Below are 72,089 nucleotides of genomic sequence, written 5' to 3'. Positions count from 1 at the left end.
TGTGGGTTAAAAGTCGGATATTATATGGTGGATTTGTTATGACAACTCTGTACTTCATAATGCATCAAGCCTTACTTCTTACTTCTATTTATTTTATAGGTCTGTCACTGAAAGTGTCTTAACGTTTTGTATATCAGTCTGTGAGAGCATCATCTCTGCAAATGACAAGCAAGACCATCTATAGAGGGGTGTATAATGTTATCAATTCCATCGACTTCACTGAATACTTTTTCGAGGGATCAAAGATTAGTGATGATTCTTCATTCCCATTGCCCAAGTACTTTTATTAAATGAGAGAGGAGCTGCTAAAGAAAGAAAGAGAGGGGGAGAGAGAGAGAGAGAGAGAGAGAGAGAGAGAGAGAGAGAGAGAGAGAGAGAGAGAGAGAGAGAGAGAGAGAGCGAAAGAGAGGTCAAAATCAAAAAACTACTCACCCCAGCCCATTTGGATAGGATCCATCCCAGGAAAGATTTCTCGTTGCCCTTTACAGCAATATATCGAGATGGAGCAGCTAGTTGTAACTTTTCATTGCAGTTGGGACATCTGGCTGTGCCACCTCCCAAGCTGCCTCCGGCTTCAGAAGACGCTGAAGATCCTAAGGTGCTCGACTTTGACTTAAAACCCCCTAGAGTTCCCTTTGAACGTTCAGATGGTGTTGTTGCTCTGTCTCTAAGTGATGATGGTCCAAGAAAACGTAATTTGTCCCACAATGAACTTTTACGAAATTGCTGTAATGGTTTGGCGTCGCTGTAGGAATCTAAAAAGTCAGGCTCGTCGTCTACTTCGTTAATGGGGGGAGTATTTTGATTGCCTTTCAGGATTTCGGTGTCAGCTGATACAACGTGTATTAGAGTTGGTGAAGAGGATTCTGTACTTATTGAAGAGGAGGATCGTAACTTGGCAGTCGTGTTTTCATTGTAAGAAGAGGGCCCATCACTTGAACTGACAGTGATGTGTATCGTATTATTTCTGCTACCTAGATTGGATTTTGGCGAACTGTATTGTCTGTCCTCAGAAATAATTTTGTTTGGAATACTATTTTGTTTAAGGTTGTGAAAGCTAGAGCCAAAGCCAGGCGGTGTCATTAAATTCTCAGTACCAGAGGATGAAAATACAGAGTCGTTGTCATTATAGATATTATCATCGTTTTCGTTTGTTTCTTCCACGGCACGTGATTCTGTGTCATGGTCGTCGTTGCTTTGAAATAGTATACTTTTACTTTCTTCATAGATTATCGTGGGTTCGGTTGAAGATACCCAAGCTCTGACTGATGACATTGTAGATAGGGGCGAAGACCTTTCCTTTGGTTTGCTGGGTGATGATGGAAGGGACTTTATGGAACGATGCAGTTTGTCATGACTGTTCTCAGAGGATGCACGTGTTTTTGTTCGTCCTGGAGGATTTAGCACCACGCTTTCATCGTTGGGGTCTTGAACTTCTACTCCACTGTCAACACTCGTCAGATTATAAGGCGTGCTTCGAGGACGTTTTATTTTTGGTTTGTTTTCAGGTAATGGTGGTGTATTCTCTGTCGGTATGGTGACATTGACCTCACGATAAAATGGTGAACTTTGTCTTTGAGGTACAGAACTCACACTTTTTGTTGAATTTCGACTCGAATTCATTGTACTCAAGGAGTTACTGCTCCTTTTATTTTGGTCCTCATAACATGACGCATTTTCAAAAGTTTTCCTCTCTCTTAATCTGTTGATTAAGTTTGCTCCTGAGTTTTCTTTAGAATAGAGTCTCGGACTGTTATATTCACTGTTTATTCCAGACATTGGAGATTTTGTTCGAGGACTCCCTGCGTCCGTAGTATTTTTAGTAAAAGCATCGCTCTCTTGGAATAAAGGGGAGATTTTTCTGGCATTTAACGGAGAAATACTATGATGAACATCTCTGAGAACTGTACTTTGAAAACTTTTGACTCCAAGTCTGTCCATAAGTCTGTTGCAAGAAAATAAGCTTTGTGATTGAACGGGAGACTCGGATATGGATATTTTAGTTATATTTGTGATCGTTTTACCATCACTATAATTTGATTTGCTTCCAGCAATACGCGCGGTTTGAGGTCTGGTTGATGCCATTTCTTTTCTGATCCTTTCTCTAGGATCAATTGAAGCTAGTTTTACATCGGGTTGAGGTTGTTTATAGAACGAAGCGCCCAAGAATACTCCCTGCATGTGGTCTGCAGGTATAACACGGTCTTGTGTCATTTTTCCAGTTTCAAAACTGTGAGAAGTGTTATTGGCAAGGTGTAATGTTGTCTGAAAGTAGAAGACATGGTAAACAAATGTAATATTATTATTATTATTATTATTATTATTATTATTATTATTATTATTATTATTATTATATTATTATTATTATTATTATTTATTATTATATTATTATTATTATTATCATTATTATTATTATTATTTAAATTATTTATTATTATTATTATCATTAACTATTATTATCATTATATCATCATCATCATGCATTTCTATTATCATTTATATCACTTTCAATCATCATAACATTATCTCATCATATCATCATCATCATCATCATCCATCTCATCATTTATCATCTTATATCACTTCACATCATCACAATCATCATCATCATCATCATCATCACATCATACAATCACATCATCATCATCATCACCACACCACCACTCATCATCATCACATCATCATCATCATCATCACCATCATCATCATCATCATCATCATCATCATCATCGTCATCATCATCATCATTATCGCTTAATGCATGGTAAAAAAAACCCTGATTTCTTTATAATTTATCTCTTGTTTTTTCATGTAAGTCGTGCACTTTACTTCTTTGTATTTTTTCGTCACATTCAATTCTATATCCTATTAAAAGGTGGTGACCTTGTGTTGATTAATTAGTGGTGGTGGGGGGAGGGGGAGGGGGGCAGATTTAAGTAAAGTCAGAATTCACGATGAAACAAAACAGCAATCTACCAAATGGAGGTTGGCTGCTTTACAATGAAACATTAAAAGCTATCCAATCGGTCTTCTGGAAACTATTTTAGTTGATACACAATGTGTCAATCTATCACCTTGTCAGCAAGCTAATGGAATTCCTAAAATATCCCGTTTTTAAGTTGAGATATAATCGATTTACATGAGTTTTGTCTTTTAGTTGGTTTGTTTGTTTAATCTAATTTTTTTAATGCATTCGTTCATTTCTTTCTTTCTTTCTTTCTTTCATTCTTTCTTTATTTATTTACTTATTCATTCGTTTATTTAATTATTTTATTTAATAATTATTTTACTTTATTTATTCATATATTCCTTTCTTGTTTGTTGTTATCTTTTTTGAATTTTTATTTTATTTTTGGTTGTTGCTGATTTTTAAAAATCCTCAGCCTGGAAATAGAGTTACGATTATCAAATTCCTCATCATTTTTCAAAGATCTTCAACTCCTTTGAAAACATAAACGATGGCTTTTAAAGAAAAATTTCTCAGTTTACGCCCTCACCAATTGGAGAAGAGGGGTCAGCTTTAAGACTGAGATACATTTAGGGGTAAATACAATCTACTATTGTTCTGTTCAGCACGACAATGACTAAATCGGATACGAAAGAAGAGAACGATATAAACATGCCCCGGAAACCCGATAGTATCTATATAGAGCATTTCCACTGATTTGCCATACTCATTGCACTCTACTTTTTGCACCCAACATACCGTACAAGTCACTTTAATGGCGTCTTCATAGTACTAGAACTATTATAACATAATATTATGTCACTGCTTAAAGCCAAGTATACTCATTTACAATCAAATCCAGTAATGTTATGTGTAGAATACTTTACTCAAGTATACAAAGACGGAGTCAGAGTTTTTGTAATCATTGTCACCCGTCCAGTTACTGACCACCCTGATAATCTCTAAACTGTCTTACCAGACGAGCCGCCATGGCGAATAATAGTAAATTTTCTGGGGATAAACGAAATTAGAAAGGTATGGTTTTCCATTTTCGGTTTTGTTGTCAATTTTCCCACACATTTGTAAAAGGGATCCAAAACCTTATCTTACCAAGATTAATAGATCGTTTTTGTTTTATTATTGTTTTTCATTTGATTTTGTATTTCATTTTTATCATCAAAATCAAATGTTACAAGGCAGAATGAAATGTTGACCCCCAAGATTTGTAATTTATGTCCTGATAACAACAATACGGTTCTATACGTACCGAATCAGTCAAATATTTGTTTTGCTCTTATGTTTGATTGTCGTAAAATGTATGGGAATAACAAAGGGCAGGTTTACTAAATACGGAAAACGGGAATAAAGTATCTATTCGTAAGCTTGAAATGAAATATTTTTGACTGGCATTCATTGGCATCATGCAGCTAATTAGGAATAATAGTGGCAAATTAAAAAATTTAATTCTTAATGTTATACAAGCTCTTAAAATATGAGAGTGAGAGCAACCATGAAGCAGACCATTTTTTAAATAATAACGATAATCATGTTATCTAAACTGTTTCTTCTTCTTCTTCTTCTTCTTCTTCTTCTTCTTCTTCTTCTTCTTCTTCTTCTTCTTCTTCTTCTTCTATTATCATTATTATTATTTATTTATTATCCGTATTTTTCTCCTTTTTTACACACAGCTGTAAAGATTTCGCAAACCTACAGTCCCTCGCAAAGGACAGAGACCAATGGAGTGAATTTGTCAATTGAAATAAAGAATTGCCGAGGCGTGTCAGTCGGTTGATTAGGAAGCGGACGGCAATAAGTCAGTCATTAGATAATCTAAAGCTGACCCTAGCTGAAAAATGTAGTGGTTGACCTGACATGAACCTGCTATTAATTCGAGGTGAAATATCTACTTATTTTGAAACAGTGTGTATGAAAATGTGCCAGACAAAGTAAGAAAGAAAAATACAAGAAAAAAAAAATCTACCAAAAAAAAAAAAAAAACAAAAACAAAAAAAACAAAAAAAAATTTAAAAAAAACAAACAAATCAGGCGAACTCGACTGAGGATCGAACCTCGGACCTTCTGATTACCTGATTTTAAAAAAAATATTTTTTTTCTTTTTTTTTTGGGGGGGGGGGGGTCGTTTTTTTTTTCTTGTCTCTTTCTTTCTTTGACTGACACTGTTTAAAGCACCCTTTTTCATATTTTTATCTTAAAACCAGTGCCAGCTTTCTATATTGTCACTTTAAAATCTCTTAACTATTATGATTCATCAACAAATATTACAACAGACAAGACGATGCTGTCGTTCGTGTTTTCATTCAATTTGACTAGACAATCTTATACACAATTAAATATATCATTTTCGTGGATTCCCCTTGCTCTTTGCGTTTCGCGTTTGTTCTCCCATCAGAAACCACATGTAACGCTCATAATATATAATATAAGATGCCTTTTTATATTATTAGCACTCTATAATATCATTCACTAGGTACTGTTAAAACATGTATTCATTCACACTTCATTCAAGAGCGGTATCGTGAGTTAAGTTCCACACTTGAACACTTTTTGAAGGCTATTTGTTGTGGTTGTTGTTGTTGTTGTTATTATTATTATTATTAAGCCGTTATATTTATTTTTGTTATAAACAGCTTCAAGCACTTCTGCATTTTGATTTAATCCTGAGACTAATACACGTTTGCGTTACGTAAAATGAGTGAAATGGTAACGCTGATAATTAACTCATCATTAATCAATATAATATTCCCACTAATCCTTACCATATGTCTGTGGAAAATATGCTATATGTCTCTACCGGATAAGAATGAATAAATGAATGAATGAATAAATGAATGAATGAATGAATGCATGAATGATGAATGAATTAATGAATGAACGAATGAATGATGAATGAATGAATGAACGAATGAATGATGAATGAATGAATGAACGAATGAATGAATGAATAAATGAATGAATGAATGAACGAACGAATGAATGAATGAATGAATGAATGAATGAATAAATGAAGGAATTGCAATTAACTAAGGAAATCGAATTGATGTGGTACGATATTTAACCCATCATCTCAAAGCGGTAGATGTCGAGATAAACTAGGTGTGTGGGAAATTGACTGTATAGCCACAACTACGAAAATCGGGGTTAATTTCTATTCTTTACAGTGGAAAGCAAAAACAATTCTCACATAATCCTTAAGTTCTTATTTCTTATCAATAAGTTTCAGGGTCTAATTCAACCCGACATAACACCGTTTTGAGACGGTGGGTCACATGTTGTATTATTAGTCTCATCCATCATCAAGGCGGTACAGAAATAATAAATATACTCTATATGTATGCTCACCTCATGGTAAGACAAACTACATTTAAGTCTAAAATCTCAATCACAATGCCAGTAAAAACAAGAATAAAGAACACCAAGCAGTGTGTGAAATCAGTGGAATAATTCCATGAAGATCCTTGTCACTCACACTGAAACAATAATATCCCTAAATGTCGCTAAATCCACACCTCTCCACAAAGGAAATAAATCCTCTTCTCTGGAACCACCGCGTCTCCTCCCACAGCGGGCGGCACCATCTACTGGCACCAACACACATGACGGGTATTCGACGATTGACATTTTTGACCTCCGGATCAGGACAACTTTGTAATGTACGGGTTTCTGCCGTAGCTACTCGGAAGAAAATACCTTTGTAAAAATGTTGGCCAGAAAACTCGTCCCTCAAATATCGCTCGATTAAAATGACCCTTATCCTGCCAAAAACATAATAATAATAATAATAATAATAATAATAATAATAATATAATAATAATAATAATAATAATAATAATAATAATAATAATAATAATAATAATAATAATAATAATAATAATAATAATAATAATAATAATAATCTTTATTGTACAAATTGGCAATTATTGTTAGGTTACAGCTCTTGTAATAGGGGAGAAAAAAAGTAATTAAAATAGTAGTCATAATGATGATAATTATACCGATAGTAATGATGATAATATCATCATCATCAAAATAATAGTAGTAGTAGTAATAATAATAATAATAATATTAATAATAATAATAATAATAATAATAATAATAATGATAATGATAATGATAATATAATAATAATAATAATAATAATAATAATAATAATAATAATAATAATAATAATAATAATAATAATAATAATAATAATAACTCTCAAATCTGCTTCTTCCTTTGAAGACATTTTAATCGGTCGATAGTCGAAGGACGAGATTTCTAGCCATTTGTTTTTTCGCGTATTTTTTTTTTTTTTTTTTGCAAGTATGACAGGTTTGTTTTGGTATCGCAACACTATCTTATCCTACCAAAATACTTTTTTTAAATTTTTGGCCAGAAAAGTTTTTTACTTCATGTTTTATCGGCAGATTATGACCCAAAGTATTCGAGAATGTCTCAAACTTGAAGCAGAGTGTCATATTAGTGAGCAGGCTTTGCATGGTGTAAGCTCGAGATCTGAAAAAGTATGCTTGAAACAGTGTCCGAGAAACAGAGAGAAAAATACTAGAAAGAAAAAACAAAAAAAACATTCCAGTCAAGGCAGGCTGATTTTTTAATTTTTTTTTTGATGTTTTTTTCTCTCTCTTATATTTTTCTTTCTGCTTTGTCTGACAGTTTCATTCACATTTTTTTATGTAAATGTTGCTGCTCGAAGCACGAAGAAATAAATAGCAATGTTAAATTGAATGTAAGCTTCAATTTAATATACAAAAACGGATAAAAAGGACGTTTCGGGTTTCCCCTTTATCAACAAAACAGGATGAATGAAACACTGCAGACGAATAAGATAATGTGGTAGTGGGGTTATCAACGTCCATTTTATCCGTTTTCGTATATTAAAAATTGAAGCTTACATTCAATTATCAAGCTTGAGGCATTTAATTAAAGTCTTAAAACCTTGAGACTTTCTGGCAAATTGGAGGTCATATTGAACCTATCGACTGATGAAGTAATTGCTTTTCTACTATCTAGTCCAAAAATTATTTTAAAATGTTTTGTTTGTGTAAAAAGGTACCGTCGGTTTACGTGGGGAGCGGCGATTGGGCACTTGTTTTTTTACGTGAAGGGATGAAATTTGAACACGTATCATGGATATTTTTCTCTCCTCCGATCTATTTACTTGCCATACAAGAGTGGATACGTTTCTTTAGATCTGAAAAAATGGGAGGCAATGCGGAAATGAACGGATCACTATGACAACATAGATACCGCATATCATCAATACAAGTAAATTACTAAAATTGATATCTTTGTCGTGATTAATCGTTCGAACCTTCAAACGTGTAGATTTAGATTATAACAAAGGATTAGTTTTATCAATGGTCTTGATTATGCTGTCTTTCAATTCCCATGTTTAGGGGCCTATATTTCTATGAACCAATATTATGTTTGTGATTAAATTTGAATACACAGGATATTCAAACGAGTATCATCAGTTTTGTATTTCTAAAATTTCATTTGCTGAAATGTTGCTTAGAAGTGAAGGAATCGTTGCGTTTTTACTATTTTTATTCCACGTTTTCAATTGACCATTTACATCTTTAGGACACTGAGAGACAATAGGGTGATTCAATGTTATATGAAACACTTCACGGGTACATATAAATGTTTTATTTTAAAAATGATGTCTGTATGTACTTGGTGCTCATATGATTCTCACGGCTTATTGAATTATCCTGGTATACGCAAGAGAGAAGAAATTGCCTGCCGGAAAAACTGAAAAATAAACCAAGTATGTTTGAATTTATCAAATTTTTGAAATGCAGAGACAGTAGACAGCAAGGTGATTTAGGTAGACTTTGTTTTAAGGTACAGATCGAACACAAGAAATATTTACAAGTATAATTGTGGTTTCCACGGCAAGGAAAACTTATTAAAATTGATGATAGAGAGAATAATGCGATTGTTTGTTTGTTTTCATTTGTTTTTGTCTGTTTAGTAACTGCAGTTCTGATACTAAGATGTGGTATATTATACAAAATATGACATGTTATATATATATATATATATATAATATATATATATATATATATATATATATAAGTATGTGTGTGTGTGTGTGAGTGTGTATTTGTGTGAGAAAGTGGGGTGGGGGGGGGGGGGGGAATTGGGCATTGATATTAAAATATTGTATAATAGTTTACCATGATAAAGATTAGTTGCGATTGCACAATTGGCTTATTGTTGTTGTTATTATTGTTATTATTATTGTCATTATTGTTGTTATTATTATTATTATTGTTATTATTATTATTGTTGTTATTATTATTGTTATTATAAATGTTATTATTACTATTGTTGCTGTTGTTGTTGTTGTTATTATCAGCATTGATATCATAACCAGTGTATAACCATATATATATATATATATATATATATATATATATATATATATATATATATATATCTATATATATATTTTTTTTCTTTCTTGGTTCTTCTGTTTTGATGTGATTTGTAAAAGAAGTGTTGTAGTTCACTTGTTAATACTCTTTGCTTGTATCTTTGACTTCTAAGCGATTTCAATCTAAGTACACCGAGGGGTGCTCTTGGTGCCCTATCCGCACCATTTACCTTTGCCTATTTATCCTCGGGTGTCTTTGAGAAAAGTATACTTTTAGACTACCTTATACATTTTCTGTTCTTTCAATGCGTCACAAACGCCGTAAAATTCTTAAAAACACAGAAACCAACCCTTGACATGGAATAATTGAAGTACGCAAGCTTGTTTCGCTCTAGACTATATCAGTACGGAAAATTACTTAAATGTTTGTGATATTCTAAAAGATTCAAGTATTTGTCTTTGGGAATTAATTCTGTAATTCTACCAAAAAATACGTTAAACTAATATGTCTGTAACTTCTAGGCAATGTTCGCAAGATCCCATTCTTCTAGAACTTTAATCAACGATAGAAATGTGTTATATAAGTGGTGGGCTATTGATTATGTTGGAATTTCCCCGAAGATAAAGATCACCCAGACCAAAGCATTTTGGAGCACCTATTATTACTAAAAGTCAATAAATTTATTATCCAAAACAGAATTACCATGATATAATCCCTATCTTCTTAATTGTCAACGAAAGGGATATAAGCGTGGTCCTCATTTACAAATACAATACTAGATATTATTGCTGTGGCGCTTATGTTATTTTTACAATTCTTATTATTATTATTATTATTATTATTATTATATATTATTATTATTATTATTATTATTATTATTATTATTATATTATTATATTATTATTATTACTATTATTTTAAGTATTGGTGGTATTACAATGTTGTATTTTTATGATTATTTATGGTATCATTTTATGGTTTGGTTTCATTTACCTTTTTTCCTCACTCTCATGTCTGTTGTCATCAAATTGTATGGATTATTGATTAAAATAAAAGTTATTTCTGTTTGTCTTATTTTGACTATGGAACTGATACTTATCATGGCAGACATGCCTACTTGAAATAGGAAAATGTAATAAGTAGTTTTCAGGGTAAATAACATCGTAGACATTTTAACTACTCTTAAAAACCACCAGTTTGTCCTTATAATGCGTGGGGAAAAATATTAACTCTATGTGATAGCTCTGGCACCAGAACTTCGTTTTCAAGAAATGACATTTAATTAAAAACCTTTATTATATCCAGCCCGGGATTTAGCCGTAGTACTACGGGAATTTTCGTGGTAGTGAGGAGGTCTGTTGTGATGGGTATCAATATTTTATTATTATTATTATTATTATTATTATTATTATTATTATTATTATTATTATTATTATTATTATTATTATTATTATTATTATTTATTTATTTATTTTTTTTTATTTTTTATTTTTTTAAATGAGAAAAACTGATTGGAAATGTAAAAGTGATGGTGATAGTGGTAGTGATAATGGTAGTGGTGGTGGTGGTAACGGTGATGATTGGGGTGTGGGGATTATGGTAATATTATTATTGTTATTATTATTGATATTCTTGTTGTTGTTGTTGTTGTTCTTCTTCTTCTTCTTCTTCTCTTCTTCTTCTTCTTCTTCTTCTTCTTCTTCTTCTTCTTCTTCTTCTTCTTCTTCTTCTTCTTCTTCTTCTTTTATTGTTGTTGTTATTATTACTATTATTTATTATTATTATTATTATTATTATTATTATTATTATTATTATTATATTATTATTATTATTATTTATTATTATTATTATTATATTATTATTATTATTATTATTATTATTATTATTATTATTATTATTATTATTATTATCATTATTATTATTATCATCATCATTATTATTATTATTATTATTGAACGTATTGATGTTATTACCATTCGTGTATTTTTGTGTGGTGTATCAGTTTATTTTTTGGTTCCATTTACCTTTTTTTTTCCACTTTCATGTATGTTGGCATCAAATTGTTGATTTATTGGCGAAAGCCTAATATTGAATAAACTTGAAAACTTGAAACCTGTACTTTATGTATGGTTAAAGAAAACTGAAAAATTCGAAGGCACGGATGATCTGAGTAGCCCATGTCTACTGGCTGGCGAATGTTATGAGTTTTTCGGCTAAACGCATAGCATCAACATAACGTGACAAAGCGTAGATCGACTGAAATTGTAATATTAGCAACGTTGTTAACTTATTAAATGTCAAGTTGATAAGTAAGAGCAAGATTGAACATGATGAACATTGGATAATATTTCTATAAATAATGGTGTAAATCAAAATACGGTAATTGCAGGTTTCGTGCAGAACAGCGAGCGACTTAGCAATAATATATGGGGGACTAGAACTGCAGTTGGTTTCAAGTTACCAGTAATGATCAGACAGGTGTTATGTAGGCCAGGATTAATCTTTTTGGCATGACAGGATCTTGTCCAGACTGATGAGACGTATTCAGCTGATGAATAGCAGAGGGCTAGTGCTGACTGACTTTTGTTTGTTCTGACTGTTTTTGGATCTGTTCCACATGTAGTGTTTGCCAGTTTTCTCAGGGGGCTGTTTCTTGTGGCCACCTTTGCTTTTGTTTCCTTTGTACTGAGAGAAGCAGTGTGCGGTCTAAGGTGACACCGAGGTACCTGTGAAATGTGTTGTTCTCCAATATGTTCCCATTCAAGATGTTCAATTTCCTGTTGGCTTGGCGGTTTTTTTCATGGAAGATACACACTTGGGTTTTTCCTGAGTTGGCACTTAGTGAGTTATTCAAATAGTACTCAGAGTGTGTCTTCAGGGCATCTCCTCAATGGTCTTGAAATCAGAAGCCAAAACGCAAGACAAAGATCGTCAGCATATAGAAACCTCCGGATGTTCTCAAACTCAGTTTGGTCGTTGGTATAAATTTTGAAAAGGATAGGTGCAAGTACCAAGAGTAAAACTTGCACTTCAAATATCCATCCATTAAAGCAACCCTCATCTTGTCAAACCGTTCAAACCTTTCGAGTTTCTTGGCCAATTATTTTTTAATGTGATTTTTTCATAATATTGCTTCCATCGTGCAAGTTGTCAAGCAAATACATCACAACTGCACTAATGCCTGATATCACGAATTATTTCACCATACACTAAAACTAGTTCTTCCGAGCCAAAGGTCAAAGAAGCCGGAGTTACCCCACTTTTTGCAACTTTAAACGTACTGTATTGGTGATATGCATTTTGGTAAAATACTCACAACATCTACCAGCCACATAAAACGATCCAAAACACAAAAGTATGTGTAACCTTTATCTTTATAATCTGAGTGGTAGAATTTAGTGAGAACTAATCAGCTATCAGGCTGTATTAAAAACTATAATATAAAACTGTGAAATCAACTTCGTTCCTTCTATAGTTTCAATTGTTTTCTACCCTTTGGATAAGACGCTAGTCTAAATTGCAAAATACTCTCCGCCAGATCTAACAGACACAGCCCTCGGGCAATGCGGGGGGGGGGGGGTAAGAAAAGAAATAAATATTAACAGGGACCAAGAACTAAACAAAAGAATTTAATTTACTTACATGACAATAGCAATATTGAATTAGCTCTGTATCTACAATGTACTTCATTTTTGTCATTCTTTGTTGACAGTGACTCCTTAATTTATCTTCTCGGGCGGGTATCAATTTTGTTCTCGGTGGTCTTATCATGATTCTTTCCGTCTCTATTTAATTTATGGACCTAGTTTTACATCCGTAATTTTTAGAATTCTTGCTAAAATGAGGACAGTTTGATATAGCTATGCATGGCTGCATGTTCCTCCGACCTTTAAAAGAAAAAGTTATTCCTTTTGATTGTTTTTCATTTAAAAAGGACCCTCAAAAAATCCGATTTCTAAACCTGCCAAATATTTTTTTTAGGAAATACATTAAATACCTAATAGAATGCAAGCCAAACATAGATTAAGAATGGACATTGGATATTCCACTCGTTTGATCTTTGCCAAGTTAAAAGACACCAGATTGTCTTATTCATCCCTTTTTTTTGTTTCCATTTACAAAACTTCTTTCCCGGATGTAGGTGAGTTCTTCGGCAAAATGACAGAATATTTATTTTTCAGACTGACTTCTTGGCAAAATGAGGCATATTGCCGTCTATATTATTTTGACGGGCAACCATTGTTTTGTAAAATTTGGCACACTAAAACACCAAAGCACGTCCGTCTGGTATCTCAGTTACTTCCTATAATATTGAACATTATAGACCAACTGGACTCAAAAGAGTTCTCAACACCGGCGACACACCGGGAGGACGTTCAAAATTTAAAATGCAAGCGTACAAGAATCCTTTTACGAGTTATCACTACATGAACCTCAACCGTGTTATCTCTACTAAATTGGTTTTGTTATTCTTCTAACAAAATAGTTATTATTATTATTATTATTATTATTATTATTATTATTATTATTATTATTATTATTATTATTATATATTATTATATTATTATTATTATTATTATTATTATTATTATTATCATTATTATTATTATATATTATTATTATTATTATTATTATTATTATATTATTATTATTATTAATTATATATAATAATAATAATAATAATAATAATAATAATAATAATAATAATAATAATAATAAATAATAATAATAGATCTTTATTGTCCATAAATATGGCAATTTGTCATTTAGTTACACTTGTTATCACGTTATATGATAACTATAACATTGAACAGATATTTCACTCCTACTTATTCTCTCTCTCTCTCTCTCTCTCTCACACACACACACACACACACACACACACACACACACACTCTCTCTCTCTCTTCCTCTCTTTCTTGCACGCGTGCGATATACACAACTTAAACATATTCATTCCGTTTTCAATCTGTTACAATTGTGGCAATTCGACACCAAAAATTATCATTATCAATTGGTCAGTTAATCTAACATTAATCAGTTAATCAGTCAATGAATCAATCCTTGGTTTTGCTGTACCATATGAAATATTCAGCATTTTTATTGCTGATGGAACGAACGTTGATTTATACTTGTTAGTTCTACATTTAATCTGACAAAACCTTCTCCCAGATGGTAAAAGACTAAATTCATGGTATAAAATATGTTTTTTATTGTTGGTAATTGAGAATGCTTTCCTTTCTATTGCTTTTCCATGAATTCTTTCTACTCCATCAAGAGGATGGTTTATTATTTTTGTTGTCTCTTTGATAGATTTTGAAGCATCCGCCAAACCATATGGTGCAGCCAAATGCAATTACACTTTTAATCAATGAGTCATAAACTCTTAACATAATTTCTTCCCTACTTGAAATGTTCTCAATTTCCTTAGGAAGTATTATCTTTGGGCAACTTTATTAGATATTATCTTAATATGTTGAGAGAAATTGAGGGAACCATCAATGGTTATTCCTAAATAGTTAAAATAGTCAACTATCTCAATATCATCTTTCCGATCGTCACACACTTTAAGTATTATTATTATTATTATTATTATTATTATTATTATTATTATTATTATTATTATTATTATTATTATTATTATTATTATTATTATTATTATTATTATTATTCAATTGTAACACGCCTAACCGGCAGGACACGTTTTTCTTTACATGTGTCTTTCTATTCGATTTTACTTTAAATTCTTACGCTCCAATGTGGATTTTTATATGGTTAATCTTGTTATTGTGTTGTGTTTAATTATCTGAAATCAATTTTAATATCAAACGAACTATTTCTGTGATATTCTCATTTTAAAAAAATGGATTTTAAGGTAAAGCCTGATTTTTACTAATCTTTTTCTTCTACACATTACGAGAGATTTGTATTCACCACTTTATTTTTAATATCGGCGTTTTATTATCAATGCCGTCAACAATCAACGTCTCTTGTTGACGGCATTGAGTCAAATTCACACCAACGGGGTGGACCAAGAAAACAAAGGGCGATACCAGTGTTCCCTGGCCACAGACCACATCGTCCCCACCATTACAAACCATCACGACCCCCACCCACATACACAACAATTGATTTAAAACCACAACCATTGCCATTGTCGTTATCGTCGTCGTTATCGTCAGCACCACCACCATCGTCATCGCTGTCATCTTCCATATCGTTGCCACCACGACCACCATCACCATTGTCGTTATCATCAGCATCACCACCCCCATCCAATCTTATTACTTTGTGGCAACAACAGCGACGACAACAACAACAACAACAACAACAACAACAACAACAACAACAACAACAACAACAAAGGAGTACAGATGACGAAAACAATTTGAAATGTGCTCTCCTGAACTCCCGCTCTGTGCGGAATAAAGCTGTGTTAATAAATGATTTTATCGTCGAAAACAAATTGGATTTATTCTTTATTCCAGAGACTTGGCTAACATCTTCTGACACTATAACCATAAACGAGGTAATCCCCAGCGGCTATTCATATCGTCAAGAAAATAGAGACCAAAGACGTGGAGGTGGTTTGATGTGTGTTTTTAGAGACCAATTGAATATTATCAAACGAGAAAAACAAAACTACGACTCATTCGAATGCATCGAAATTAACTTTAGTCATAATAACAGACATTTTAACGTCGTAACCATTTACAGACCACCACCATCAACTAAAAACAAGAGCACTCATACAACTTTTCTAAAAGAATTTGAATACTTTCTCCACGCAAAAAAAACACCGAGAATGGAGAAATGATTATTCTAGGTGATTTTAATTTTCATGCCGAGATTTCGGACAACTTCACCAAACTTCTACAAATATCCAATTTCAAACAAAATGTCAAAGGACCAACTCACGAGGGTGGACACACCCTCGATCTCGTTATCACACGGTCTGTCGATACTTCCACTCGTGAGATCAGGATCGGAAGCCAGACATTTCAGACCACCACCCAGTATTTTTTAAGATCAATGTCCCTGTCCCAATTCCAAATCGGCGTACAGTCCGCTATAGAAAAACGAAAGACATAAATCACACCAAATTACTAGACCAAATTCGGAGTTGGACATAAATAATAACGTTATACATACACACGGCGTCACAGAGAAATTAGATTTCCTCTACACATCACTCAATAATTGTCTGGAAAATCATGCGCCCCTCAAGTCCAGAACGATCGTCCTAAGACCAAATTCCAAATGGTTTAATGCTGAAATCCGAAAGGCCAAACATGACAGACGTCATAAGGAAGGTATTTGGCGTAAGTCTGGACTTGAAATTCACAAGCAAATATATAAAAAAGCCAAAAATTATACCAATAAAACTAATTGTCAGTACCAAGCGGCAATATGTGAAGGACACTCTGATAAAAAGCAAACTTGACTCGAAAAAGCTTTACAATACTGTCAAAGAAATGATCACACCATTGAATACAAATAATCTACCTACAAATACATCTCCAAAAGAACTCTGTGACAAATTCAACACCTTTTTCATTGAGAAAATTTCCAACATCCGACAGGAACTAGACAACGACAGCCCCACAAATCTACATCCCAGCACGACATCACGAGTTGAAACAACAAGCATGACTTCACCAATGAACACAACAACAAGGCACGTGACATCGCCTGGATCAACATCAACGGAAGAGACACTACCGGAGGACACAACATTTACCTGCACGACACGACCAACTAAATCTATGAACACCCGCCGTTATAAAATGTTAACGTCGTTTGAACCCGTAACAATAGAGGAAGTTAAAAATATTTTGTCAGATATGCCTAATAAATCATGCCCGCTAGATAAAAAACCAACTTGGCTCATAAAATCATGTTCAAAGTATCTTGCTCCAGCAATTGCATCTATCGTAAATGAAAGTCTAACGTTGCCCGATTTTCCAAATATGCTGAAACATGCCTTGGTTAGACCCCTGAAGAAAAAAGCAAATCTTGACTGCAATGAGTTAAATAATTTTCGACCTGTGTCAAATTTAAATTTCATTTCTAAATTAATCGAAAAAGTCGTTGCTTCTCATATTATTAACCATCTAGAGACAAATGCCTTAAATGTTAAATTTCAATCTGCCTACAAAGCCTCCCATAGCACGGAAACGGCATTACTTAAAGTTTTTAATGATATTGTAAATGATATAGATAATAAAAGTTCTGCGATGCTTGTTGTACTAGATTTAAGTGCGGCATTCGACACTATCGATCAAAATTTACTTTTGACTAGATTACGTAATCAATTTTATATCAGTGGCACAGCTTTGAACTGGTTAAAGGAATATTTGTTTGAAAGAACTCAGTCAGTAATTATAGAAAACCATGTATCAACTCCATCCATATTAACGTGTGGAGTGCCTCGGGGATCTATTCTCGGCCCCCTCCTTTTTACAATGTATACTCCCCCCCCCCCTTTCTCATATGTTGTCCACTTTTCCCATTGATTTTCATTTTTATGCTGATGACGCTCAGCTGTATACAAAACTCAATAATGATTCAGAGCTGTCATCAGTATCTTTATGGAAAATTGCATTGCTAACATAAAGGATTGGATGAAACTAAACAAACTTAAATTTAATGATGACAAGACGGAAATGATAATTTTTGGAAATAGGTATCAACTCTCAAAAATGTCTACAAATGAGATACTAGTGGGTGAAAATGCTATCAAACCTAGTTCTTGTGTGAGAAATCTTGGGTGTATTTAGATCAAGGGTTATCCATGGAAGATCATGTTAAAAAATATGCCAATGTTGTAACTATCACATTAGAAACATTGGAAGGATCAGACATTATATTGATGAAGATATTACAAAGATGCTTGTTAATTCGTTTATTACTAGCAGATTAGATTATTGCAATTCCCTTCTCATTGGCTGTCAAAGTAGATTAATTCATCAACTACAAAAAATTCAAAATAAAGCGGCTAGACTTATAAAATTAACGAAAAAAAGAGATCATATAACACCAGTTCTCCAGGAATTGCACTGGCTTCCTGTGAAGTATAGGATAGAATTTAAAATATTGTGCTATGTTTTAGATGTCTGGATGGATTGGCACCTGAATATTTGCAGGAACTGATTAAAAAATATGAACCCACTCGAAATTTAAGATCATCTCAGTCCCAACTTCTAAAAGTTACCACCTCAAAATCCACTTTCGGTGAAAAAGCCTTTTCATTCATAGCTCCACGCCTATGGAACGAACTTAGTCCTCGGACCTTTGTTTTACTAGATTTAAGTGCGGCATTCGACACTATCGATCAAAATTTACTTTTGACTAGATAACGTGATCAATTTTATATCAGTGGCACAGCTTTGGACTGGTTAAAGGAATATTTGTTTGAAAGAACTCAGTGAAAATTTATCATCTTTCAGGAAATGTCTGAAGACTGAGTTGTTCCGCGAGGCTTATTTTTCATAAAATAGATGTTGCTTTAATTTTTGTTTTTTGTATGCATGCTTATTTCTATCATGTAGTGTCGTGATTTTTAATTTTGTTGTTTTTTAAACATTTTTATCTTTATTTTTATTATGTAAAGCGCCGCAGAGCACGATTGACGTGGATGTTTAGGCGATATATAAATTCATTATTTACTATTTACTATTATTATTATTATTATTATTATTATTATTATTATTATTATTATTATTATAGTAGTAGTAGTAGTAGTAGTAGTAGTAGTAGTAGTAGTAGTAGTAGTAGTAGTAGTAGTAGTAGAAGCAGCAGCAGCAGCAGCAGCAGTAGTAGTAGTAGTAGTAGTAGTAGTAGTAGTAGTAGTAGTAGCAGTTCTTCAGAACCATAAGACTCATGATGTCGGAGTTTACCTCAGTTTCTATAGCGTTAAACTGACATTAGTAAATACTTGCAACCCCTTGGACAGGACGCTGGACTATCACAAAGTGCTTTCAGTCAGATATAACAGACCCAAATAACCATCACTTCTGGGTGGACAGGAAAAATGTATCAACTTCACCCGGGATCGATCTCCTTTTGTGTTTGACTTGAGTACTCTGCCAACTGAGCTATCGAGACCCTCTTTTATTATTATTATTATTATTATTATTATTATTATTATTATTATTATTATTATTATATTATTAATTATTATTATTGTTGTTGTTGTTGTTGTTGTTGTTGTTATTATTATTATTATTATTATATTATTATTATTATTATTATTATTATTATATTATTATTATTATTATTATATTATTATCATTATTATATTATTATTATTATTATTATTATTATTATTATTATTATTATTATTATTATATATTATTATTATTATTATTATTATTATTATTATCATTGTTATTATTACATAACTCCGACTGAAAGGTTTTGCTTTGTTCATGAATGGCTATCCATGTCTGGTTGGTCACTGACATGACTTATTTAGTGTATGCATGCGTGAGAGAGCGGAAGGTGTGGCGTTTAGGTATGTGTGTCCCAGAATCATAATATTGTCTTTACTAAAAGTAATCGAGCTGGAGAAAGAATGTCACTCTGACTGGCGACTCTCGTGTTTGTTTTTTTTTGTTTCTATGCCTCAATCAGCGTCATAGATTTATAAGAATGGATGGAATTGATTTGTAATTTTTCGATTTTCATATTATCTTTAGAATCTTTATTGACTTCCCACCGTAGGCCTATAAATAATGATAAAGATTAGTTCTTCAGAGCAATACTATGGTTCGTGCAGCCATAATAACACATTCCGCTTTCTGTAGCGTTAAACAAACAGGAAAAGTGCTTGTTACTCTTTCGCGAAGTACTTTCCACCGGGTCTGAGAGTTTCAGCTACTCCCAGAGAGGGAGGACATTAAATTCTCGTCTGCATCCAGGATCGATATCGGTCTATTTGCACAACGAAAAAAATGGATAACGGAATGAATGAATAAATATATAAATTAGTATTTTTTTAATTCAAAGAGAGATTTTTTTTAACCAACCAAAAAAAAAAAAAGAGAAGAAAATCCATATCATGTCTCATATTTTTAAAACCTCGCAAAACCACTACAAAAATGAAATGACTATTTTTTTAACCTTTCACATTAGTAGTAATGCATCTTGGATTCGCCATCAAAACTTTTGATTGTCCTTACAGTATCGTCACAATACAATAAACCTAAGCCGTCTGCAGGCATGAGATCGGTTGTTAAAAACTCAAGTTCTTGAAGTAATCATCGAACGTCTTACAGCGACAAAAGGAGAATTTAATTGGCCTTTTCGTCCTGTTACAAAGATCAAAATTATATTCCCTGTAGTGCTTATCTCTACCAGCAAATACTGTTAAATATCTTCACTGATCAAACCACTCTGCTAAAAACAATACACAAGTTTAGAAATTATATGAATTTGGTATATTTTCTTAACCAATGGAGTAGTTTTAATTAAATTTGGCGAGTATGGTCTTGTTTTTGTTGTTTGTAAATAATAGCGTAAAGTTGAATGTAAGCTTCAATTTAATTACAAAAACAGATCAAATGAACGTTTCGGGTTTCCCCTTTATCAACAAAACAGGATGATTTAAACACCACAGATGAATGAGATGATGTGGTAGTGGCGTAGTTTCATCTTAACTACGCCACTACCACATCATCTCATTCATCTGTGGTGTTTCAATCATCCTGTTTTGTTGATAAAGGGGAAACCCGAAACGTTCATTTGATTTGTGTTTGTAATTAAATTGAAGCTTACATTCAACTGTACGATAGTATTTATTTCTTCGAGCTTCGAGCAGCAACATTTACACCTTGTTGTTTGTAAATTCTCGAGTATTTCTGAATTCTTCGTATTGAAACCGAGTTATAATTTTTTCCAATTTGTATTTATCGCACCCTCTATAGATATAACATTTTACTGCTTTTCATGGATTATATTCTAAAACCCACAAAACACAACACATTTTGAGATTTTGGCCAGAAAACTCGTCCTTAAAATATCGATCGATTAATGACTCTCATCGTGCCAAGAACTCTCAAACATGACACTAAGAGAAAATTCTTCAATGGAGAACACGCAGTGAGTGTCCTACACTCACTATGCTGCAAGATCTGGGAGACATGTCAACGGCCAGGGGAATGGAAACAACAAGAAACTGTTGTTACATAAATCAGAAGACACAAAGGAGTGCAGCAATTGCAGAACCATAGCACGCATTAGTCATCCTAGTAAAATAGAAACTAGCAGAAGAACATGCCTGATTTAGAAAAAGAAGAGGTACTGGAGACACATTCTGCGCACTGCAAGTCATCATAGAAAAGCTAAATGAAATTCACACAGATGCATACAACATCTTCATAGACTACAGCTTCATTTGGCAGTGTTGATCATTAATAACCTTTTCAGACCCTAAACAACATAGATTTTCCATCACACCGTGTTGCCCTCAAACAATCTTTATACACAAACCAGAACTTAGGATTCGCTGGAACAACAGCCACACCGAACATTTCACAATGGGAACATGTGTAAGACAAGGCTGCATTCTGTCACCACAACTATTCAGCACATTCACCGAACAAAATGAGTGACGCAGCGGCTGATAATTTTCGAATCAAAATAGGAGGTCAAAAAATCTCCAGTCTCAGATATGCCGGTGATACCGAATCTTGATTAACAAATAGTCAGAGGTGACATTTCATTAATGATCTGAACAACGCAGATGAGCCTCAAACTAAATGCCAAAAGACACAGAACCAATCGGGGAAGTTAAAGATCAAGCCGTAGTAATTAAAAACGAAGAGTTTGAAGGCTTGTCCCAATGTAGATATCTGGGATCCACCAAAACACAAAATGGCGACTGCTCAATGGATATAAGCCTCCAAATTACAATGGTACACCCCCCCCCCCCCCCCAAAAAAAAAAAAAAAAAAAAAAAAAAACGACCCCCCCCATCAAAAACAAAACAAAACAAACAAACAAAAACAAAACAACAACACAAAAAAAAGAAACAAACAAACAAACAAAACAAAAAAAAAAACCACAACGGAATGACCTCTCTAAACGATATTTGGAAAGATAAATCCATAGGGCAGTAATTTGAAAATAAAACTAGTAAAAGTATTGGTTTGGACAGTGGTGACCTACGGGCAGTAGGACGGTATCCAAAGAAGAAAGACGTCAAACGTATAAATTCTGCTGAAATGCGGTTTTACATTAGGATGACGAGGATAAGCCGGATGGAAAGAGGAACGAATAACAGCATAATCAGAGAGCTGACGGTCATGCCAGAATCAAAAGAAGGAAATTTAGCTTTTTTTTTTTTTTGTTCACAATATGCTGAAACCGGTTCGCCGTAATGAAAGACGTTGTTGTACAGGGAAAAATGGAGGCCAGGCGAGGAAGAGGAAGACCGAGGATCAGTAATGGCAGAGTTGTACAATGCCGTCAACAAACGTGAGGAATGGGTAGACAGTTGCCACCGCAGAGTGCGAGCAGCCAAAGTCATTGAGGACGAAGTTGGATAGTAAAGTTTTAATATCATCTTCCTCCTCCTCCTCCTCCTCCTCCTCCTCCTCCTCCTCCTCCTCCTCCTCCTCCTCCTTCTCCTCCTCCTCCTCCTCCTCCTCCTCCTCCTTCTTCTTCTTCTTCTTCTTCTTCTTCTTCTTCTTCTTCTTCTTCTTCTTCTTCTTCTTCTTCTTCTTCTTCTTCTTCTTCTCTCTCTCTTATATTTGAAAGTCGTCCTCATCCGTTGCAATCTCTCCCTTTACTCGCCTCATATGATCTCGACCCATCCGTTCCTATTCCTCCTCCTACCCCCCCCCCCCCCCACCCCGGGCCGTTCCAAATCCTTGATGGATCTGCTTTCATCAGGTAGTTGTTAAGTTGATCAATATAATTTGAATGTTTCGTGCAACAAAAATGTAGAATAGGTGGATGTGGTTAACATAAAACATAAGAAATTTTGTTCGAAAAATGAGCCTTTTGTGTGAACGTGCTTGTATATATTTATATAGTAAACATTTTGTTTCGCATACGGAGCGCGCGTATAATATAGTCGGATCTTGCTTAAAAACCAGAGTGCACGGACTCCACGAAAAAATAATAAGACCTCAACGATAATGTCCAAGGGAGGCCACCCAACTTATGTTTAGTATGACGGCGCATTTAATATTTCGATAACTTCCCTTGGACTTTAGTTCCGATTCGGTGAGTAACCACCCCCGCACTTTGAAGTTTCAATGAAAAAGAAACTCTTTCCGAACGTATTTTCGTGGAATCTCTTCATATAAAATTTTTATCGTAAATAATATTTTCAGCCTGCCAGATGGGTGGCCTTTCTTCTTTAGATCATGTGAATATACGCAAAAAAGGGACTCGCGACTGTTTTGTTTCGTTTTCAAGCAAATCTATTGAAGTCATAGTTTTTTATAAGAACAATATGAGATGAATGAAGGAAGAAAATGTCTAACTTATAGGAAAGAAGAAAAATAAACACAGTGCTTTTTGTGATGAAATCTGCACTCTCATTTACATTTTCTAAATAATGTATTGATTTATATTGAAATTGAATTCGTTATTGTATTCTTGGCAAGTAAAGTTATTTGAAGTTCCGTTCTAGTTATTCAACAAGTGTGGAAACATCACCACAAACTTTATAACAACACAGAACAGTAACACTAACATCCACACAGCTTGTGGCTTGTGAGTGTGGCCCGTGGCATCTTTGCTTTTCCATTTCGTTATATAATACGAGAGAGAAAGGTTAGATATGACTCAGCAATGTAATTTTCTTACGTTTCAAGAAACCATATGCATATATAAGGGTCTTATCAATGTGTTATTTCTGTGACTAGAGCTTGGCATTGTCGTAGATTCACTCGATTTTTTCTTTTACTTTTCACTTTTGGCCATCCATTCATGCGACAACACAGCCACCTGCTGCGTGCCATGTTTCGCAATCATATATTTATAATTCAAATTATATTTGATACAACTTTGTATGGCTATAAGAAACTAAAATATCCAAATCAAAGCCTCTAGTAAGGATATTAATGGAATTTTAAAATGCCTCAAACTTTGGACCTGGTGACCCACTCCACTCCACTCCAACTCAACTGCTACTCACAACCCACTCTTACTCTTTTACTAACTTTAGGCAGTTTAGTGAGCAGCAGCAGTGGCAGTCAAATTTTGACCCAACTCGCCCATAGGAAAGTTGTGACCGAAAATTGCCGTTCGCGTTTTGGGGGGTTCAATTAAAGATGCATAACTTCGTTATAAAGAGGAATATCGCAGATATTTTGATATCATTATTTTCGTCTTTCAATTTCCTTTTAAATGGTGCCAATTAAGGAAAAATCCATTGATAACTCCAGAAGTTATATGAAGTTAAAATTTGGCAATTTTCAAATGCATTTATTTTTTTATTTACCGCGTGTGTTTTTAAAATTTAAACGCTTGTTTTTAGAATAACATCTAAACTTTATTCATGCCAAATTTCAGGGCTCTATATCGATGCGCAGACACCTTTTAACTCTGCGCCGAAATGCCTTGTTTACATTATCTTCTCATCATGGCTGCCGGACGATATCGATATTCATATCGATATTTTAAACTTAGTTATGTATTATGTTAAATTTAGTCCATAATATTTTCAGTACTATTATTTGCTATGTTTTATTTTTGAATACATACTTTCCATCTTTATTTATAGGCTTTTTATAGTTTTTGTTTTAAAAGTTTGTATATTTCTTCTCTTTGTGAATCCGATATTAATAATATCGATATTTTAAAAATACCAATTGCTTTAATTTAATTTTATTTTTCTTTGCCATCAAGTCATCAAGTTTCTTTCCCATATGTTTAGATATGTTTATCATTTGTATCCATATTCTAAAGGCCTTAGCCTTAAGAATTATTATGGTAAGAAGTTCTATTAGTTTTGACACCCCCATATATTGAGAGAGAAGGGGGGAGGGGGTGGGGGGATAAAATTATATTAATTGTCAGTTCAAATGATGTAATAGCAATAAACCCAAAGTGGTTCAGCAGAATTTTTTTAAAGTATTAAAAGCCAGAACTTTCCTTCTAATTAGGTATAATAGGGAATCTGTTTCAATTTATTTGAACTTTTTCAATCTACCATTTTATTTATATGCAATTAAATTGCCATAGGTAAAAATAAACTCATTATGACATTACACAACATGTTTATATCTTTTCATTTAAATACTCTCAAACCCTTTTTTATTCTCTATGTATTAATTAGAAGAGGGGAATTATTTGCAATTGTTTCAATGAGATATTGGGGATAAATCCAAAAGTGATAGAGCAAATTGTTTCTTACGTCTAGCCGAGTTTTTGATTATGTAACATTTGCGTCATATTATGTAATAATGTGTTAATTTGAAATGTTTATCTTCCTCTTTATTAATGTAAATGCATTGTCCTCGATAAGACGAACATTTTGGTATACAATATATTATAAGAACTCCATATTGACTGTTTTAAACCATTTTTTATTAACATCACGCGATTTCGGTCACAACTTTGCAATGGTAATTTTGGGGTAAAAATCGGTCTGAAATTTCAGACTTTGAACTGCCGTAACTACATTTCTAATCAAGATACAAACAAAATTCAAACTGTTTTGTAATCTGTGTTGCCAGCTCTTTCATATGACATTGGTTTCAAGTGTGTGAGGTACATTTAGAATTTCTATTAAACTCCCTACTAACTTACTCTTCCTATTACTACTCTTGACTTAACTCACATTTCCACCTCGCCATCATCTCAAAAGTAAAAGAGTACAGTCTTGTACTAACAGTCACTAACTTTTAATTCAAAATTAATGGCATTTCTGAGACTGACCTAACCTCACCTCCACTCATCATATGAATGTCATATTATTCTTTGCACAAGAAGCAAATAAAATTTGAATTATTTGGAAAGATAGACAATGAAGACGGTCATTCTCTCCCCCACCTCCCCCTGCCTTTAAAAAAATAATTCGTTGTTACGGAGATAAAAAGTATAAAATATAAAAGATTATGGAAGTGTCAAAATTGGCCAATTTGGCTAGGGGGACCAAGATTTTGGTCTCCCTCGTCATATTGGTCGATTTTGGCTAGGGAGACCAATATCTTGGTCTCCCTAGCCAAAGTGGCTCGTTTTGGCTAGGGAGACCAAGATTTTGGTCTTGACGTAAAACTGTATTTTCGTTTATAGAACTTTTTTTTTTATGTTGAAGAGGCGAGTTTTTTCTTCTATTTATTTATTGCTTGCCTGTTTTTGTTGTTGCTGTTTTTGCTTTTATTATTTAAGGGGAGGGGGGGGGGGTGGCTCTTTATAGTCACGCCAAAAAATGTCAGAAAAGAGATTGCAAGTTATCGGCCGGTCGCCCACACAAATTTTTTTTTTTTAAAACAATATTTATAGATTTTTGCTAGGTTAACGGTGTATTCATTTGTAGAACTGTTCCTTCATGTTGTGGATTGGTTGTTTTTTTTTGTTTTTTTTTTTAAATTTTATTTATTTATTTATTTTTATTTATTTTTATATATTGGTTTGTTTGTTTTTTGGCCTTGTAGCTAACATTATTATCATACCCCCCCCCCCCCATACGATATTTATTTTTGTACTCTTCATTTTTAAATTCCTTTTGGCAAGATAGACCGTGATTTTGGCCTCCCAAGTAAAGCCGTGTTTTCATTTATGGAATTATCGGTGGCTTTTTCTGTTTTGATCTCGTATCACAGTCTCCCTTGCACCCAACATCTCGGTTGTTTGTGGATCGCCCCCCCCCCTGTCCACCACTAGCAGTTTATTATTTTCTCTCCGTGTCTAAAGAGGGCTCCGCATGCATTGTTATCTAATATTAAATAACAAGACTGATTTTCGTAATATCGTGATTTTTATATAACTTTGGTATTATAACGTACTGTAATTATATCAAGGTTTTGTTCTTGTTGCTCGTGTTCGAATATCTCTGATTTCCATTTCGTATTAAAATAGCGTCGCAATTTTTTCCGTTTAAAGAAAATTCTCTCACCATAATATTTGGTCCCGCGGTTTTACGCATTTTAAAAATGAAAAATATTCATTAAGGTTAGGTGAATATGCATTTTAAAAAAAAGAAAAGAAAAAAATATGCAGGCTTCAATAATATAAAATAAACAATTCAGAATCAACGTACAACTAAATTCTGTGAACAGAGAAAAATCCCCCCACCCCCACCCATCTTTCTTTCTTCTTTTTTTCTCTTCATTGACTTTTAAGGGAAAAGCCTCTTCTCAAACGAACTTATCTCAGACTCAGTCTCAGATCCAACGAACCAAGGTGTTTGGCGCAGTGGAGACCATGATACGTATCAAAGAGAAAAAGCCGCCGCATTTGGATGGTGTTTTTAAAACTATCCTCTTTTCTTCCTTTTTACTTTTTATCGACACTAATGCGACATAAATGTGTTGCAAGCGCCATAAAACTCTTTACAAACAAAAGCTTTGTATTCGTCGTTGTACTGCATTGTACTCAACAACAAGTACTTCCCCCCCCCCCCCCCAAAAAAGTAACCGGATTTTTGGAACTACATAGAGAAAATTGAAGAACAAAAAGAAAATTCAAATTCAAATACTTTTTGTGTTGGGCGGCTGATAACTCTCTCTTTCTCTCTCTCTCTCTCTCTCTCTCTCTCTCTCTCTCTCTCTCTCTCTCTCTCTCTCTCTCTCTCTCTCTCTCTCTCTCTCTCTCTCTCTCTCTCTCACCTTTACCTACACACGCACATACACAAAAAGTAACTTCCTTGTTGTCTGTTGCGCAGAGGTCACCACATTTATTGGGCTAAATGGGTGTGTGAGTAAGAGCTGAGAAATATGTTTTGGAAGCGATTCATCAGATAGGCAATATTGCCCCAAAAGCAGGATTTAATTGGTATACAGATTTTTTAGGAGGTAAAATTTAGCCAATAAAGTTGCAGATAAAAACTGCTGAAGATATGGCTATTTCTCAGAAATAAATTTGTATCTGCAAATCGAACTACTTTGCATCACCTGTAAAGTATTTTGAAATGGCAATTCATATATGCATCATGCGGTGATACAGGGAAATTTTAAAAGGTTTTTGTTAGCTGCCTGTGTGTTGTTTGGGCATTGTGACTAAATGGCCAATATTTGTATAATATATGATAAACATTTTTTTATTTAACTAGTAAAAAGCCCGCAATTTCGCGGGGAAAGAACTATTTTTATTCGATATTGTATCCACCATCATTTAATGAGGGCAGATTGGTAAACAACGTTGTCTGTGTAACTTGGTACATCCTCTGTTGATTTTTCTGTTTGGCCCAACATGAAGTGTAAGCCACTATAGCCTCTGACCGTCACACAGCAACATACAGTTGTACTTGTGTGAAAACAGGTTGTGGTAACAAAATCAACTGCGAAAATAAACCTGAAGTAGCAGACTTGAGCAGAGTTGAAAGACAATCCTGGGGCTTTCCGAAAGCTCATACAAAGGGAAACAACTCAAATAATATTCCCTCAACTAACCCCAAGAAAAAATAAAACCTAGTACCTTTAACTAACCCTAATAGTAATAGGAAAAACAAACACCCTAGCACCTTTGCTAAGACTTATGGCTAACCCTAATTTTAAAAAATCCTCGGACTGCTTTGCTCTACTTTTCAATACTTCACAAATCAAAATGATGGTCGAGAATCAAAACAATAGTTAAATTAGGAAATTTTAAACTTTCACAAATCTATCAAGGTTTGTTCTAGAGTTTTAAAAATGTTTCTATATGATGACAAATTGAATAAATAAACGCCTGACAAAAGATCAACGGTGAATGAAACACCACAGATGACTTCCTGCTGCTGTCATTAATGATTTATACTTATACCGACATCCCTTATTTATTATTTTTTGTATTATTTTAAATTCCATTGTATTTATTTTCCAACAACAGTCTACACATTTTTATTTTTCATTTTCTAAACTGCATTGCACAGTACCTCCCCGCCTCCCCTCTTTTCACTTAATTAATTGTGCACCTTTAAGAAATATCTAGTATTCTATTTTAATTCGTGCTTCCTTACAAAGGAGCATACTATTTCCTGCCAACCAATGTTTTGTTTATTCATCTTAACTACACCACTACCACATTATCTCATTCATCTGTGGTGTTTCATTCATCCTGTTTTGTTGATAAAGTGAAAACCCCAAACGTTCATTTGATCTGATTAAATTGAAGCTTACGTTCAATTTCACATTATTATATATTTCTTCGAGCTATGAGCTTAGGTGAAAATACAAATTGAAAGAATACTGGGGATGTAGGAGCTTTCGAAATGTCTCCCTTTACTTAACTTATGGAAAAACAAACACCCTAGCACCTTTACTAAGACTTGTGACTAACCCTAATAGAGAAAAAAAATCCTCCGATCTCGAGCTAACCCTAATAGAAAAAATGATGACAAATTGATTCAATAAACGCCTGACAAAAGATCAACGGTGAAAATACAAATTTAAAGAAACTGCGGATGTAGGAGTTTTCGGAATGTCTCCCCTTTACTTAACTTATGGAAAAACAAACACCCTAGCACCTTTACTAAGACTTATGACTAACCCTAATAGAGAAAAAAAATCCTCCGATCTCGAGCTAACCCTAATAGAAAAAAAAAACTCTCGGACTACTTTGCACTACCTTTCAATACTTCACAAATCAAAATGGCGGCCGAAAATCAAAACAATGCTCAAATTAGGAAATTTTAAACTTTCACAGATCTATCAAGGTTTGTTCTAGAGTTTTTAAAATGCTCTATATGATGACAAATTGAATAAATAAAAGTCTGACAAAAGGTCAACGGTGAAAATACAAATTGAGATAATACTGGGGATGTAGGAGCTTTCGGAATGTCTCCCCTTTACTTAACTTATGGAAAAACAAACATCCTAGCACCTTTACTAAGACTTATAACTAACCCTAATAGAAAAAAAATATCTTCCGATCTCGAGCTAACCCTAATAGAAAAAATGATGACAAATTGATTCAATAAACGCCTGACAAAAGATCAACGGTGAAAATACAAATTTAAAGAAACTGCGGATGTAGGAGTTTTCGGAATGTCTCCCCTTTACTTAACTTATGGAAAAACAAACACCCTAGCACCTTTACTAAGACTTATGACTAACCCTAATAGAAAAAAATCCTTCGATCTCAAGCTAACCCTAATAGTAAAAAAGACCATCGGACTGCTTTGCACTACCTTTCAATATTTCACAAATCAAAATGGCTGCCAAAAATCAAAACAATGGTCAAATTCCATCTGTCAACTTTTGGTTGTTCTTCCTGTCGTAAAAACACCAAACTGACAACGTTTTAGAGTGATGAAATTGGTTGATTTTGAGAGTGTTAGTGTCGTCAGTACGTATTTTATGATATTTGTGTGACTCAACGAACCACCAAACTGACTTTAAATTATAAAAGGAAATCAAGTTATCTGTTTATCTCTCATTAGAAAATACATTTCTAATTTTCAAATCATTCAGTAGAGTTGTGCGCCGTACAGTTGTTTTTATTGACTCAAATATGCTATATTTTTTTAAAAGAAAGGATGGTACAAACACTGGGGATTTTACTGATGATAATAACAAATTACAAAAAGAAAATAAATGTCTGACTAAAGTAAGATTCATTAAGTCTGTTTGGTAATCATGTGCTTACCATCTTTTTTCTGCTCTCATTTGTGAAAAGTTACTCTCATACAGTTTTCCTCTTCATTTGGGGACTCACAGTTGAGTGAGGGGAGCACCATCAGCGATGGGCGTATATTCAAAGACTGAGGAATTTGGCCCTTTGAAGTGCATTGTGCAGCCTTACTAGTGTTTGGACATGTCCAGGATTCACTATTTCCAGAATTTAAATAACTCAAAGCACTTTGCACACATTACATGGATATAGCACAATATAAAGATTTGCACTGGAATTTATTTTATTTTTTTATTTTCACAGTACAGAAATTTACTTCTGATCATCATCATGTCAAAGCTGAAATGGATATGATGGAGACAGACAATCTTAGTCGGAATCGGAGTGTGGGTCAGGGAGATGGGTCCCCAAGGGCCCCCTCGCCTCGACCCATGAGACAGCTGGAATTCAACCAGGTAAGGGACATTTTAGGCTAGATGGAATATTGCTTGATGGCAAAATATCTAGGTAAACTTAAATCAACTGGGGGAAAAATGTTTATGGGTAAAGGTAATTTATAAGAGACAGTTTTTTTCTCTGTGGAATACTTACAAGCATTCATTGTTTGATATGATGAGACACTTTTAAAAGTGTATTTTAAAGATATTTTGATTTGATGTGCTACCATCTTTATACAATAAATGAAAGGTTTATGAAAAATATCAAGTATTCATCTACAGTGATGCCAAAACTCTGGTTTCACCGGAAAAAAATCCGGTCTAGAGCAAAAAATTATAGGTTACGGGCAACTTCTGTCAAATTCTGGTGAGGTCATTTTGGTCCACCATCACATCATCATCATTGCGGATTGCTTACAAACTTGCCTGTTACTGTTTAAAGTGCATCCATAGCACTGCTTCCAAATACTTGTCTTCTTTCTTTCTACAATCCGAATCACTCTCTCTGATCATCTACTTTCCTGTACTAGAAGCATTTGATTCCTAAGTCGAATTTTTCATAACATGCTTTCGCATATTCTGCTCCCTCTGTGTGGAATGCTCTTTCAGCAGACACTAGACACCGTATTTCTCTGTCCTCCTTTAAAGGCTCTTTGAAGACAAGAGTATTTCCTTTCAGTTTTCTTTGAGCGATTTTATTGATTTTGTTGAATGATATATATGAACGCATGTGCATATATAAGCGCTTTCGAGCACTGTTGGTGGAAAGGGGCGCTATAGAAATTACACATTATTATTATTATTATTATTATTATTATTATTATTATTATTATTATTATTATTATTATTATTATTATTATTATTATTATTATTATTATTATTAATATTATTTTTGTTACCACCACTAGTACAACCACCACCACCACATCATCATCACTACCACAACTACTACAATCACCACAAACACATCATCACTACCACTACAACAGCAACCAATACCACCACTACCAACACGTCATCACTACTGCTACTACTACAACAACCACCACATCATTATCACTACTACCACCCCCACTACAACCACCACCATTGGGTTTTGTATTTTGGAGCTTTACTTCATTTGAAATAAAGGGACTTTGGATGGGATGGTATTTGGCATTGTGTTTACTTATTGTATAGTTCTTATCAGCTATCAGTTTAGAATTATAGGATATATAAACACAATGCCAAATACTCCCAATTTTCATGTCTGCAGAAATTCCTCTTTCGGCATTGAAATTCCTCCGAGTCGTATCTGAAATTCCTCTGGCCAAATTTTAAGTTGGCATCTCTGCATCTATCAAATACAGTGAGCCAGGAAAGTCTTGGATGCGCATTTCAATTGATATTTACTTGTCTTAGCTTACATTTATTTAAAACCTCATATATCTTCAAATCTGGTCACGTTACTTTCTCTTTCGATCAAACATTTTAGTATTAGGGGAATGCGTTTGTCAGAGATTCTGTCCCTTAATTGTGTCCAACACAAGGAACACTATTATTAAGTAGATAACACCTGTAAACATTAGTTTTTGGGACTGGATGGTGACTAAGAGAAAACAAACTCACAAAAGCACACACTTCATATAACTGAGATACCAGACCTGTATGGATAGTTATTTGTAATTATTATTTGGTCACTAATCAAGGACTAAATATAGTTGCAAATGCACTCACTCAGTGAACCAACATTTGTAATTTATCCTCTTTGATGTTGACTGTTTGGAATCAAATATATAATATTAGCATCCACTGTTATGTCTTAACTTGTAATGATGTCACACTATGTTATTTTCTTATTTTGGTTTTTAAAAAATTAGAATTTCAAATTTTCCTCCAGGCCATGTCTGACTTCCGGCACATGTTCCCTGAGACAGACGAGGAAGTAATTGAAGCTGTGTTGAGAGCTAATAGTGGTATGGTGGATGCTACCATTGATCAGCTCTTGACCATGAACATTGATGCTGAATTTGGGAAGGAAGATGAAGATGATTTGCCAGACCATATACTCATGTCCATGGAGCAGGAAGTCATGGCACAACAACAGATGCAGTCAGGAGCTTCAGGAGTCAGTCGAGATAGAGATAACATGAGCAAGAGTTCAAGGGTTAAGAGTTATTTCTCTCTTTTACCATGCTTGTCAAAATGTATATGATCAATTTGGTGACAAAAACGAACATTCTTTCGTGTGTTAGGTAGTGAATATTCATTGTTTCAGTCAAATTGAGTGTGAATGTGCACTTGTGATTGGAGGTGATTGATATTGGTAGAATGCTAATACAAAATGACAATTTTCAGTGGATGAAAAGGAAAATTGGATCTATCTAGCCTTCTTAACAAATGACTGAAATGTCGTGAAGAGCACGGAAACAATGACACAAGAGATGTGGTCTTTTAAAATTTTATTGTTTTATATATCTGACAATTTTTTTTGTTTTTTTTTAAAGTGTGTTAATAGAATTGTTTTGATTATTTATAATTTACAAATATTATATCAACTATTATGTAATTACCTGACGTGAATTTTTACCAGTCATTTTGCAAAAAGCATTCACTTATCAGCATACTTTAGTACAAATTTTTTTCCCATTCATCACGTAACTTAGCATTTGATGTTTTTAAGGCTTAAATATATACATTTTGACAACATTGTTATTTTTCTCTTATACTGCTTGATGATTCATCCAAAATAGAGCCTATTTTTGCCCGCCTCCATCTTGCATAATAATGGGGTTGCAAGTCTCCATGGATGGTAGCTCAAGCGTAGTGTCCATTTTCTTGTTTAGTGTATTATATTGCCAAACTGCATTTGTCTTGTCATTTGTTCTGTAATGTCCTCCAGCCCAACTGCCTTTGTGCTGCTGTGGCACTTCATCACAAACCTTACTATAACTTATACTTCTGAACTTATTTAGACAAAGTGAGCCAAGTCCTGTCCCTTTAGGCACTCTTGGTTGGAAGTGTCTCTACTTGTTTCACTTACCTATCTAATCTAAAACTACTGTTTTTTTTCTTTTCCAAAACCAATCTTCAACACATTTGAGCGATTTCTGTCTTTTGGTACAGTTCAATCTCTATTTATGTCCATTGTTTGGGGTGTTATCTTGTAGGTTAATGTGTTCTGTTTTTTGTTTGTTTTTGGATTTTAAGGAATATTCTGTTTGGCATAATGTTCTCCAGCGTCTGTTTAAAAAATATATTTTTAGTTTTTATGTAAGTTTCTCCAGAGTAGTCTCTCTACTGAAGCTACTATATCCTCATTAAGATTTGAACAAATCATCATTTTTACAATGTTGATACAAAAAAAATTTGAGTAGGGCTTGCACTTGGTTTTAATGTTTTGCATTTGTTTACTTCCACAGAAAGCTTTAGAGGCCTTTTCATCATCAAGACAAGACAGTGAAGATTGTCCTCCATCTTATACTGAAGCTGTTCAGTCCCATTTGTCTCACCACTACCCACGTGGTAGTAATGGTGGAAGCAGTGGCAGTCGCCGACATAAACACTCCTCCTCAACTCCTTCATCATCGGCACTGCCTTCATCTATAGCAGGGTGTTACAACAATGGTGGTGTTGGTAGCAGCACCAATAATGGTATCATCAGCTCGGGTAACAATGCTGCTTCAGGTAGTAGGATTGGTAGTGGTGGTCACCACCACCACAATCGACTACCAAGGCATGGAATGCAACATTTACTAGATCTTGGCCCAGATTCGGCCCCCAATGCTAATTTAGCATCCTCAGGTAAAGTCTCTCCCCCAGTCGGAGGTAATGTTGATACTACTGCACTACCTCAAGCAAGTGTTGGACATCTGTCTTCAAGTCGAAATCAACATAGTCGTCACCATCATCATCACCACCATCATCACCATCACAGTAGTCGGTCTTCCAATCATCATAGCAGTCGACGGATAAGAACAGATAATTCCGACAATTTGTCTCCTCATCACAAATCATCTTCTTCCTCTCGTCCAGGACGCAATCTTCTAGCCGCTATGTCTGCCTCTCATCATAGCTCGCCCTCTTACACCCTCCACGAATTAACATCAGAGGAATTTGGGTTTGTTAGACCGCAGAGGAAAGAAGCTTCATTTGATAGTCTGGATTCATCAAGGAGGGAGAAAAGTCCTTCTCATCACTGGCAGTCTGGTAGTAGCAGAGAAGTAAGTTTTGAGTTAAATTACAATGATCTCTGTTTATAAGCACAGTCCTCAGAAATTATGCAGAGTGTGCTTATACTTATAACTTGATTCTAATTTTATTTTATTTATTTATTTATTTTTTACACTGTTAATGTCTAGTCTACAATTACAAGCTAAATATCTTTTCCTTCTGAATTGCCAGCTTTAAGCGCTGGTTTGAGAAAATGTTTGTTGAAAAGTGTCTGGTTTATTTATGTCTCAAGGTGATTGGATTTGTACGATTTGGATAAGGTAATTTTAAAGTGTATGAAGTTATTAGTCAAAGTGTGCAAGCCTTGCAGTCAATATGTTTGGTTTTGTTTATTCATTGCCTGAACTTTAAATTATTTTAAGACTTAAGTTTTTTAAAGAACTACATGGTTTCGAACCAAAATTTTAAATATTAGAGTTTTAAAAAAATTTAATTAAAATTGAGCTTTATATAGCGCAATATCCACTGAAATGTGCTCAAAGCGCTTTACAAGGGGTCCCTGGTCAACAGCAACATTTAACATGTAGGATGGGACATGACGCCTGTTAGGCGATATTACAATTTTTCGGACAAAGACAACGCTGTTAACGGCCAGGTACTCATTTTACACTTGAGTACGGTGAGAGAATGTGAGTAAAGAGCCTTTTCCAAGGGCTCAACTATGCACCGAGCACGAGGCTCGAACCCAGGACCTTCCGATCCGAAAGCGAGTGTCTTACCACTAGACCACATAGTCATAGCCGCACAAGAGTTAACAACTAATACTTTATTAAGCATCTTTAAATTAAAAAATACACACATTTTATACACATTCTATTTTATACCATCTCTAATTTTGATCACCTCACCTCACCTAATCTCATTCTCCTGACCAAGGTGGTCGTAGAGGAGATTTGAGAGATGATTATAAGTAATCGCATACGCTATCTGAGCATGTGCCAGAAGCTGGACTCCAAAAGTGTGTCATTTTATTTTTGAAGAAGACAGCAATTAAGTCTTCTCTCTATCTTTAACTTTAAATCTGGTTTGTAATTTTAGCAATGGGTCAAAAGTATTAGATTTATAACAACTTATGATCTCCATACTTCATATCTCTTCACAGATTGGATTAATAAAAAGTTTTAATTTCTCAAAAGCAAATTACGTTTTGAATCATTATAAGTCAGACAGATGTGCAAGCCATAGAAGAAAAGAGGAAGCTTTTATATAGCATTATATCCACTACAGTTAGTGTGTGCTCAAAGCTCATTACAAGAGATCCCAAGCCAACATCAATACTAAATTTGCTGGTCGAGACATGACACTTGTAATTTATAATTTTTTAATGTCTATCACTTTTTCTTTTTTTTTTTTTGAAAGAGACAATGTTATTACTGGTCAGGTTATCACTTTACACCTTAGTTCTTTCCCAAGGACTCAAGTTCAGGACGTACAGTCACAAACTGAGCATCATACCACTAGTCTAAAAAGCCTGGTTCTGGCACAGAGTCATCTCAGACCTGCCATTTCTACCAATTTTACCAGAATGTTTTGATTTGAATTACTGGTTTTGAAGGGAATTTCTGATTTTCCTATTTTTTTAGTATCCATTTTGAATTTTAAACATTAGTTTTGACTTTTGTTTTGATTCCGATTTTTATACAATAAATGTTACCTATCATCAGCTCAGTGATTTTTGAGTGGTTACTATCCAGCCATCAATCACAAAATGTGTTCTGTTGAGGTCTTTGCATACAGAATTTCTTGGGTATATTTTAACTAACGGATCTCTGTATTACTCTCTATATTTATTTTTTGAAACGATGATAAGCTCGCTTTGAAACAAATTAATTGTTGTAATTAAGCTAAAAATACAACAAATGACTATCTTCACCATAGAATAAAAAAGTTCATAAGAATTGCAAGTGGCAAACTGTTGAGCATGTTATATTGTGATTTCACCCAAACTCCCTTTTTTTTTGTGTGAATACAATTTGATTTTAAAAAAATATAATAATATGTTGCATTTCTGGTCATTTCCAAAGTGAAATTGTATTTCTGTTTAATTAATGTGAACAATACAGACAAGTGTTGATTTCCTTTCCAATTCCAGTCATCTTCACTCAAACGTCCAGCTTTCAAAAATTGGAATCCGCCTATGCTGGGAACTCTTCCAGATGACTTCTTGAGAATAACACCTGCTATGAGCTCTACCAACACTCATCACAAACATGCTCCTCACCTTCATAGGTAAATGAATATGTATAAGTGACAGCGTTTCATCTGTAATCTTAGAGCGAAAAACAGAAGAGAAGCAAGACTTAGATGGAAATGACTTATTGAAGACACAAGATTTATTAATCATTTGTTAGGCAGTTTTACAATGCCACCAAATTATATTGCTGTAACTGGTGCTGCTCGAAGCTCGAAGAAATAAATGACAATGTGAAATTGTAAGCTTCAATTTGATATATCTGTTTTCGTATATTAAATTGAAGCTTACATTTAATTTCACATTGTTATTTACCAAATTATAATAGTTCATCGTTACACCTAAAAAAAAAAATACATGAGTATTTCTGAACTAATGAACAGAAGAGCACATCAGAAATAGCACAGTCAAACTATATGAAGTACTGGGTGGGGTTCTTACCTCCCACAGTGGGCAGGGAGGTACTTATTGTGTCTTCTATCCCCCTATATCTGTTTTCCAACTTGCATTTTGTCTTTGTCATGGAATGAGATTGCTTGGTTTTGTTCAGGCCCTGGTCGGAGTCCTTGGCTGGGAGGGAAACAGTCAAATGCATAGTTATTGTTTTGGGAGATGATATTTTTTTCCTTGTAAATCATCTCTCTGTTATGTATTATTATATTTGTTATAATTTATAATGTAAGCATTTGGGTGTATTCCTCTTAGTGGGGGCCGTGCTTGTGTTCAGACGAGACTTATTGGTGATCTCAAACTAAGTACATTGATGGTATGCTCTTGGAATCTACATCTGATCCCTATTTTATCCCAGTTCCCCTTTGTCTTACTTTTTCTTGGCTGCTTTGATTGTAATTCTAGAACTTTTTACTATCCCATTTTCTTCCTTTTTACTGGCGTTGATATAACCTATTGTGTTGCAAACGCCGTAAAACCCTTAAAAATAAAAACAAACTATATGAAGTAAAGTTGATACACATTAAATAAGAATTTCACAAAAGAAATATGAATGTTGTATATCTGAAGTCTGCAATTTTAAACAAGTACTCAGTCATGCGTAACATATTTTTAGTCCTTGTTTTAATCTCATTTTCATAAATTAGACACTTTTCTCTTTATGGAAAACCACTTTACATAACATAACATAACATAACATGTGGTATAGGGCAAAATAGGATAAGATCCTTTGAATGCCCTTAATATTAATTAGTAATGCCATAAATCTATTGATTAAATATTACAATAACGATACACGTGGTAAAGATAGTATTTCAACTTAAATGTACTCATGTGGTGTACAAACATATATCTTTAACCGTGACATGCAAAGCGCACACACAACCACACACACACACACACACACACACACACACATACATACACACGCGTATAGAAGATAACCATAATAATATAATAATGCATAATATATACATACAAGATTGAAAGCCATGTCAACAGCAGAGCAAACAAGTATTATTCGTCATATATAAATCTCCCATCATATAATTCCCTGTCTACTAACACCTTGAAATAATCCATAGATTTTGCATTCTTTGTTTCAAATTTCAAACTGTTCCATTTCTGAACAATACGAATACCGAACCAGTTTTGTCTTATGTTTGTTTTGCATCTAGAGACAAAAATCTTAAACTTGTCCCCTCTAGTAAAAGTAATATTAGAATATGAAAAAAAATCAGAAAAGTCTATCCTATCCAGACCATGTACCAATCTATAAACCTGAATTAAATCCCCACGAATTCTTCTATATTTCAAACTGGGTAAGTCAAGAAATTCTAACCTTTCCTTATAAGATAAATACTGTATTGTATAAATTTTTTTGGTAGCTCTCCTCTGTACACTTTCAATACTAATAGATTGTCTTTTATATAATGGGCTCCAGATGCAATTTCCGTATTCTAGAATTGGTCGAACGAGCGATTTATACAAATATAAAAATGTGGTTTTATCAAGACTTATAAAGGTTCTATATATTATTCCCATCATTTTGTTTGCACGGCTTACACAATTATCAATATGTAAATCAAAATTCAAATGTGAATCAAAAGTAACTCCCACATCCTTTTCATAAGGCACAACGGAAAGTAGATTTGACATAGAAGTATCGGTAAAATAATTATGACATGGATTATTTTTTCCTATATGTAATACTTTACATTTCGAAACATTAAAATCCAAATGCCATGTTGTAGACCATTTGAAAAGTGAAAATATATCATTTTGTAGAATGTTATGATGTTCAGTTGTACTATAGATCTTTGTATCGTCTGCAAACAGTTTGCAGGCTGAATTTATGCCACATGGTAAATCATTTATATATAAAAGAAATAAAAGTGGTCCCAATACGCTTCCTTGGGGTACACCGCTAATTACATTCTTAAAATCCGACCCCACACCATTGACAATGACCCTTTGTATTCGATTATTAAGAAAGTCTTTCCCTTACAAATATTTATAACATGTCTACACTATCTATATCTTGTGCGAAGAGCAAAGCACTTTCTTGCTTACAGTTCAATACTCTCTGGTGTATTTCTAGATTGTCTTTTAATGGGCTCTCCTGACCTTCCATGATGGATAGGCCTTACTTTTTCTTGGGTGCTTTAATTGTATTTCTAGAATTTTTAGACTGTCCCATTTTTTTCCCCTTTTTACTGGTGCTGATATGACCTAAACGTGTTGCAAACGTTGTAATACTCTTTTTTTTAAATATCTGTGTGAATGTCAAATTTGACGTATTGATTGAAGTTGAAGGCAACAAGTCCTCTTTGGGTCATAATATAAGTATAAATCAAGTGAGATCAAATTTGCACAGAAATTCTACCTGCATGATATAGATAATGGAAGACCATTCTACATAATTCCACCTGCATTATAAACAATGGAAGGAACATTGATCATAGTGAAATGTGCATCTGTGCTTAATAATGTGCCATAATGTGCCATATATTTTTCATATATTTTATTTTATTTATTCATTTCCTTACAAGAGGTCATCTTGAATTTCACGCTATGCTTATTTTATTAAATATTATTTTACAGAGCAATGTCGGCAATAGGACCAGAGAGGCCATCAAGATTTATGACAACTTCTGGTGGTGCAGACATACACGGAAGTCAAGGATCGAATGCTAGGATGGACAGCCAAATGACATCATCATTTAGACACACAGGCAGGTCCAACCCTAACAAACCCCATCGGTCACTGTCATTTGCTGGTCATTCATCCAGTCATACCCCATCACATCAGAGGTCAGAGTTGCCAAAAAGAGCGTTGACACAACTACACCCTGCTGCTGTGAGTTATTAATATTACATATATATTTTTATAAATCAACCTAAACACCATGTGTCTGGTTATTTGGGGCTTTTAATTCGTCCTCCGTTTAACTAATAAGGTTAAACACAGATTTGCTTTTTTAATTGAGTCAGTAGAAAAAAGTTATGAAAAATAGAAAAAAATATGTTTTATTAACACTTTTATCCTAGACATGATGCCTTATTTTATTATATTTTGTTATTCAACACAAAAAGATTGTTTTTTTTTTTTTCCAAAACTTATGTCATGTTATACTTTTCAACCTGAACTGCAGGGAGCTCTTGCTTTCTTTTCTATTTTTTTCAATATTTTGTCTCAGTCAATATTCCTGTTTGTCCGTATGTTATTTTGCATTTTTATTTTCCTCTTGTAAATAATATCAAAATTTTTGTATGAATTTAAAAACTATATGCAAGAGAATCACATGTGCTGGTAAACAAAAGTTAAAATCGTAATTGTTGTTTTGTCTTTGGTTTCATAGGCTCTGAATTACCTAAAAGTGTTTTTTGTATCTTACTTTATTCAATTTGCTTTTGTTTTTTTGTTTTTTTTAATGAAATAACTATGAGTCCCACTTTTTAGCCATAATTTTCTTTTTACAGAACTTGGCTCAACATGAGCTTCGCTCTGACATTCTCCAGGAAAGAATGAAGGAGAATGAGCGTCGCCGCCACATAGCAGCTAGCAGTGGTCTTGATCCTGAGTTGACTCAGTACTTAGAGGATGAACGACTAGCTATCATGTTGCAGAACTCTGAATTCTTACAAACACTGAGGGGTGACAGAAGCTTTATGATGTCTTTGGAGCAAGGTCAGACGTGATTCTGAGAACTTTTTTTTTTATTATTATTCTATTCCAATTCCTTGACACTTGTTGTCTTTTATCTGACATGTTCAATTTAATTGAAATTGAAATGCATTGAATTGTTGTACAAAGCAAACTATATCTATCTAAACAAATTAATGGAGTATTATACCATTTAAAAAAGAATTTGGTTCTCTCAAACAGATCGCCTAACTTAGAAACAAACTGGTCTGGTTTAAATCTTTGTTCAGTGTGCATTCTTTCCAGCTTGCTTATTCAGCTCTGTTTAGGTCAGTGGCTTAAAGTAAATAATATCTTTAAGAAATACTTTATGGTAGACTAGGGTCCTATCAAAAGGTCAGGGAGCAAAACATGTTTATATCCATTACACTCTACGGTATTAGAAACTATGAGCCTCTTGGCTGTTAAAAGATAATGTTAAACATGTAGTATATCTTTCCCATGTTGTGTGTTCTCTTGAAGAAAATTTTTCTATACCAAGATGCTTTACTGAGAAATAACATTGGTTCTTTAAAAAAATTTTTAAAGAGTTTCCGTTTTTTCTACTGGGTGTTTATTTTTATTACTACCCGAAAAAGAATTGAAATAGCTTTTTAAAAAACTAGAAAGGATAAAAAAAAAACATCTAGTTTTCTGCATAGTTTTTCATCACAATTCGAGGGGTTTTTTTTGTGGTGAAAATTTCAGGAAGATGTATAAGCCATTACAATACAGTTACAAAAATTGGAAGAAATATAAAATCGCATCAAAAAATTGTGTTAGTCAAATTTGCCTCTTTATTTACAAAATGCGTGACAGAATTCTAACGAATTATAGCATCTTCCTGAAATTTTCACGACAATAAACTTGAACAGTGGTGGAACACTATACAAAAACTAGATGTTTCTATCTTTTCTAGTTTTTAAGCTATTTCAATTCTTTTTCAGTTAGTAAATAAAAAACACCCTGTCTATCCTACTTTTTGTTTCCTCACCCCCAACCTGCTTCACACAAACATTTATTTCAGATCACTCTGGGCAAGAGTTTGAAGAACCACCAGTTACTATACCTGAATTGACCGCCACAGAATCCACTATGGTGCCGTCTGTCAACCCAACTGGTCTGGGGTCTGATGAAGAGGGTTAGTATAGTTTTCTTTTTTTCTTTTAAATTAAAATGTCCAATTTTTTTCAATTTGTTTCGTTTTTTTCAGTGTTTTATTTATTTTGTTTTTTTGTTTTGTTTGTTGGTTTAAAATTTAAATTCTTTTCCCAAACCTTTTATTATTAAAGATAACATGTTTAAATGTTTTTCTCTCCTTGAAATATTGGTATTCTAATACTAATCTGTTATTAAAATGAAGATACTGAGATGTATTACAAACACATGTATGTTTTTACTCCAAAGAACTAACTGGGGCTGTGTCTTAAAGTAAAAGTCATTTTCGTTATGGCAATGTGGCATCAAAAATAAAGTTATTTTGGGAATATTTTAAAAAGCCAACTTTAAGAAGATTTAGTATTTATTATTTTATTTCTGTGAAATGGTAGGGAATAATCCAAAAACCGAGGCCCTGGCCTGGCACCAAAATTATAGATGGGACAGCTTCTTGCTTTTCTAAAGTGTCGAAAAAGTGTAGGCAAAGTTCCAACTTTCCACCCTGTGATAAATAGTCATTTCTTGGAAATCTCATAAATTAGAAAAAACAGTAAGAATGTAGAAAGACGATTAATGACAATGTCATTTTTCATCTTTATAGCATGTGCATAGTTTTCCCATATGGCCTGACACATTTTTTTTTTTTTTTTTTAATAGAGGGCTACGGGGATGAAGGCGGACAGACCCTTGAGGCTTTTCCTTTCAGTAAACAGTTACCTCCCCCTGCCAATAGTGAGGACATGGAATTGAGAAAGAAACTGAAACACATGGGAAAATGTAAGTCAAAGTTTGAAAAATAGTTTGATGGGGTTTTCTTTTGATTATCCCAGGCCCCAGGTTTTACAATTTCACACATGTGGGAAGCTCTGCCATACCTGCCTATTATTACAGACCGTCCGTAATTGTTACGGAAGTGTAAGGACAATTACGGACTTACAGAAATAGAAGAAATATTATTGATACAAATGGTCGCAACGCTAAATTAAAAAATAATAATTTTTTTTTCATTATTTACAGCATGCTACAATAAAAAATCTCAATGCCTCGTTGGCTGGCGACGAGTGACGTCTTCAACTCGACACGGAAACTTTACTCTCATCTGTAGACACAGTGCAGTGTCGAAAGTAGGCCATCAATAAGCATATTATTATCGCGGGTTCATTGGCAATGCCCAGTCGAGCCTAAGTAGTAGGCCTATATAACATGATAAGTTTATTTTACATATATAAAAGGGTGTATCTATCATTATATTTGTTTGCTTTAGTATTACTGACCATTAATTACTGATGAATTTTGTATTTCTTACTGAATTTGAAATTTTCAAGTAGGCAGGTATGCTCTGCAAAGAATCTCTATCACCACTTAATATCCTGTCTCTCGGATGATAATATTATTGGGTTGTTAGATGGAGTCAACTATAAGGTCAACACATGGGTGAGGAGAGTCAAACTGAAAATTTTGATTTGCAGAAAAAGGAAAAGTTTTGCCTATTATTTTATGAATACAGTTTGTTTTTGGCTATGTTATTAAAAAGAAAAATACTGTTGTTTTTTTTTTAATGCTTTATTTGTGATAAGTTAAAAAATAATTTTATTTAGATGGAAACACTATCCTCTCTAACAATCTGAAGCCAGTTATATTTAATGCTGTTAAATAATATGAAATGTGTACCTGTCGAGACTAACAATGATTTCATTTGTTATACTACACTGAAATCAGAGACATAGACTAAACATGCTTTCCAAGTCCGTGACAAATAATCTTACTCTATGCATGTGGACGAAGATGCAGAATGGTGTTTGTAAATGAGTCATGTCAAAATTCGATTATTAATTACAATTGCTAGACATGTGGTTTTATTGAAAACATTGATACACAGTCTTTGAACCAAAATCTCACCTTAGGTACCAGACAATTTATTTAAATTATGTCTCTTTTATATATTTGTTTACAAATAGCAGACTGTTAAAAGAAAAGGCAGGATATTAGAGGAGTGTTTTTTGATAAGGAAAATTCAGTAAGAAAACATTTGGAAAACATTGAAAATTGTCCCCGTTCCCAAGAAAGACAAGGTCTCTTGTATGAATGATCTCAGACCTATAGCCCTGACATCTATTGTTATGTAATGTTTCCATCGATTTGTACTGAAAAAGCTTAATTTCCAGTTTGGTTCCCAATATGACCCCTAACAACTTGCATATCAACCAAATAGAAGTGTTGATGATGCCATTAACCTTTTATTGAATAATATTTACAGTCATTTAGATAACCCAGGGTATGTTGCAGTGCAGAATCCTTTTTATTGATTTTTCTTCAGCATTCAACACGATTCAGCCCCAGTTACTTGTTGAAAAGCTGAAATGTTTGAATATAAATCCCCATTTGATTTCCTGGATTCTAGACTTTCTTTTAGAGAGAGCACAATTTGTAGAAATTAATGGAAACAAATCTAATAAAATAATTACTAATATTGGAGCCCCTCAAGGGTGTGTTCTCTCTCCTTGCCTCTTTACGGTTTACACAAATGACTGTACAAGTGACTTGGTCCCAATTTTAAAATTTGCTGACGATCCTGCCCTTCAAGGGTTAATATTTAAAGATGATGAAAAGGCATACAGATCTGAGATCGACAGATTTGTTGGTTGGTGTGAAGATAACTCCCTTAAATTAAATGTAGGAAAAACCAAAGAAATGATTTTTGATTTTAGAAAGAAGACAAATTCCATCAGTCCGCTCAAAATTAACAATCAAGCTGTTGAGCAAGTTTGGGTTTACAAATATTTGGGTATTTTAATTGACAATAAATTGCAGTGGCATTTACAAACTGATACTGATATCTCTAAATTGAACAAAAGAATGTATTTTATTCGGAAACTTTCAGAATTTGACACAGACAAAACGTTATGCACCCTTTTTTATAGATCCTTTTTGGAGACCATTATTACTTTTTTTTATTACAGCATGGTGTGGAAATGCCAGTATTCGCGACATTAAGAAAATTGATCGGATAATTGATAAAGCCAGGAGTTATACTCACCCAATTTCCAATGTGGAAGAACTGTTCAAGAGATTTTGTCTAAGTAAAATGGAGAAAGTTATGAAGGATGGCGATCACCCCCTTCGCAAATATATTAAGTGCTGCATGAGGAGCCGTCGCCTTATATCTATAAGAACAAAGACAACACGTCACCTTAATTCATTTTTGCCACATGGTGTTCGAATTTTTAACGCGCAACTGTGATTTAAATTGAATACTATCTTTTAAATATACACACAAGTTCGGACTAGAGGCCAGAGGTGTGGCCTATCTCAATTTATCAATTTAATATATAAAGTGTTGCTATTGATTGGTTCTTGGTTGTATATTTTTACAGTTTTGTGCATTTGCATATATATATATATATATATATATATATATATATATGTATACATTGTCCGCATAGATTCTCTGCCACGTCTGTAAACTAATTTCCATTTTTTTAAATGAATAAAGTATGTATGTATTATTATTATTATTATTATTATTATTATTATTATTATTATTATTATTATTATTATTATTATTAGTAAGGTTAATAATAATAAATGTACATTTATATAGCGTTTATGCCGAAGCTTCGAAGGGCTTAAGTGAGTTAGCAGATGGGTGACCACTATAGTAGGATTATTTGGGGTTGTTTTTTTTTCACTCACAGTACAGATTGTAGAAAGCTGAATCTCGTACCTTAGGGCTTTCCATTCTTTACGGCCCTGTGCATGCAGCTTAGGTTATTATTATGGCTACATTCCAAATTGTCGTTTTTTCTGATGTGGCTGAAATTGGAATTTTATTCTTCATTAAGTATTGTCGTGTAATCTGGTTATGAAGCTAGTAGGCATGCAAGATCTTTTTAAAGATGCTCATTGTTGATTTGAGATGGAAATGTATACACGTTTTTCCCCTATACATTAAGTATGAAAAGATTAAGTCAACTGCTACGGCTTATGTTATGATTTAATCTCCTTGTAATTTTTTTTTTTTTAAGCATCAAGAAAACAGTTTGCTGCTCTGGCAAGGAAGTTCTTCTCCAAAAGAAAAAAGAGGAATGCTCATCAAATGTATCCTTTTTTTTTTTTGATTTAAAAGCGTGCCAACAATTGTCTGATTACAAACACCAGAATGTTTTTTTATGGCTTTAGAGGGCCAGTGTTTTAAAAAAAATTTTTTTTTGTTTTGCCTGTGTGTGTGTGAGAGAGAGTGTGTTGTGTATATCTTACACATATTTTTTTTTATTTTGTGATCTGTAGAATTTTCAACAATTGGAAATTCAAGGATTGCATCTTCTGCATTATCTCTTTGGACGCAATAAATTTGGGCATTCATTTTATGTTTATCTTAAGACTTTTTAAAAAAATCCATTTTTCAATGAAATCTCTCTTCATTTTCTTTTGTACCTTGGGTGCAATATCTCAACGAAGTTAAGGAATAGAATGAAATGAATGTTTCAAAAAACTAAAAATAAAATAAATAAGGCTCTCTAATTGTTGAAGTGCTAAAGTCCATCATATTTGACTGACTTTGTAACAATTTTGTTTTATAATTGTATATTTCTTAGCGGGTGGTTGGATGGGAGCATCACCCTTGAATCATATACCTATGATGTTCGCATGGGTGTACGATCCGATAGTGATGTCGTTTCTTCTTCTCTTTACTAGCCTATCCTGCTTCTTTGGTTTGTGATTGTATTTTTGACAGGGGATATTTTTTTTTCCTGTAAATCCTCTGCCTGTTTGTTCTTGGTTATTTATAATTTAGCTAATGATATCTTTAGGTTATGCTTTTGATTGACATTTGTACTATTTTTGTTAGATTGCTTGTTTTTTTGTTTCAGCGATCTCTCATATAACCTCAATTGTGTTGGAAGAGACCTAAAGCAACAAACAAACAAACAAACAAAATATATTTCTTAAATATATTCTTAACTTCAAACTTAGATTGAAAGAGTCTCAGGCTCCATCTATGATGAATTTACTTGGTGATGAAGACGAGGAAGATGATACAGAGGAAGTCAATAACGGGGGTCTCAATGCTGTCTCAGATCCATACAATTATAACTCATCCACTGGTAATATGAAGGTAAGGTCTTTGTCCTTATAACCAGATACATATTTAAACATTTGACCAGAAAATTTGTCCTTTGGCAAAAACTCTCAAACCTAGGTGCTACCAAAGACAGCTTGTTTCTTTTCCTTTCGTTTCATTTTATTCTCTCAACTTATCCACTACAAATTTTTAATTTATCAACTCAGTTGTAGTGATCAAATTCATCCCTTAGACATTTTAGGCTTTCTTCTCACATTTTCTCAACACGTTAAGTGTTGCTGTTGGCATTGGGTCCCCTTGTTTAGTGCTTGGGCACATTTAGAGGATTTTGTGCTTTGTGAAATATCACTTTTCAGAATTGAAAATATGCATTTTCATTGTTTCTTTTCAGAATTCATGGAATGAGAGACAAGGCCGCTACTTTGATGAAGTGTGACGATGCTATACATTCTTTATAGTTGACAAGGGAATGCTTCCCCTTTCCTTCGGATGTACATGTGTATTAAAGGCTGTGTAATAATTCATTTCTCACGTTTTTTAAAGACAGATATGACAACCATCAAATAGCAGTGTTGGTATCTTCGATTAAAAATGGTTTTACAAATTATCTTGGAATTATCATGAATGGGTTTTCATATTTTCTATTTTACCGTCAATTTACCTCACTTTATGCAGTTTTAGTTTTTTAAAATAAATTTAAAAGAGAAAGATTGAATAAAAACAAATAGGCATTCTCCTAGGCCTATTGTCTCTATTGCTTTATTTTAAAAGGTTGATGAAGTTTTTATGGTCATAAAGTCCACGTCTGTGGATCATTTTCAACCGAATTTGATGAAAGAATTACCTCTTAGGTTGTTACATAAATTATCCTCTAAAAGTGAGTTTTTGGACTGAGAAAAGAGAATTATCATTATTATTATTATTATTATTATTATTATATTATTATTATATTATTATATTATTATTATTATTATTATTATTATTATTATTATCTCCATCAATATTATAATAATCATAAGTTTTACATAAAACATGAATATTAGTTATTTTTATTCCAATATATAAGACAGGTGGTAGTTTTACATAATGTTTAATTACGGCAATACTATTTAAGTATCCATGTCGTATTATTTCACTGCACGGAAAAATATAGTGTATATACAATTATTCCCCTTAAAATATAATACATACTAAATTTGACCTTTGTTATCTTATAATGGGTCTGCTGTCATATATAGGAAGTGATATATAATAGGTAGTTTTCTATAACTGATAACATTGGTTTACTGTTATGTATTACTTTATGTCTTTGTTTCATCTAAAATCATTTTTTTCAAAACTTTGGTTTGCTTTTTTTTCTTGTGACACATTTGATGTAAAAAGCATGTATCTTTTTGAAGACACGCTTGTTATGTTTACAACACTGATGTAAAATAATTTTATTTTGAAGATTTGTTTTGATTTTTGAACACGTAATCAGAAATCGTCTTACAAGAGAAATTATTTAATTTAAACTTGTTTTTATTCATATGTGATCCATCCACTATCTCAGTGCAGAATTATGTCGGAGTGAACCTGACTCTAAAACTTGGATTTGAATTAGAACTTTCGAAATTTTACTTAAATAAAATGTCATTATTTTGGAGAAGATTTGTAGATTTTAAAAATTCTGACCACTTTTATTTTAATTGAACTTCTGTACAGGTTCATCCCAATAAAATGCCAAATTGAGACAATGGGTTGTATATATGTTTTACCAATCACACAAATGCTTGGTAGTTGTGTACGACATGATATTACATTAGTGTACAGATGTATACATTTGAAATGTATGTATATATTACTGGGTTTCATTGTTTTGTAATGTATAGCTTGACCACTGTTTGATGAGAGCACTGCGAGAGAGTTCTCTGTAAAGATCATGTATCTTCATTTAACACATAAATACGAATGTAATGCTAAATATAATATGCCATTCTATTTTTACAACTAAAATAGTGTAACACGTCATTTGAATGAATGGCACAACTTTACTTATTTGTTCAGGGTTTAATATAATCCCATACTATCAAAATAGTCTGTAGACACGTCAAACAGCAACTAAAATTCTTTCAGTTTTTGAAATGAAAATAAGTAATGTGTACTGTGTCTGAATTGGGGTTTCAACATTTCTTGCTGAAACTGATATATAAGATAAAATCAAGAAGACATCAAAGATTTTGTTTGCTCTATGTTTAATGTCTGACTAAGAGCAATTCATGTCCAAATTTTTTAACACAAATACATCTATGCTATAGTGAAATTGTGATTTCAAAATCCTTTTCCTTACAATCTATCACTCTCAAACATCATGATAGAATTTGTAACTTAACTTATTCTTTTAGGTTTTTATCAGAGTTGTCTAATGAGTTTTTCCCTATTGTATTCCTGCTGCTTTGAATTATATTTGATTTATTTTGAGATATTTCTTAAGCATTTCTTACACCATCCATATGCTACCCGTCCAATAATCTTGATCACTTGGCTCGCTGTTGGTGAAAATGGTATTGTAACAGAAGAAATTTTGGAATCAAGTAAGTCTAGGAAATTAATCAATCTTAGTTTGTTTTTGTTTTTTTGTTTTTGGGGGGGTGGGGGGTGGGGGGGTTCCATTGATTCATCTCATCGTCATTCTGCCACACTGTACTTCTTAATTTGCATTTTAATATCTTTTAAATATTCATAATTTATTTTAATATTTATTATTGTCTTAGACAATGGGGTCAAATGGCATGCCAGAGTAAGTTCATTTATTTCCCAAATTTGTTATTTATTTATTTATATTTTTTTTTTTTGCATGGACTTAGCATGTCTCACATAACATGTCACCCTGTGACCAACAAAGTTTATTAGGAATGTATAATGTATATCGGGTATGCACATTTTTGATATAAAGTACATATTTTTAAAATCAAAATTTACTTTAATAACCTTCAATTCGATTTTATCTCATGCTTATGTTTTAAAAGATTTTATGTGATCTATGAATTATTCTCCATTTTCTTTTGGCCGTGAATTTTTTACTTTAATTTTACACACCTAACAAAGTGAACTCAAACGTTGCAATCCCATGTGTAACTGCAGAGTTTGCTCACTGGCAATATCAAACCCTCTGTAAATATCAGTTGATCAGTTTAGCGAAGTCTGTCCTGCTGAAGTTTCCACAAAGTTTTCGGAATTCTCTCTCAATGTTGCTGTTCATCCAGCTTCATTTACTGTTTTCTGTAAACCATTTAATTCTGTCTTACCATCTTTTTCTTTGACCTAAATTCAAGTCACATTTATATTTTTGATAAAGTATTGGATCAGATCAAATAGCGATCATGCTGGTCACAAAGGAGGAAAATCTTGTCGCTTTTGTTTGTTTTTTTTTTGGTACAAATTGTTAGTTTATCTCTCTTTTGGTTCTTACATCTTCAGAAGATATTTGGTTTTGATGTTTTAGTCTACCCCTAAATTAATGTGGCAAGATGTCATAAACTAATTCAATTGCAAATGAAATTTGAAGTCGTTTTGGTTTTGAAATAAACTTAATATTTTTTAAAAACCTGCACTTATGTTCCTTACCATTCATGTTTCACACAAGATTCTACCATTCTTGTTTCACACAATATTCTACCATTCATGTTTCACACAAGATTCTTTTAACAAACTCTCGAGAGAAGAATTATTGGTTTGGAAATTATAATTTTATTTATTTAGGGCTGGTGAAGCTTGGGTTTGAAGGAATAAATTATAGATTCTTGGAATTTCAGGAGCTTGATCTAATGCATCTGTCAGTTCAGTGAGGAATGACGCCTTTAGTATGATATACATTAACTGCTGTTTTAGTTGAGTGCAGAGGTCATATACTCTGAGGTAACATTTTACTCTTTGTAATTGTCCTTTACTGAGATAAAATAATTTTCTGAGGACTTAATTTTTTGTGGGTTTTTTTCTTTGCCAAAATTGAAACAAGATAACAGTGGCCATCTCTGGTTCAGTGCATTGTGGGGAAAAACTATCAGGTCACTTACTTTCTAGATTTTAGATGGACTGAGTACTTTTGTACACGAAGAGCAATAGAAAATCCTGGATTGGAGATCACATTATGTCACTGGTTATGGCCACTATGGGCAAGTGTCTTTAAACCTCCCAAAAATAAAGAAAACAACTAAATGTGGCAATTTTCAAATTTCTAAGAAGTCTCGTGTTTTTCGTGGTAATATGGAAATGGAAGCTGCCAAAAAGAACATTTGTTCACTCAGTGACACAGTACTATGATATAAATGGGAGCCACAAATGACTGACCTGAAATGCATTCTGTAATTAAATTTCTTCAAGTTGAAAAGGAAAGGAACCTTCTCAGGAAATGAGAGTAACCTAATTTGAGTCACAATCTCTTTTTTTTTGCTGTCAAATCATGGGTAAGAAAGTTTCAATGTGGTTTCTCTAGCTAGCATCAAGACTGTCACAGGCATGGGTCAAACAGTTGTGGCATTGACTGAGAAGAATTTGAAGGTGAGAGATCTTGTCTCATGGAAAGAGAAACCACAGGCAACCAAATTGTTATACTTTTTAGGCAGATTATTTTTAAACTGACCTTTGTACAAACTAGAGTTTGATTTTCAACAATCAAACGTAAAGAATATTATTTGAAAACTTTAGGATTATTTTTCTTTTGTTGTTGCAATTTTTTGATTGGTTATATTCTGCCAGCCTATTGTTCAAACGTCATTTGTGACAGGGTTTGTTCCTATTTTATAAATTCAAATTCTTTATTTTAAGGGCCCCAATGTGAAATGGCATGAAACTATTTTATAAAGTGTTAGTGTCAAAATACAATTGTTTGATTATATTATTCGATTCTGTGGTGCTGTCATTTTGAAATTAATAATCACCTCACCATGCAGGGAATGAACTTTCAGCTTTTAGTGACAGTGATTAGCTTTTGGTTCTTGATCAATAAAAATCGAATCATGATAATGTGATGATATAGAAATTATTTAAGCTAAGTTAATGTCTGTCCTCACATAGTTTGAGGAACAGTTTTGTCGTATATCAAAATACTTTCTTTTTCATTTCGGCAAGGGAAAGGATTAATATTGATTCTGACTTGTTCAAAAGTCTTTAAATCGAGAATTGAAAGCACATACCAGAAAACGATATTTATCATTATTTAAGGGAAAGAATCAGTTTTTGAAACAGTCAATCAAGTTGAAAGTTTCATTTCCAAATGGATTGATTTTTATAGTCCCGGTTGTCAGTTTGATATATACCTTTTTCTCCACCTGCTTTATACATTATTTACCATTTTAAGTCCTTTAACATTATTTCATTTTAATAATATTGATGTACATACTTTTTCAATTTTACATTCACATTTAACAATTTTTTCAGTCATATGTAAACATTATTGACCCTCCATCTTAGAGAGATGCAGATCCCTCTAACTCTAATGGAAACTGTCCGTTGCTGGACCTTGATTCTACACCTGTCATTATAAAAATATCCTCCATCACCCTATGTCATTTTTTCTCTTCCATACAGCTTTATGATGTCCTTGTTCTTTAATGAGATAATTTGGTTTTGCCTGGGGTTCTTCCTGTTGAGGAGTCAGTCAGATAGATAAGTTGTTTGGCGAGAGATCATATTCTCTTTTATTTAATCCGTCTCTCCATAGGATTATGATATTGTCAGTTATTAACTGTATTATTGTAATCATTTGCATTTTATAATTTCCCCCTTGGTAGGGGTTCCTGAGGGAGGTCTTCAGTTTTTTTCCGAGGGGGAAGGGGGGGGGGGGGGGTCCTTGGTTCTGGTGGGGATTCCAGGCTGGAAGGGAGACTGCCAAATGTAAAGTACATTGTTTCGTTGTAAATCAACTCTCATCTATGTACTATTATAGTTATTAGTTTTGAATCTATGTACTTTGTAAACATTTGAAGGTATCCTTCATAGTGGGACACTTTGCTTGTGCCTGGATGGAACTCTTAGGTGTGGATTGTTCATGGAATCTTTTGATTTGTCATTTAACCATCCCCTCTGTCTTACTTTTTCTTTGATGCTTTTAAGTTTGGATCCACAAACTTCCCATCTATCATCTTCCTTGTTACTAGTGGTGAAATAACCTGATGTTGTCACAAGCACCTAAAAACTAACTACAACTAACAAACTGTGGTCTGATTCCAAGCCTGCATTTGAATGGATTTATATAGTTGGCCTCAGACTAGACATGCGTAAAGATTGCTTTTTGTGTTAGGTCTACTTCTGCTCCGTTTTAACTAGTCCCTTCATGTCTTATAGGCTCAAAAAGTAAATTATATATTGTTTACCACAAAGCCACCTTTTTGTACATGCCTACCAGTTGGATCAGTTTTCAAATATTTATCACAATATTTTGACACATGGACAAAAAATGCTTTGAGCATGTTTAGTGGATATTGCGTTATATATATGTGCGGCTATGTGGTCTTGTGTTGTGACACTTGTTTCGGATCCGTAGGTCCTGGTTGAGTATAATTGAGTCCTTGGAAAAGGCTCTTTACTTATATTCTCTCACCGTACTCAGGTTAAATTGAATACCTGGCCATTAACAGCGATGTCTTTGTCCAAAAAAAACTATTATGATAAGCGTCATGTCCCATTCTACATGTTAAGTGTTGCTGTTGGCTAGGGACCCCTTGTAAAGTGTTTTGAGCACGTTGAGTGGATATTGCACTATAAAAAAGCTCTAGTATTAAAGATTTGTTGTTTTTTTTTGTTATTTTGAAAAGAAGTTGCACCACACAATTTGTATAATGTCATAAATTTTTAACTTCCTTACATTAATTTGTGAATGATGTTCATCTGGAAATGGAAAGCCAATAATTTCAGTTGGCAGGCATTTGTTGAAGATTGCTTTGCTTTCCCATTATCGTCGTCCTTTTCATTGACGTTGATATTGTCTAAAAGTCTCACCAGTGCCCTAAAATGACCCCTTATTTTATTGTTTGCAGATTCTTTTTGATTTTTTAAATCTCTGTAATATTTGTTTTTTTAATTATGTTAAAAAAATCTTTTAAAATTTCCTTTCTTTAATCAAACCCAAACGTTGGATTTATGTGATGAATGAAACAAATACCTCATATGAAATGGCATGTTATTGTTTTACTTAATGATATGATTTATGCACCATATGTTGTTTTCATTTGCGCTTTCCCTCAAAGTTGTATGATATTCCGTACTGCTGTGACCCCCTTTATAAAGATAAAATACAAGCTTGATTTGGAGAAAAACCCTACCTCCCAAGTAACGGGACTGGTATTGGGCTTCTATACAGTTAAGATTATTTTCTGTCCTCTCTGTCCACCCAGCAGTGATTTGTTGGTGGAATTGTCCGTCCTTTTGGGTGGAGGGGGAGGAAGCGGTGCTCCACTGGACCTATGGGTTCCACTTTGTCCACAGCAGTGGTATATCTTCTGTCTGCCGATATCATTAGCCCCTTGCTTGTGACATTTTGTCCTTGTTCTTAAATGAGACCATTTGGTTTTACCTGGGCCTTGTTGTTTGTGATCTTAATAATTTAATGGATTAATGAAATTTATTGAAGAGAAATGACATTTAAAAAAAAAAAAAAGATCATCATCTCTTAATATTTTAGTGTTAGTCTTGTATATTATTGTTAAACAATGTTTGTAACCATTCGAGTGTTTCCCTTATGGAGAAGAACTCGTGGCATTCTGTGTGTGACGGTAAGGTATTTCTGAATAGACAAAAGGATTGACTGTTCTTGGACTTCAGGTTATTTTTCTCTGCCTAGACTATTTTCCCTTTATCTTCTTACCTTTTCTTTGGCTGTAGTTTGCTGGACCTAAAATCTTCCTTATCACTGACGCTGAAATGAGTTAGAAGAAACAATCCAAAAATAAAAAAAGTACCTTGCGATAGACTAGTATCCAACTCATAAGGTCGCAAGCAATTGTTTCTATTTGTATAAAGCTACAGTAAACAACAGAATTGCCTCAACCGACCTTATGACTTTGAAGGAGCACGTTTTTTCTAAAGAATATTTCTCTTTCCTTTTTTTTGTCCTTTTAAAATTTATTTATTCATTTCTTTTATTTATTATTATTATATATTATTATTATTATTATTATTATTATTATTATTATTATTATTATTATTATTATTATTATTATTATTATTATTATTATTATTATTTTGCCAATTTTGATTTTGATAAGTTGTAATTGGATTTTCAAATATTTTGATTCAGCTTAATTCAGCTCATTTATGGGATCAAATGAAAATTTAAAGATATCAAAGATAGAATCTCATTGAAAAATAACAAATGAAATGAACAATACAAAAATAAAAGCCCGCTACAAAGTGAAACTCATAAATAAATACAAATGCCAGTTGTTGACGAAATCATGTTTCAAATAATGTCTGTAGTGTATACCATTATGATTTATTTATATAAATGTTTAAAATACTGTTCAACCCTTGCTATTATAGTTGTTCGGATATGTCTCTCTGGCACCATATCATTCTCGTTTGTGGCTGGGTGGGGATCCTGACCTCCCATAGTGGGCAGGGAGGTACACACTGTCTTTTATCCCGTTATATCTGTTTTCCAACATGCTTTCTGTCTTTGTCTTGGAATGAGATTACTTGGTTTTGTCCTGGCACTGGCGGGATCCTAGCTGGGAGGGAAACAGTCAAATGCATAGTTATTGTTTTGGGAGGTGATATTTTTTTTTCCCTGTAAATCATCTCTCTGTTATGTGTTATTATTTTTATTTTGAATGTATAATGTAAGCATTTGAGTGTGTTCCTCTTTGTTGGATTTTGTGCTTGTGTCTGGATGAGACTTGTGGGTGATTTCAAACTAAGTACATTGGTGGTATGCTCTTGGAATCTACATCTGATCCCTATTTGTTCTCAGTTCCCCTTTGTCTTACTTTTTCTTGGGTGCTTTAATTGTAATTCTAGAACTTTTTACTATACCATTTTCTTCCTTTTTACTGGCGCTGATATAACCTAAATGTGTTGCAAGCGCCGTAAAACCCTTAAAAACAAAAACAAACATTCTCGTTTGTTTTTTGTTTTGTTTTTTTTTTTAACCTTAATTATGTGCCTGTCTGACCTTGATTATACAAAAAGACTTCACTTGGAACAAAGTTTCACATATTTTAATCTGCGTTATTTCTCACCTCCCCCCCCCCCCCCCCCCCTCCCCCTTCCTTATTCCGGCCACCCGCCAATGAATGAACCATATTTCTTAGTAATTTTGTGCTTATGATATAATATCTGATTTATAACTGTATTCATTTGCCATCCATAGTTATATACTGTACATCGTATATTAAAAGACTTACCAAAATATTATTTTGAAATGTTTGTTTTAAATCGTGTGTATATATACATAACGCTATGGATATGATTTTCTGTTCATATTATTGACCCCCCCCCCCCCTACCCAGCTTAAGAAAAATGGTTTTCATAGCAATGTCGACCAGTCTCTTCCATAATCAGCATCAGCATTTATTTATTTATTTATTTTTTTTTTCGTTCTGCTGTCGTCTTTAGATTTTTACCGTCAAATTTTACCCAAGAGGAAACTTTGCCTCAGTGAATTTAAGAAGCATATTCAGTAATCTCAGCTGTGTTGCAGTTGTTTTCCTTGTCAACAGATTTGATTTCTTATCAATGGAAATGATTGTCATGAAACATTTTTTTTTCTCTCTCTGGTCTAAAGCCACATAGGCAAAGTTTCCTATTGAGGTATAATTACCACATTAAAAAAAGTATCCGAATTTTGTTTGCACTCGTTTGATTGAACCATTAAGATCATAGATTAAAGATATTTTTGTTTTTCTTTTTAATTTAGTGCATTTCCACGGATTCATCTTTCTCAGTGTGTCTTGCTCTGCCTCTTATATACGGGGGAGGGTAACTTATGTTTATAAATACATTAAGCCTCGCAAACGCCGTTCAACTCATGCAAAGAAACAAACAAGATAGACTCTCTCTCTCTCTCTCTCTCTCTCTCTCTCTCTCTCTCTCTCTCTCTCTCTCTCTGTGTGTGTGTGTGTGTGTGTGTGTGTCTCGTATATTTTTTTCTTCTCATCCCACCCATTGAACTCACTTGTCCCATTCTCCCAATCATTTATCGTGGTTCGTAAATTTGAATTTGAAAAATAGGTCACGTCATTTAATCTCAGCACTTCCCCAAGTTTTTCCGGTTTTAGTGTTATTGATGTTATCAGAGAATACCCAATGAACTTTAATCTGTAAAGGAGGTATTTAAACAATCCTCAAGTCGTTAAGATACAAGATAACCTAGATTACCAAAGGGACGTGAATCTCAATTGAATAGTGTCACAAGAGTGTAGTGTAATTGGACGATACGAAATATCTTGACTTAACAATTGGAATTCTCTCCCTTGCTGTATAGATAACTTTTTTTTAATGATATCGTAATCACTATTATTAATACCTTTCAGTTTGTGAATACTAATACTAAAGTAATTATTACTAATACTTATAATTAGCTATTGTACTCAGGACGATGGGTGTTCAGAAACGTGTCAGCATAACTCGTTGAGTGTATGAGACATGACTAAACGATATTACACTTTTTTTTCCGGACAGAGACAGTTAACGGCCGTGTACTCATTTTACACCTGAGTACGGTGAGAATGTGAGTCTAGAGCCTTCTCCAAGGACTCAACTATTCGCCGAGCGAGGCTCGAACTCAGAACCTTCCGATCCGAAATCGAGTGTAATACCACTAGACCACATGGCCGGAAAGCTTGGTGTGAGTTTAGGTAAATCGTGGGGAAAGCACTTTTGCGAGGGACTGGGGTCGTATGAAAATGGTAGCAATCAATTATTACTGTCCATTTAGCGTTACAGAAACCATGATACTCTTGCGCTTTGGCCCTGTTGGGGTCAAAGAAATACTGAAATGAAAAGGTTATATTAACCTCATAGTTTGATGCCTATCGGCCAGAGTTATCTCGAATCTCGATGGAATTCTGTATATATGATAACTGTGGCTTGATATTAGCTGATTCCTGGTAGTTTTATTTTTATGGTTATTTTTTTTTTCTTTTCTGAGTTGTTTCCCTTTCTATGAGCTTTCGGAAGGCCTCCTGGAATTGGTTTATCAGACCTGCAAATAAGTTAACGTTGGACATCCACCCTGCTAGTTGTTTAGTCCATGTCAGAAGGTGCTTCCGTTTTTTTTTTTCACACCGACTTAATGGCAACACAAAGACATTTTTATCTATATTTTGGTAGGCAAATGCAAGCCTTGTTTTAACGGCTTTGAGCGTAAAAATCAGTTAAAAAAAAAAAAGAAAGAGAGAGAGAGAGAGAGAGAGAGAGAGAGAGAGAGAGAGAGAGAGAGAGAGAGAGAGAGAGAGAGAGAGAGAGAGAGAGAGAGAGAGAGAGTTGACATGTTGTTTTAGTGACCAAGTCATTTCCGATTGATGTCTCCCATAACATGTATACTTTTGAGCGCGTGAAATCAGAAGTCGTGAGAACGCATGAATATAATATAGTAAGTGTTTCCTTTTATATAGAAGTTTCACTGTAGAACGAGGTGGTGAGGAAACGTACAGAAGTCGATTGAAAGTTGAAAGTGATGAGGGTGTTCTATATTATGTTTACATATCTCGGTAAAATAGACTCCATAAAACTCGTCTTTCAAATATCGATCGATTAAAATGACTCTCATCTTGTCAAGAACTCTCAAATCTGGAACTGGGTGGGGTTCCTGACCTCCCATAGTGGACAGGGAGGTACTTACTGTCTCTTCTATATCCCTCTATCTGTTTTCCAACTAGCTTTCTGTCTTTCTCTTGGAATGAGATTACTTGGTTTTGTCTTTGCCCTGACCGGATACCCTTGGTGAGAGGAAAACGGTCAAATTATTAGTCAGTTTTGGGAGATGATATTTTGTTTTTGTTGTTTAGTTTGTTTTTTTTTTTTTGTTTTTTTTTTTGGTTTGTTTTTTGTTTTGTTTTGTTTTTTTGTTGACAAGATGAGGGTCTTTTTAATCGATTGATATTTCAGGGCTGAGGGACGAGTTTTCTGGGAAATTTTAAAAATAATTTAAATGTGTGTGTGTGTGTGTGTGTGTGTCTGTGTGTGTTCGGAGCACGACAGAGCATTGCTACGACTACGAGCGAACAGCAGAGATTAACTCGCCACAAAAACGAAGATGAATAAAATCGTTGTTGATGAGTATGTTATGTAGATTAGTGTGTTATGCTGAGGGCCATAGGTCCTCTGCCGTACTCTGGAAAGACTCATATTTTGAAACTTGGCCAGAAAACTCGTCCTTCAAATATCGATCGATTTAAATGACATCTCATCTTGACAAAATCTGAGACTTCGCGAAGTCCCAAGTTTTTAGAATTTTTGCCAAGATTAGGGTCATTTAAATTGATCGATATTTGAAGGACGAGTTTTCTGGCCAAATTTAAAATATGTGTTTTTCCAAAGTACGACAGTCCTGTCGATGTCGATGTTATAAAACAACTACTATTGTTTTATTGACGTGTTTTGTATTTTAATTGGTAGGGCTGTGTGAAACTAAAACAAGTCCGTCATTTATATTGTTTATTATCGTGCTCCTGAATGTTTAGTGGTATTGTTCTCATTGCATTGCTTACATTGCAAAAGGCTCGAAACAAACCCATAGTGGACAGGGGTCATTTGCTGTGTTTTCTTTTCTATCCCCCTATATTATCTGTTTTCTTAGTTGCTCCGTCTTTGTCTTGGAATGGGATGACTTGATTTGTGTCCTTGCCTTTGTCGGATTCCTTGGCTGAGAAGGAAACAGTCTATAGTTTTGGGAAATGATATTTTTTCATTGTTAATCATCTCTTTGTTATGTAGTGTTATCTTTGTTGGTTTGAATATATTATGATTTGTAAACACTTGAGAGTCTGTTCCTCTTATTAGTGATTTTGTGACAATGTCTGGATGAGGCTTTTATGTGATCTCAAACTAATTACACTGAGCGTGTGCTCTCGTAATCTACATATGTTCCCTTTTTTAAATAATTTCCCTTTGTCTTATATTTTCTCGTGTGTTTTCAATTATAAATCTAAAATTTTTTGACTTCCCCATTTTCTTCCTTTTTACTGGCGCTGAAATGACCTCAATTTGTCGCAAGTACCGTAGCTCTTTAAAAAAAAACTCACAACAACAAAATTATATAGTTTTTAAAAAATAAAAAATTAGCATTTCAAATGTTATGTCGATCGCAACAAAACCAAAAAAAAAAAAAAAAAATGATATTCAGCTGAAATATTGTGACACAGGCCAAGAAGTTTTGAAAAATATAATTGAGGAGTCATCAATTTCACGACATACAGCTTATTACATGATGGGCACGAATGTGTGTGGGACAGTCAAACGTTTTACCAAATCGTTTTCTGGTTTCGGAGATGTTCTCGTGCAGGTGTTAAGTGGTAAGATTGATTGATCTAATTGGTGACAGTGCTTGTTCAGTGGTTGTGTCCTTGGGTAAGGCTGTTTAAAAATTGCCTCACTAGACTCAGGTGTGAATGAGTATTTTGCTGTGGGCAATGACGGATATTCTAAAAGCTCTCTGGGTGGGATTTCTGACCTCCCATAGTGGGCAGGGAGGTACTTTCTGTGTCTTCTATCGCCCTGCATCCGTTTTCCAATTGCTTTCTGTCTTTGTTTTGGAATGAGATTACTAAGTTTTGTCCTGACCCTGACCGGAGTCCTTGGCTGGGAGTGAAACAGTTGAATGTATAGTTATAGTTTTGGGAGATGATATTTTTTTCATTGTAAATCATCTCTCCGTTATATACTGTTATATTTTTTTTTATTTTTAACATATTATATGTAAACATTTGAGTGTATTCCTCTTATTGGGATCTTGTGCTGGTGTCTCGGTGAGACTTTTAGGTAATCTCAAACTAAGTACACTGAGAGTGTGCTCTTGGAATCTACATCTGTTCCCTATTTTTACCATTCCCCCTTTTCCTCAAGTCCTTTTAATTGTACATCTAGAATATTTTTACTATCCAATTTTCATCCTTACTACTGGCCCTGATATGACTTAAATGTGTTGCAAGCGCCGTAAAACCTTTAAAAACAAAAAAAAAAACAAAAAACAAATCTATGAGCTCGGGGTTCAAATTACAAAAAAAAAAAAAATGACCCTCAAAAGACAGCTTTACTGTGTAAAATAGAAACTATGGTCTATATTTTGACCTAAATTAGGGGGGGGGGGGAATACATAAGGCATAGAATATGAGACGCGTGGAGATTGTATGTGTGTCCATGGAAATGCTCTATGTGAATTTTTATATCTCTGATTTTTTTAATTTACTGACGCGGTTTGGGTCTTTTCTAAAAAAAAATTAATAACCTATATTGGGCGGTTTTAATCATTCTGTATCATCAATATAGGTTAAAAAACAACATTTATGGTGAAAATTTTTAATTATCTGTGTTCATACCCATTTTGCGATCTAATTTGGGGGTCTGACATCAAAAAATATAACAATCTTGTGGCAAACGTTCCACAAAAACTAATGAAGGAATGACCTCCATATTCTTCCCTCTTGTCAACATTGTACCATAGTGTGTCACCATAGAGAGATTTTACGGCTTTAGCATATGGAATTTTTATTAGATCATTACAAAGTTGAGAATCAAAATGTTATGACAAAATTGATGAAAAAAATTCAGATTTAGGATTATAATTTAAAATTCACAAATCTTATCAAAAAAATCTCTCTATGGTGACATAATACATTATCTCTGTGATAACTGTGGAAATTTTCAGACAATTCCATTGAAGAGATTCTGAGTAACGTTTGACACAGTTTCCCATACCCTTAGAAAAATGACATATTGAGAAAATAGCAAAATGGCCTCCCGTTTTTCACACATTTCTTACTACCTGTACCATTTTCGACTGTGTATTTCGTGCCTTTATAGTCTACTTTAAGAATTTGGACTTCAATTATATTATTTCTAAGATAATAAAATATCATTTTCCACCAAAATCTCAAAATCAAATTTTTGAAGGATTTTCCTAATAATTAGACCCAAACCGCCCGTTAACACAATGGAAGACTTCTTGAATCTGCTTCTGTTCCTTTATATTTGAACACGAGTCACTTCCGTCTTAATCGTTCTTCTTTTGAGGGGCCTTGGCCTTAAGTTTTTTGCTAGCGCCGATGAATCTTAAACCTATTTTCTTTCATGATCTACATTGGATTCGATCTGTCCGGAATGTGTTATTATCCACCTTTTCTGGGTGGGGTTCCTGACCTCCCATAGTGGGCAGGGGGCTACATACTGTATCTTCTATCTCCTTATATCTGTTTTCCAACATGCTCTCTGTCTTTGTCTTGGAATGAGATTACTTGGTTTTGTCCTGGCCCTGGTCGGAGTCCTGGCTGGGAGGGAAACAGTCAAATGCATAGTTATTGTTTTGGGAGATGATATTTTTTTCCTTGTAAATCATCTCTCTGTTATGTATTATTATGTTTGTTATTTTTAATGTATAATGTAAGTATTTGAGTGTATTCCTCTTTGTTGGATTTTGTGCTTGTGTCCGGATGAGACTTATAGGTGATCTCAAACTAAGTACATTGATGGTTTGCTCTTGGAATCTGCATCTGATCCCTATTTGTTCTCAGTTCCCCTTTGTCTTACTTTTTCTTGGATGCTTTAATTGTAATTCTAGAACTTTTTACTATCCCATTTTCTTCCTTTTTACTGGCGCTGATATAACCTAAATGTGTTGCAAGCGCCGTAAAACTCTTAACAACAAAAAAACAAAACATTATCCACCTTTTCATTTGTGTTTGCATGTTTTATGACATTATGTATTGCTGGCGCCTTGACAGGCTTTAGAAACAAATCATAACGATGATAAACATGTAAAAAATTGAATTAAAACAAACAATTGTTCCAAGGTTGTGAGCTAACGATTATAAAAATAGTAATGAAAAACGATTTCCCCTCATATCCTAGACACGCACACACACACACACACACACAAGCACACCAACCCAAACTTAAACACACACAGAGAGAGAGAGAGAGAGAGAGAGAGAGAGAGAGAGAGAGAGAGAGAGAGAGAGAGAGAGAGAGAGAGAGAGAGAGAGAGAGAGAGAGAGAGAGAGAGAGAGAGAGAGAGAGAGTTTATTTACCGTCATTGAAAAGCGGCGACAAACAATATAATATTTTTCATTTTAAGCAGTAAACCTCATATATAAAATATTGATGGATGAAGATGAACATCAACTTGTCATTAAATCTTAAATCAGACAATTAGACGAAGCCCCGAATTGAGACTTTTTGAGAAGTTTGGAAATCATATTATCGATCAATTGAATCGTGGAATGGGGGAAGATGGAAACCCCACTCCCCTCTCCAACTGGTGGATTGTTCATCGGTCCACGTTACTGTCGTAAAAAAACTGAAAATTCACACCTTTTTTTTTCTTTTAAATGGAGGAAAACGCTTCCTTCAGATATCAATCGATTAAAATGACCCTCATCTTTTCAAAATCACTGACACTTGGGATTTCCTTGATGTATGAGAACTTTTGGCAAGATATGGGCCATTTTAATCGATCGATATTTGAAGGACGTATTTTCAGGGCAATTTTTTAATTATTATTTTTTTAAAATGTAATATAACATCCTCTTCTATCCCTCTAAACTTGTCATTTTCGTGTAGTTTTGTAGCATTGTTCTGAAATGGTACCATCTGATTTTGGCCTGAGGCCTCATGCTGGGAGAGAAACAGTCGGATGGATTTAGCTTTTTGCGACTTCTTAAGCATCGACCCATGGGGCGCATAAGGCATCTACTGTAGACGTCCGTGTCTGTCTGTCGGCTGCATGGACACCGATGTTGTTCCAGATTATGCCAACCTCCTTATGTTCTTTTTCGATGGATCTTCTAGCTTTTTATGAGAGATGATGTTTTATCCCGTCAGACTTTTTAAAATTTAAAGCTTCTTTTGTAACAACTTGAGTATGTCCTTTTTAAAGGAGATCCTATTTTCAGTACGATTTTGTAAAGATGGTTTCAGATTAACTTCAAGATTTATTGAACTTAGATAAACTTCTGATCACTATACTTGTCTTATCCCTTTTTTTTTCTTGGGTGCTTGTAGCTTGATCTATATCTTTTGACTGTTCAACCTATTTTAATACTTCCACTGAAATTATCTAAAAGTGTCGCAAGTTGTCCCTTTAAATACAAACATGCACATATTCGATCGTAATTTAAAGTAAATAAATGTGGTTTTTGCCAAAATTATAAAGGGTTTTTTGTATTATTATTATTATTATTATTATTATTATTATTATTATTATTATTATTATTATTATTATTATTATTATTATTATTATTATTATTATTATTATTATTATTGTTAATCGCAACACGGATGTGCATATTATTATAGGTAGTAATCTCTAAAATGCATGATCAAATGAGTAATGCTACACAATAGCATTCGCCTAATTCCTTTATTACTATTTGTAGTGTTGCTCTGTCTTACTTGATGAATTACTTGTGGCATGGCATTTCATTTTAAATGACATTGTTTGGACTGAACTTCTTGTCAATACATTGTAATCCCCTGTATCATAGTATCCATTCAAGCATATTATTGAAATGATAATGATTACTATTATTGATATTCTTATTTTATAATCATCCTTACCAATATTATTCAATACATTGCTGTTATTAATGTCATTAATTTATTTAAAGTCGCCAACAGCACTTACTACACACAAATAAAACAGTATCGTGTAATGTCATTCGAAGAGTTGTTTATCGTTTTTGTATCTGTCACAAAATTCTGGGTGGGGTACCTACCTCCCATAGTGGGCTGGGAGGTACTTGCTGTGTATTCTATCCTCCTTTATCTGTTTTCCAATTGCTTTCCGTCTTTGTCTTGGGGGTGAGATTGCTTGGTTTTGTCCTGACCTTGGCCGGAGTCCTTGGCTGGGAGGGAAACAGTCGAATGTATAGTTATAGTTTTGGGAGATGATATTATTTTCCTTGTAAATCATCTCTCTGTTATGTAGTGTTATTCTTTTCATTTTTAACATATGATTTGTAAACATTTGAGTGTATTCCTATTAGTGGGGGCCTGTGCTTGTGTCTGGATGAGACTTTTAGGTGATCTCAAACTGAGTACTTTGATTGTGTGCTCTTGGAAACTGCATCTGTTTCCTATTTGAACAAATTCCCCTTTGTCTTACCTTTTCTTGGGTGCTTTAATTGTAATTCTAGAACTTTTTACTATCCCATTTTCTTCCTTTTTACTGGCGCTGATATGACCTGAATGTGTTGCAATTGGCGTAAAACCCTTAAAAACAAAAACAAAACATGTCACAAAATTATTAATGAGTGGGGTCTTTTGACCGCCCATGACGGGCAGGTCACTTGCTGTGCCTTCTATCTCCCTATATCTGTTTTCTGTGTTGTTTCTGTTTTTGTTGGGGAATGGGATTACTCGGTTTTGCCCTTGGCCGAGAGAGAAACAGTCAAATGTATAGTGATAGTTTTGGGAGATTGTATTTGTCATGAGCTAACTCGACTATATTAATAACATAAAGATGTGACAAATAAGGCCCCCGGAATTTACTATTTACTTTTAAAATAAAGAACAAATGACGAATTGATTTAACATGATGATAATATAGAAAGATGAAATTTAATGAGATGAATGTTCTTATAAATAAATAATGATCACAGTTACAAATGATAATATGGCAATAGTACGTAACTTCTGTGATCGTGAGGATAAAGTATAGAACTGTGGATTACTTTACCACTTCCAGACAAAGGACATATTCAGCGACATCTGGACACGACAATCCTGACAGTGGCTGGCAAAGGTGAACAATGAAACTCCGGCGTCTTGGTAGTGGAATCAAATAATGGAGTTTTCCATCAAGTCCCGATAATAAAATATAAATCTTTATGGAGTTTTCCACCAAGTCCCGATAGCAAGATATCAATCTTTAAAATCCAAGTAATATGAGGAGTGGAGTGGTCTGGCCGTCAAGGCATCGGTTATTGAGAGAAGTGACTGAGGAAGATTAAATCAATCAGCTTTTGTAATAAGTGGCTATGTGACCGAAGGTAGAGAGAAAAGTATTCACTAATTTGAAATGAATTCAAAGAGAATGCTATTAAAGGAATGATAATCTCATATTAGAAGGTAAAGTTTTTCTAAGCCTGCAGAAATATATCTGGAGTAAGATGAATTCCGTTCTTACTAAAATATAACTTTAATAAAACATGTGAATCATTGTTATGTGACAGTATTTTTTGTCTTGCATATCATCTCTCTGTTGTGCTTTGTATTTTTTTTTTTTGTCTTATATATAAAATATGTAAATTGTCAACATGTCAGTGTAATCCTCTTTGTGGGGACCTGTGCTTGTGTCAGAATGAGACTTTTAGGTGATTTCAGACCAAGTAAACTGACAGTGTGCTCTTGGAATTTACATCTGTTCCCTATTTAAACCAATGCGCTTTGCTTTACTTTTTCTTGTGTGTTTTCAATTGTAAATCTATAAGTATTTCTCCTTTCCCATTTTCTTCCTTTTTTCTGGCGTTCAAATGACATAAATGTGCCGCAAACGCCGTAAAACATTTAAAAACAAACAAAACAAACATTGTTATATAACCGTCATGGGTGCGGTATGGTCGTCTTTTCGTACCCTGAAAGTACCAGATTCGAGTCTCCTTCGCCACGGAACAGCCGTTCCGATGCTGCATGTATCTCCCCAATCAGCAGGAGTGGAAGAAAAAAACCAAAACAAAACTATAGCAACTATACAGCGCTACACCCATTTAACGTGCTCAAATCGCTTTACAAGGGGGCCCTAACCAACAGCAACACTTAACATGGAGGACGAGACGCGACGCCTGTTAAGCGATATTACAATGTTTGCGGACAGACAACGCTGTTAACGGCCAGCTACTAATTTTACACATGAGTACGGTGAGAGAATGTGAGTATAGAGCCTGGGCGCTTAAATGACAGAAATAGTGTCGAAAGCGCCGTTAAACACCTAAAAACAAAAAACAAAAAAAAAAAAAAAACAAGTTTAGAGCCTTTTCCAAGGACTCGACTATGCGCCGCTCAGAGCGGGTCTCGAACCCTGCACCTTCCAATCCGAAGGCGAGAGTCGTACCACTAGACCACATGGCCGCACAACGAATAATGCAATAAGAAATACAAACAAACAAGATGGTGTGGAGAAAGACTTGTAGAACTTTAAAGGCTAAACACTTGGCTCAAACGTGTCCGATTCACACACATACACACACACACACACACACACACATACACACCCCCTAAAGTCCACCCATCAGTAACTGAGTAGCCATGGGTAATTATTAGATTTGGTGGAAAGTGCCATGCGATAAACAAACTTTCCGTTTGAGGATAACTAGCTAACGTCACAAGACAAATTCATACAACAGAAACCAATCTCTTACTGCGTGGATTTAATGCTCTCTTAGATAGACTACTTCGTTAACTTTTGAGACTCAGTCACTGGGTGGGGTCTTTTAACCACAAATGGTGAAAGGTGGTTACTTGCCGTCTTCTATCCTCCTAGCCTATATCTGTTTCCTGAGTTGATCTCTGTCCTTGTCTCTGAATGGGATTACTTTGTTTTCTCCTGGCCCTTGCCGGAATCCTTGGCTAGGAGGGAAACAGTTAAATGTATGGTGTTAGTTTTGAGAAATAATTTTTTTACGGTAAATAATCTCTGTTATATAACGATAGTTATATTTTTTGTTTTGAACATATCTTGCAAACATCTGAGTGTATTCCTCTTAAAGGGAACATGTGCTGGTGTCTGTGCTAGACTTTTAGTTAATCTCAAACTAAGTACATTGATGGTATACTCTTGGAATCTACATTTGTTACCTATTTAAACAATTTCTTGGGTGCCTTAATTGTGATTCTAGAATTTTTTGACTATCCCATCCCCCCTTCCCCCCCCCCCCCCACCCCTTTTACTGTCGCTGATATGACCTGAATGTGTCGCAAGCGCCGTAAAACCCAAAAAAAACAAACAACAAACTCCCTCCTACTTCTTCAAAAAGTCACATTTATTTGTGGCCAACCGTCGGCATTTTAGGGTGAACCTTGGTAGTGAGAATTAAATTAAAGTCGATAAAGATATCAGAGATTAAACTGGTGCATAGTAATGGAATACTGGTCTATATTACGTTCCGTTCGTATTCCTGATAAATTTTCTTCGTGTCGTTGAAATATAAATCAGTAACGCCCTTTTTTTCTGCTGCATTTATTTGGCAGGCAACGAAAATATGTCAAACTCATTCTATATTGCACAATATGCTAATGCACACCTTTCAAAAAATCTCTAATTCAAATTTTCTTAGAATTTGATCCTGGTCTTTAGTTCAATCTCCAGTCTGAGAAAGCTAAAATTTTTATTATTTTTTTAAATAGGAAGATTAGTTTTTTTCTTTAAAAATGATTATATTTTACTATTTTTCCCCTCTCCGTAATTGTAAAAATTGATAATTCAAAAACAATAATTCTGATTGGTTAAGTTAAAATGGCGAAAGCAATATGAGAGCACAGAGCACACGAGGTAAAAGCTTACATGACACCGATCGTCTGGCATGGTGCGTTCTCACTCATGTGTAAAAATCTTATTTCGTCACTGATTGATCGCTTTTATTTCACTTCGTTCTTTAAATTTTAATCCGTTTTTAAGATACGAAACACTAGAGTAGAAAATAAAAACTATGAATAATGCCATACTCTGACAAAATATTTTTTTTCATTTTAGTCAAAAATGTTTTTCTTCCAATCTGTGATCCACCGCAAATATCTGGTATTACGTCGGAATGAACCAGATTGGGTTTCAAGCGACGTGATCAGGCTTGCAGGTCTGACATCCGAAAGCAACTATGGGCCAAGTTTAACATTGTTGTAATGGACATTATTTTGCGTCATTTATTGAGATTTCAATTACAACAATGATGCCATATTGAATTGAGTTATCAGATATCAGACCTGCAAATAAGTGCACGTCGGTTTCAAGGAATAATGATAATTTCTTTAATTAAAAAAAAAAGCATTTGACAATTTTATGGTTTTAGAGTTGAATAAAAAATCCCACTCTCCTCAATCAAGGTATTTCCTTTAACTCAAGTTTTAAATGTTAATCAATTATATAAAAACTTGGCCAAAAAAAAAAAAAAACAAAAAAAAAAAAAACCTCGTCCTTCAGATATCAATCAATTTAAATGACCCTCATCTTGGCAAAAAACCCTCAAACCTAGGACTTCGTGGGGGTAATTATCAAATTCCCAGTTTTGAGAGGTTTTAAATTTTTAATTGATTAATTTTATTTTTTCCCTCAAGATGAGGGCCGTTTAAATCAATCGATATTTTAAGGTCGAGTTTTCATGCCATCTTTTTAAATACGTGTTTTTCCAGAGTACGGCAGTTAACTGGTTAAGCTTATAATTAAGCTTTAAGCATCCGGTTTACTTCGACAGATCACCGTTTTGAGACAATTCGTCACATTTGGATAATTTAAATAACTCTAAACTTGATTGCCAATAATTCTTAAACCTGAAACTTGTTGTAAGTCTCATGTTTAATCATTTTAACAAAAGTAGGCTCATCCTAAATTAATCGATTATGAAATTAAAAGAAAATCCTGGTCAAAAAGGATAAAAGGCTCTTTGTCAGTATATGTTAGGTGGAGGACAAGGAGATGTGTCATGTAATTAATAAGGGTTATGGAAATGTCACGAGGTTCATTAACTATTGTGTAACCATCTACGCGCCAAAGTGCCATTAATTATGATGTTTGCAGTCTGTGAAAATGAGTCGGGCCTGGTTCAAGATGACGAAGACGGAAGGCAACAATTGTATTACTTTGTATTGTGTGTACGGAACGGACCTCCTTTCGCTCATTCCTTCATTTTTAAAAGCGGAGTTGAGTAAACTTTGCGATTGAGAAACTAAAATCTTCCCAGAAATGGCACGCCCCTGTTTCCCATTCATCTCGGACAACGTTCTATGCATTTGTTAGTTTCGTCTTCACCGAGAAGAAAGACACTCAAACAAACACACGCACACAGACACACACACATACACACACGCACACAAACACACACACACACACACACACAGAGAGAGAGAGGGGGGGGGAGGAGGAGGAGGCGAGAGAGAGAGAGAGAGAGAGAGAGAGAGAGAGATAGATAGATAGAAATAGATAGATAGATAGATAGATAGAGATAGATAGATAGATAGATAGAGTAGATAGATAGAGATAGATAGATAGATAGATAGATAGATAGATAGATAGATAGATAGAGAGAGAGAGAGAGAGAGAGAGAGAGAGAGAGAGAGAGAGAGAGAGAGAGAGAGAGAGAATGACATTGTAGTCTTCTAGGTTAGCTGTTTCAAAGCCAAACGGTAATGTTTAAAAATTATATTTAAAAAACAAAAGATCGCTGCGGAATAGAACATGTCCTATTTGATTTAAAACTGTCGCAGCCAGTCTTCTTTTAAACTCAGCCCCCCCCCCCCCCACCCCCACCTCCTCCTCCTCCTCCTCCTCCTCTTCCTCCACCCAGTCCTCTCCTTTTTGGCACTTATTTTCTAGAACAACAACGTTAAACAGAGGAATGGAAACTGCGATACAGTCCACTCCGGATAATCAAAACTCGGTTGATGGCAATA

General features: G+C 34.0%; 2 protein-coding genes across 4 annotated transcripts in view; one reads left to right on the top strand and one right to left on the bottom strand.

Moving 5' to 3' along the window:
- LOC144968715 (uncharacterized) overlaps positions 1-6,519 on the bottom strand; it is a 130,839-nt gene extending 124,320 nt beyond the window's left edge. For both annotated transcript variants that reach the window (XM_078907322.1, XM_078907323.1), the window contains exons 1-2: positions 6,308-6,519; positions 433-2,265 (exon numbers count right to left, since the gene is read on the bottom strand). In XM_078907322.1, coding sequence (XP_078763448.1) covers positions 433-2,214 — 1,782 coding nt within the window. In that variant the 5' untranslated portion in view covers positions 2,215-2,265; positions 6,308-6,519. The remainder of the gene's footprint in view (positions 1-432; positions 2,266-6,307) is intronic.
- Positions 6,520-23,808: 17,289 nt separating this feature from the next.
- LOC144968714 (uncharacterized) lies at positions 23,809-49,001 on the top strand. 2 transcript variants are annotated; one of them, XM_078907320.1, is made up of 12 exons: positions 23,809-24,138; positions 31,387-31,538; positions 33,400-33,666; positions 34,922-35,722; positions 37,825-37,961; positions 40,978-41,233; positions 41,857-42,064; positions 43,086-43,199; positions 43,874-43,993; positions 47,242-47,314; positions 48,191-48,332; positions 48,691-49,001. In XM_078907320.1, the coding sequence occupies exons 2-12, from the start codon at positions 31,428-31,430 to the stop codon at positions 48,733-48,735; spliced, it is 2,274 nt and encodes a 757-aa protein (XP_078763446.1). In that variant the 5' UTR covers positions 23,809-24,138; positions 31,387-31,427; the 3' UTR covers positions 48,736-49,001. The 2 variants fall into 2 exon arrangements, with proteins under 2 accessions (XP_078763446.1, XP_078763447.1); XM_078907321.1 differs by having other exon boundaries at positions 23,833-24,078.
- Positions 49,002-72,089: the final 23,088 nt, after the last annotated feature.

This window comes from Berghia stephanieae, chromosome 3, assembly GCF_034508935.2.
Source record: "Berghia stephanieae isolate SIO BIC M18660-M18661 chromosome 3, UCSD_Bste_1.3, whole genome shotgun sequence".
In the NCBI taxonomy this organism is placed as follows: Eukaryota; Metazoa; Mollusca; class Gastropoda; order Nudibranchia; family Aeolidiidae; genus Berghia; species Berghia stephanieae.
The sequence above is the reverse complement of the archived record's forward strand: the minus strand, read 5'-3'. Positions and strand labels throughout refer to the sequence as shown.

Bases quoted from the DNA above. Each gene is read 5' to 3' on its own strand.
- LOC144968714 (XM_078907320.1), top strand. From the start codon at position 31,428: ATGGATATGATGGAGACAGACAATCTTAGTCGGAATCGGAGTGTGGGT. The intron at 35,723-37,824 runs GTAAGTTTTGAG...TTCCAATTCCAG, and splicing joins AGTCTGGTAGTAGCAGAGAA to TCATCTTCACTCAAACGTCC. The intron at 47,315-48,190 runs GTATCCTTTTTT...CTTCAAACTTAG, and splicing joins AAGAGGAATGCTCATCAAAT to ATTGAAAGAGTCTCAGGCTC.